Source organism: Aedes albopictus, chromosome 1 (genome assembly GCF_035046485.1).
Source record: "Aedes albopictus strain Foshan chromosome 1, AalbF5, whole genome shotgun sequence".
Taxonomy (NCBI): domain Eukaryota; kingdom Metazoa; phylum Arthropoda; class Insecta; order Diptera; family Culicidae; genus Aedes; species Aedes albopictus.
The window spans coordinates 6,084,303-6,155,908 of NC_085136.1; the positions used below are offsets into that span (position 1 = coordinate 6,084,303).

Consider the following 71,606-nt stretch of genomic DNA (forward strand, 5'->3'; position numbering starts at 1 on the left):
TTCTCAGGTAAGAAGCATGTTCTAATGGAAGTATAAACTTCTACTTAGTCCAGAATATTTGATTATGAAAACGGATGGGGACATATTTACCAAATGGAAGATAACGAAGATAATAAATGAGTTTACATACCCTTTGGAGCCATACAATTGATGAATGAAATGATCAGCAAGATTTTTGAACGATTCAATTTTTCCTCATGGTGGCTATGCTCATGTTGAACATGTTGAAAAAATTAACAAAAACATTAGAAAAACTGTGAAGTAGTGCAGAAACAAAATAAATAAGGGCAATACAAGGTTTGCCGGGTCAGCTAGTATATATATATAAATGAATTTAACTTCCCTTTGAGGCAACAAAACTCAGGAAAGGGTGAACCAATCATCATGGCTCTTGCACGGATCGATTCATGGTGGCTGTGTTTATATGTAGAAAAAGTTATGAAAAACAGCTGAGAAAATTAAAAAATGTGATATTAATGATTTTCATATGAGCGGGGAAGAAATTCAACAAAATCGCAAGAAAACCAATCTAGAGTGCGGTGCTGAAAGGAACACAACAGTTGTCAAACCACCACAACTGGGCAAGACAAAGTTTGCCGGGACAGCTAGTTATTCATAAATTTAAAAATTTTGAACTGAAATTAGAGTTGTCGAGAAAATATCTTAACAAATCCGATGAGTTTTACGATTTTGCCTAATGGTTTGTATTAAAAGCAGCAGCGAGGTACACCGAATCTTTCAGCAGGGCAGTCAAACTCATGATGGTTTGTCATGTCACACGCTATAAAGCTATAATTTATTATTAATTAATCTGTTCTTATACATAAAAATACAAACTACTTACAGCTTCGGTGGTTTTCACCTCGGAACAATAAAGTTCCATTGCATCCGTACGGCTGCTAGCTTCTACGTCTACTGAATAGCAGACATCAATAAGCACCGATTGCAAAGCAGAAAACCACCGAAGCCCGACATATACACACGAAGTGAACACAGCTGGCATTCAGGGGTTCGCATCACCATTCGTACGTAACAGTTTGGGTAATTTTTCATCAAATGCATTTATTATTTATTATCCCCTCCCTTGACGAGTCAACGAGCAAAGTGACAAAAGAAGAAAATGAGATTTGTTCCGGCCTAATCGATGGCGAAAATGCTCAAGAACAGAATAACGAAAAACTGTGATAGTAAAATGAACATGTGGGCATTTTTTTTATTATCGTACACATTGGTACCAAGGTTCCCAGAATTTAATGAATTTTTTTTCACAGGTAGGGTTCACATATATCCAGCTTTTTACGCTAACAAGAGGGGTGATTCAAATATGACGTTTCTTGCCGACGACCAAATTTCAGTTCAATGCCGTCGTAGTAGACCGTTTTAGGAGTTTGTTGATTGAAGTGTCAACATTTTTCACTTGATTCGCATGATTAGTAATCCTCAGCGTATTTAAAATGGTGTTACATGTGTATTTTGCCGAAATAATCAATCTCGTTTTTAATTCGTTTTAGACTAAGCAGCTGTATCGCAAAAAATGGAAGTCGGAGGACTCGAAATAACTGAATTTAACCAGGACGGTTCTGATAATTTCCATGCAGTTTGGTTCAAGGCTTGTCGTTTTCAGCGTTTATGACTTCCCGGTTCAATCTCCTTTCGCAAAAGAACGATTCTAGTTTTGGCAACGTATTATACTCGAATACACAAACTGAAATTGAACAAAATGTTCCAAACATGAGGAACAAACCGTGTATTTTTTTATTATCAAACGAATCAGTTTTATTAGTTTGACCTTAGAATAAATTACTTCTTTGCAAACATGAACCAATGGCTGCCGAATCAGACATTCCCTAACCATACACAACATTTTATTCCAACTTAGGTGACATTCTGCTCTATTTAATGTCTTCAACGTAAAACAGAGCCTAAACTATTGATCATCATGCACCGCCAAGTAAAAAGCTGGATAGAGCAGAAAAGTGCGGACTAGATCGATTCGTCGAGACTCGAGAGTGTAAGAGGATATGCTAACATATTTCCAATCAATGTGCGGTAAATCCTTTTGCAGTTGACCTAAAAAAATATAAGGTAGATTAATTTCTCCAGCAGAATAAACACCATTTCAAAATACCCTGAGAATCGCTGTTGATGTGAAACGAATCAAGTGAAAAAGGTTGACATTTCAATCAACAAACTATCCTAGCAGTCTACTAGGATGGCATTGAACTGAAATTTGGTCGTCGGCAAGAAACGTCATATGCGAATCACCCCTTGTGCTAGCGTAAAAAGCTGGATATGAACAAAAACAAAATTGAAAAAAATCAGGGTCGCCGGAAAACTTCAGTGGAAACCAACAATTTTCCACAGACACCACCTACTTTGAAAAATCATAACTCAAGAACGAAGCATCGTAGACACATTTTTTGTGAAATCATAAGCAAATTTTCTCAGCAATAAAAAAAATTACAAAATAAAAAATGTTTTCCACAAAATTTTCAACTGTTGAGGAAAATCGGTTGGAAAAGTCGGAAAAACTGTTTTCGTACTCCGGAAAAATTCCCAAAAAATATATTTTTGAAAGGAAATTTATAAGTTATATTCTGTAAAATTTTCAAGATGTCGTTTATTTCCGTTCCTGAGTTATGACCAATTTCGTGGAAATTGTCCAGATGTGCTATATTAGCCGTTATTTTTTTAAAATCATAACTCAAGAACGAAGCATCGTACTGCCGCAATTCTGCAAAGTGACGTAAGCCCATTTTTTGGTTATTATGCATAAAACTCTTGCTCATTCTCTAAGTTTCTTTCCGTAGATGATAGATTACGACTAGATCTTGAATTCTAAAACAGCAGGCATACCACAGTGTTATTTTTACATCAGATATTATATATAATATACCAAAAAATATCGACATTTTGAATGGCGCTTACGTCACTTTGCAGAATTACGGCAGCGTAGACACAATGCTTTTTGTGAAATCGTAAGCAAATTTTCTCAGCAATTTAAAAAATAAATTAAATGAAAATTGTTTTCCACAAAATTTTCCACTGTTGAGAAAAATCGAGTGGAAAAGCCGGAAAAACTATTTTCGAAGTCAGGAAAAATTCCCAAAAAATATATGTTTGAAAGCTTTTATAAGCTATATTCTGTAAAATTTTCAAGATGTGATTATTTTTCGTTCTTTAGTTATGACCAATTCTGTGAAAACTGTCCAGATGTGCCTTATGTGCCGTTTTCTTTGAAAAATCATAACTCAAGAACGAAGCATCGTAGAAACGAAGTCTCTTAATGGAATCATAAGCAAATTTTCTCAGCAATAAAAAAATACGACGTAACAATGTGGTCCGCAAATCTTAAATAAAATGTTACAGTAAAGTTGTTTTTATAAGATTAAATCTGTAAAATTTTGAAAATGTACTTTTTCTTCGTTCCTGAGCTTTGACCAATTATGTGAACATTGTCAGGATGTGCCGTTTAAATCGTTTTTCTACGTGAGTACAATACACTGTAAACTAAAGATTTGTTTATGACAACGTAGGTAGTTTTTTATTCATCTGTTAGGTACTTACAGTCTTCATAAGTAAGCCAGGCGTACACTGAAAATAATCCACACGCTCCAATGTAATGTTTTTACACGACAAATCTATATATATATATATATCTATAACATGATAGTTGAATTACGCATGCATTCTTTTCAAATGTTATACCTGCACATCTCAATGTAATTCGCGTTAATATTGTGCACAACCCTATTTTGTTTGTGTTGACACGAATTCCACTAGACAGTAGCGGATTTTCTCTAAGTAGTCCTGTTCAACGACGTAGGTTGAACTTGCTCGAAGTTGATGCATCCTACTCTTACCCGTTTGTTGACTAGTGGGTAAGAGCAAGATGCAGCAACTTCGAGCAAGTTCAACCTACGTCGTTGAACAGGACTAGTGTATCGCCACATCTGTTGGACGTGTCTGACGTTTAAATGTCGCAATAATCAAACACGTCGCAATAAAGAAACACGTCGTAAAAATGGCAAACGAGGAGAGCGAGTTGGACCACCTGCAGCAATCTTCAGCCAGCGAGTTAAATTTGTCCGTCGATCTGGTGAATCTGCTTAATCGTAAGTATAATCTGCTTTTCTTCAACCCAACCCATTGCGATCATTGCAAAACCATTCCAGGATATGGAATACAGTTTGCTGATGCGGCGTCGGTAGGATCATTCCTGTCGCAGCTTGGAATTGTCGGAACAGATCAGCAAATCTTGATATCAGCGGCGGAAGATGCACTCCCAGGTGACCAAAACTCGGTGGAAAAATCCGTGCTTCAGTGCAACAACGGAGAATCAGAAGAGGTAATATAAACAACTAATTCTTACAAACAAAATATTTTAATATTGATATGAATGTTTACAGGGGAATTTCAGCGACGCCAATGAGTCAGCGGCTGAGACCGCGTTCCATCCCCTTGGCGGTGATTCATCCGGAATTTTTATTATTGTACCATCAGAACGAGAATTGACAGCCCTAATAGAAAAATATGATACAACGTGCTTAACAACCCTTTCGAGCTATCATCTTCATGATACAGGGAATACTACAATCATTCACCCTATCAGCAGTGTATAATACAATTTTATTAGGGAGGTTCCCCCGAACCAGAAGCAAACCGCTTACAGGAAGAGGTGGCGAAAAATCTTCCGGAAGATTCGCTTCCATCGCCGCCGCAGCAATCATCGCGATTGCTTAGCTTGAAAGTTGAGGTAATTAGCTATTTTTGTTTGTTTAAGTTGAATTTCAAGCATTTTATTAATTCTTGCAGATAGCTGATGAAGCCGCAGTAGAACTGCGCACTGTTCCTCCACCGGCAGTAATTAGCGTCGATCGTGAAGCCGAGCCCGGAGCCGAAATCGCTGATATCCGGGAGGTCAGACGAGGACAAGATCAGCCACAAAAAACAGTTACGAAAGACCGAGCAAAAGAGAACGTTTCGCCTATCGTACGTGCCAGTACAGAACACGCCCTAGTCGAGAGCAAAGGCTGAGCTGAATTGACGCCAAAGTTGCTGCGCGAGATCTTGGAACAATCTATCATCGGACAGGACATAATTGATCGAGCCTCAAAAGGTGTGCTATCGGAAGGACGACAGTTGGAATTGTCTCAAATAGTAGCAGAATGGCATCTAGCACACAAAAAGAAACTCTACGAGGAAAACCTAAGAAGTTATGCCCAAGTTATCACATTGCTATTCCGGAATGAAAAACTGGCAAGTGCATACAGTTTTTCATAATACTTCAATAATGTTATCTTTGTAATACTTTGTAACAAGCACTTCCTTGAACAAGCGCACATGTAAGACATTAATCAATTTCTCAACGATACTCTCTTTCATATTTCATAATTGGGGCCACGTACAAATTACGTCACGCTTCTAGGGAAAGGGGGGGGGGGGTTGCAGAACGTAACGACCCATACATACAACGGTGAGGTCAAAAAGTGTTGTAGGGGGGAGAGAGGGGTGAATGAGGTCGGTCTTTGCGTGTCATCAAAAAAACAGTAGACCTACATTGATACGTTGATAACTATTTCATGTTTATATTACTCTTCCAGGAATCCTACTATCTTCCGAAAGGTGGAGACAAGAAGAACCTAGGAGGGAAAATTTATAACAAGGTTGTAGGGATTGAGAGGGATACAGAGAGAGCGAGAAACAGGGCATTTAGCTTTAGCAGCGGTGATGCGCCATCGGAAAAACAAAGCAAACGATCATGATGAAATAAAACGTCAGTCTTGTAAAGTATTTTGCACGAGTAGGTTGCATCATTTGCATCCTTCCTCGTAATAAAGATTTCTAGCCCATGGCTAGTTCATCTCGGTAGGTTGATGATGAAGGATGATGGTAAAGAATGAATATTAAGGATACTGATGAAGGATAATGATGAAGGATGACGACGAAGTTTGATGATGAAGGATGACGATGAAGGAGATGATGAAGGATGATGATGAAGGATAATGATGAAGGATGATGATGAAGATTGGTTATGATAAAGAATTATGATGGAGGAGGATGATGAAGCTTGATGATGAAGGATGATGATGAAGGATGACGATGAAGGATGATGATGAAGGTAAAGATGGAGCATAACGATGAAGGATAATGGTGAAGATTGATGATGAAGGATTACGATGAAGGTTGATGATGAAGGATAATGGTAAAAGATGAAGATTAAGGATAATGATGAAGGATAATGATAAAGGTTAATGATGAAGGATGATGATGAAGGTTGATGGTAAAGGATGAATATTGAGAATAATGATAAAGGTTGATGATGAAGGATGACGACGAAGTTTGATGATGAACGATGGTGATGAAGGATGACGATGAAGGTTAATGATGAAGGATGACGATGAAGGATGACGATGAAGGAGATGATGAAGGATGATGATGAAGGATAATGATGAAGGATGATGATGAAGATTGGTTATGATAAAGAATTATGATGGAGGAGGATGATGAAGCTTGATGATGAAGGATGATGATGAAGGATGACGATGAAGGATGATGATGAAGGTAAAGATGGAGCATAACGATGAAGGATAATGGTGAAGATTGATGATGAAGGATTACGATGAAGGTTGATGATGAAGGATAATGGTAAAAGATGAAGATTAAGGATAATGATGAAGGATAATGATAAAGGTTAATGATGAAGGATGATGATGAAGGTTGATGGTAAAGGATGAATATTGAGAATAATGATAAAGGTTGATGATGAAGGATGACGACGAAGTTTGATGATGAACGATGGTGATGAAGGATGACGATGAAGGTTAATGATGAAGGATGACGATGAAGGATGACGATGAAGGAGATGATGAAGGATGATGATGAAGGATAATGATGAAGGATGATGATGAAGATTGGTTATGATAAAGAATTATGATGGAGGAGGATGATGAAGCTTGATGATGAAGGATGATGATGAAGGATGACGATGAAGGATGATGATGAAGGTAAAGATGGAGCATAACGATGAAGGATAATGGTGAAGATTGATGATGAAGGATTACGATGAAGGTTGATGATGAAGGATAATGGTAAAAGATGAAGATTAAGGATAATGATGAAGGATAATGATAAAGGTTAATGATGAAGGATGATGATGAAGGTTGATGGTAAAGGATGAATATTGAGAATAATGATAAAGGTTGATGATGAAGGATGACGACGAAGTTTGATGATGAACGATGGTGATGAAGGATGACGATGAAGGTTAATGATGAAGGATGACGATGAAGGATGACGATGAAGGATGATAATGAAGGTTGATGATAAAGGATGATGGTAAAGAATGAATATTGAGGATAATGATGAAGGATAATGATAAAGGATGACGATGAAGGTTAATGATGAAGGATGACGATGAAGGATGATGATGAAGGATGATGAGGAAGGCTGATAATTAAGGATGATGGTAAAGGTTGATGATGAAGGATGATGATGAAGGAAAATTATGAAGGATGATGATGAAAGTTGATGATGAATGATGACGATGAAGAGTTGTAGTGATGGATAATGATGAAGGATGATTACGAGGGACGATGATGAAGAATAATAATGAAAGATGATGAAGGATTATGTTGAAGAATGATAATGAAGAATGATGCTGATGAAAGATTATGATGAAAGAGGGTATTGAAAGATTATGATGTATGATTATGATGATGTGTGATGGTGAAGGTTGATGATGGAGTATGATGATGAAAGAAGACGATGAAGGATTATGATAAAGGATTATGATGAAAGACTATAATGGATGATGATAAAGGATTATGAAGAAAGATGTTAATGAAAGGTTTAAGCTTGAATTCAAATCGCAAATAGAAAACTTGCATAATGCAGGTCAATATGGTAAAGGCTGGAAAAATAATAAGATGAAATATAGGTGATGCTTCTTGGTTACAAGTGAAAAGGATTATGATAAATGATCGATTATGTTTTTTTAACGAATAGAATTTGTAACTATCGGGTAAGTCGGTCGGGAGCAGTACTGAGACTCCCCGACTCAATAGCCTCAGGGTCGGCACGCTCACGTCACGAAACTCGCGGGCAGGAAACTCTCGCAATTTGAAACAGATAATCACCACAGCACTTCACGGACAACTACACTTTATTACAGTTTTTACTCTCCTATATTTCTGGCACTTTCTTTCTTACTCCCTTTATCTCCCACTTTCTTAATCTAACCTGACCTTTTACGTTGGGGGCCCCTCTTCTGCAGCACTTCACCACTCCTGGTCACCTTCTACCTCTGCGTCCTGGATATTGCGCGCGATGGCGGCGTGCAGGTCTCCGTACAGCTTCCTGGTGCTGGCGTACGCGATGGCGGCGCACGGTACTTCACACCGGTATCAGCGATGGCGACGTCCTACGGTTTGGGGTGGCTTGGGGTTGTACCGCACGGGCTCCTGAACCTCCTACGTGTTCCGTCCTGCCGATATGGTAACGGATCGGCCTTCGGCGGGTTCTGTGCCGGAATTTGCCCAGATGGTTACGGAGACACAGTAGGGAAATCGGTCGAGCACTTTTTCACCAAAAACGGCGGGGTTCTGTAGCACGGAGAGGGTATTACTCACAGGTTTCAAATGTTACGGTTACTGGTATTACCTGTAGTCCACTTCTCTGGCACTTTATCTATCAATTCTTTCGTTTCAACTTTTAGCCTTCAATCTATCTTGGTCGACGAACTCTGGGCAAGTGATAGCATACCGAGTCGTTGACTGCCTTGAGGTTCATGACCTCGTTCCTCGGTCATTGCCCTCTCCAGCCATCCCATTTCTCAATGGCCCCGTTACGCCACCCCTCATGGCCGCTCAATGGTTGGTAACCAGTCCATCTGGTGGTAAGTTTTCGAACTACGATGTGTAGCGTGCTGATGGTTGCTTTTAGGGTGGTGGAGCCTGGCCTTATCCTGTCTAGCCTATCGGGAGCTTTTTAGCTGGGTGACACCTACACTAACCACGAGTATTACCTGCCATATTACATTTTTACATTTCACGCATCACAAATCACGAAGTTCTCGGTAACACTCACGACACAAAATAACCAACACTTACAAATTATTAACAAAATAGGTTAACAATTAACACACAGTTACGTTAACAGTTGAGGTAATGTAAATCGGGTGTATATTTAGAAAGAAGTTAAAAGAGATATTCAAGTAATATAAAAATTTGAATTTTTAAAGCAATAGCAGAGTAGGACAGAAGGAGAATGTAGGGATTGAGAGGGATACAGAGAAAGCGAGAAACAGGGCATAGGGGAGTAGGTTGCATCATTTGCATCCTTCCTCGTAATAAAGAATTTCAGCCGGCAGAATCGGTTGAACTGGATTGCCACCGTGTCCGTCTGGACACGACAAAGGTGAACACGATTAAATCAAAATTCCGGAAGCGAGAAAAATATGAAGCCACACATGCAAAACGTCTGAAACTTCAAGACTCAAACGACATTGTTCAATGCGATGACCCTGCTGCCAACGAAGCTCGGAGACGGCTGAATATTAACGATGGACCTTGGACAACGGTTATGGATATGTGGAGAGCCTCTTATCCGTTGCGGTGACAGTTTTTAGGCAAGCCGATTGCCGTTACCGAGCTGGAAAAAAATCAACCTTTGGAGATTTACTTCCATGGAGAGTGGGCATCAACTGGTAAGTTATTACGGCACACACAGGCATACCTCCCAAACAGTGGCAACAGTCATTTCAATTTGCTATAACTCGGATATTTTCCATCAAACTTACATATTTTTGGAACCAATCAATTTTCAATGCTTTTGTTTGAATTCCATAGACTCTAATAATAATGTTGCAGGTTGACATCGATTATGATTTCCTTAAAATCGGAACAGTAGATGCGATTGAGAAGTGGCCAGCAGTATTACTCGGTATTGGCAAGTTTATTGAGACTAAGTCATTGGATGGGGCGTCATCGGAAATACTCCAAACTGTTACGGCAGATGGCTGTAATCAAGGTATGATACGTATCACAATTGAACCTATATACCTATGTACTGATTATTTTATTATATCATTTTATAATACTGTCATGAGTCAGCTCGTTCCAATCAAAGTTCCAATCGTTACAATTATTTCGTTTTTCTCAATATATGTTTTCAGACGTTCGGTTTTGTGGAATCCTGTTGCTTCTAAACTGTGTATTGCATCCCCAGAAGGTCTCGATAAAACAAGAGGGCACTATTATTTTCGCTTCTACGTACGAAGATGCAGCAAAGAAGGTAGAAGAAGTTTATCAACGATACGAAAAACTGTCGATTCCACCAGCTCCGAAACTAGTGGTTTTCGGTAAGGATTATAAGAACCAGACAGGAGTATATCGGATTTACTACAAAAACCTTCATTACACTGTATCGACGATTACTCGGGCTATCGATGTGCTTATCAAATTCACCGTGGTATACGGTGTGAAGCCTTCCAGAATATCGTACCTAGTTTGGTTGTTCATTTACCACTTCGTGTATGGAATACATCGTCCTGAGAAGTACACAAGTGTGACAAAACAGGAAGAATATCTATCAACGGTTCTGTAAAATGTCAACGTCAACGATGTCACAGATTAGTTGTTTCGTTATGCATTGTACCCGAAAGTTTAATTTGGCTGCAACGTATGTAGATCATCTTCTACACGATCATCGTGTACCAAGAGATTATCGATTTCCAAGCACCTTTCACACGGTTGCCAGTCAGTGTTCTCAAAGTTTTGTTCTTATAAGCGACATGTGCTGAATCATAATATCGGATTAGACGCTGCCGAAAGGTTAAATGCACAACCACTCGGACCGCCTGGAAACGAACTGGTGTCATTGAAATCATCAAATAATGAACGTATCGATTGCGACGAGACAATACATGGAGAATCATCAGATAATCAATCTGTCGAAGGGGCTGATGAAGCTGTGGAATCACTAGCAGCCGTGGACACAGCATATATCAACTTCACACTGGATTTGCATAGAAGAAATAACTGGACCCCAATGAAAACATGAAAATAGATAATGACAGGCATCACATTGCTATGATGGATGTAGAATTTCAGTTGAAATCATATTTCGAATGTGGAAACGTTTTAAAACTTACACTAAGATACATGTCTGAATTGGAAAAATCGGAAAAGATCAAAAATTTCATTAACGGTGCTAAGTGGAATAGTATAAAACGAAAATACCCAAATGATATAGTCATACCTTTAAGTTTTTACGCTGATGAGCATGAGGTCAACGATGTACTAAGCTCGCACAATAAAAAAGATGTTATTTGTGGATTATACTACAACTGCCTAATTACAGCAGATGAATACTCTTCGAAAGATATCTCAGTAACCAAATGTCCAATCGAAATAAAATTTCAGGGCCTTCTACAAGGATACTGTAGCTTTCATTTGGTGCTAAGAGAACCCAAATCGGTTGACAGACGGCTGAGATATTTATTATGATACACTTGGTCGAAAATCCCTCAAAAGGTTAACCTGTATTACTTCCAAGTACTTCTCGAAAGATATCTCGATAACCAAATGTTCAATCCTAATAAAATTGTATAGGGTTCTATTAGGATGTTATAGCTTTCATTTGGTGCCAGGAGAACCGAACTCGGTTTACAGACGGTTGAGATATTTATTATGATACACTTGGTCAAAAATCTCAAAAAGTTTAGTTGAATAAATCCTAAGTACACTTCGAAAGATATCTCTGTAACCAAATGTCCAATCCTAATAAAATTTCTGAGCAATCTACTAGGATGTTGTAGCTTTCATTTGGTGTCAAGAGAACCTAAACCGATTGATACATGGCTGGGATATTTAGTAGGGAATCGCGCTACTTGGGCGGTGGCTTCTATATTCGTCTGTTTTCCACTATAACTCAGTCAATCTTGAACCAATTGACACAATTCTTGGAATGCGGTGAGATAGGTATAGTATCTACCCGTGTACAAAATTTCAAGTCAATCGGTTCAAAATTGACCGAGTTACAGTGGAAAACAGACGAAAATAACAGACGAAGAAAACCACCGCCCAAGTAGCGCGATACCCTATGATACACTATGTTGAAACTCTCAAAAAGTTTAGTTGTATAACTCCTAAGTACTCTTCGAAAGATATCTCAGTAACCAAATGTCCAATCGAAATAAAATTTAAGAGCGTTCTACTAAGATGTTGTAGCTTTCATCTGCTGCCATGAGAATTCAAATCGGTTGACAGACGGCTGAGATATTCATCAATATGCTGAATGTCAAAAATCTCTCAAAAAGCTAACCTATATTACTTCTAAGTACTCTTCGAAAGATATCTCGGTAATCAAATGCCCGATAGTAATAAAATTCAATAGGGTTCTACTAGGATATTGTAGCGTTCATTTGCAACTAAGAGAATTCAAATCGGATATCAGACGGCTGAGAAACGTGCGTGACTTTTTTTGTAACATACGCACACACACATACACACAGACATTTGCTCAGTTCGTCGAGTTGAGTTGATTGGTATATGAGACTCGGTCCTGCGGGCCTCGGATCGAAAGTCGGTTTTTCTAGCGGTATTTATACCCTTCTTATGGGTGTAAGGAGGGTAATAAAAATATTTAAAATCAGCTGCAAGAAAATGTAATGAAAAAGGGGAATATAAATACCTTACCCAAAAGTCAATAATAATCAAAATAAGTTAACTATCAATTGTTCAGCAATTCAGCGTTACCAGGAAAACTGGGTTTCCCAAACTATATGAGAGTAGGACAGAGGGAGAATGTAGGGAATGAGAGGCGTACAAAGAAATATAATAGGAACATGAAGTAGGGCACTTATCAATGGAAGCGACGCCGAGCGGCACCAAAACAAAGCAAGCGGGAAAAGAGCAACGTTATGTCAGTCTTGTAAAACATTTCGCACTAGTAGGTTGCATCGTTTGCATCCTTTCTCGATTGTGAAAAGTTTCGGCCGGTGGAATTGATTGACCCGGACTGCCACAGTGTCCGTCTGAATACGACAGACAAGTGCTGTAAAAATCGAGTTCTGCACCGAGTTGCGTACAACGTTTTTTGCAATTTCATAAATTACCATTTGAGTATAGTTTTTAACGTTTGTTTTTCATCAAACTGCACACTGATGCTTTCATAGCCATGTTTAAGAAAATCTGATCATAGCAGGTTATACTGCACAGTTGTCACAATTATTCAAACCTGCGTTCAGAAACTATCAAGAAGTTGATCAAAACTGAAAACAGTGCTGTAATGGTTCATTACGCAACGCAAATCAGTGTTGTAATAAACTATTACAGCACTGCTAATGTGGTGTGGGAAAGTAGGCCTTTTGCGTGAAGTAAAACAGCCTATTATGACGAGAAATTTCAAAAATAGATTTCCACTTGAGGCGCTGAATTTCGTTAAGGACTACTTGTGTCATTCATCTTCGAGGATGATTTGTGAAAAAAAACCTGGATTTTTGAAGTTTCTGAAATGCCTAATGTATGGGTTGCTATGGGAACAGTGAACTTACCCTTTGATTTTCTCCGTTCATGGATTTTGTTAGATACGTTGATAAAGTTGGGCTTGAAATTGGAATATTTTTATGATTATTGCGATTCATAGATTGAGCGCAGTTTGCATGTACATTTATGGAATTGCGATGCAATTTAGTAATATGCTGGTTATTTGGGATGGACATTCAACTGCCATTTTGGATCGCAACAATGAATCACCCCTTGTCCATTTCTTACGTCAAAATCTCGTGCGTGGCTTCACGTTGTATTTGTGAGATTGCGCAGTGCGTACCGCTCTTCTACGAGGCAGTTAATCGCAAAAGTCTTGGAAGCTCCAATATTGCATACTAAACCATCGAAGAATCCTATAGTCAACGTAGGCCGTTTTTGCGATCAACCCCCCTCCACAAATCAGCCTACTCCGTCCACCAGTGGATCGGATGTCACAATCAGTTTGTTTTCATTGTTCGTTCCAGTCTGACGTGTTTTGTCTGTGATCAAAGAGAGGTGCTCTGGCAGCGCGAGCGAACGAACTACTGTGACTGACCAAGTGACTAAGCGCAGTGCTTCATCCAATGCAACCAACCGTGTGACTAAGTGTTGTCCGTCGTAGCCTACTTAGATAAGAGCGGTGGCGTCAGAGAGGATTCCAAAGCTAAAACACCAACGTCCATTGGCCATTGCTCATCCAGTGAAACAGTGAAAAGGGCTTCCCAGCACCCAGTTCGCTCGTTTCTGGCACAGTGATCTAACCAAAGATCGAGATCGTTTGTGATAAGAAGCCAACGGATCGCGCGCGCAATTCAAGTCTTCCCGGCACGCGGCGACGTGGTCGTAAATCGAACGAGATTCTGTTGTCAGCGCCGGCAGAGTCGCAAAATTTCGGGGCGATTGTAAATCCATCGTGTGACGTGTGATTATCTTTCTCTCATTGTCGAGATTATTAAACATATTTGTCCGGCGAATTATCAGCTAGAGGCCGGGTCGTTAGCCGCCTGGGTGGAACCATATTTGTTCAGTCTCGGCCTTATCTCGATCCGGGTGTTGTGTGGCACGGCAAGAACGTTTTGTTGAAATCCAGTGTCCAGTGACGATGGCCGGCGAAGTGTTAAGGATAGATCTGACCATCGATGAGACTGACGTAATTCGGGGAGCCGGAGAGGTCCTGAAGCTTATCAGGCCCCATTGGCGCAGTGACAGCGTGCGGTTCAAGGTTCGTATTTGGCGGGGTGGGAAAGATCGCGGTAGGCGAGAATGCGATACTCTAAATGGGGTCGTGGGCGCAAAGCCTACTGAACACGATCGATAAACATCATGCATGACAACACACACTTTATAGATTCCTGTATAAGGTTTGCGTGTTCGTTATTCATTCCTCGCGGTTTTTTTTAATAAGAATTTGATCTTTTCCGCTAAGTGAATATGGAAGTAGAGCAATCTGATTTTTGTATTAAAATTATGCATCAACCGATGCCTGTTTTGTACAATATCAAAGATGCTTAAGATAAACAATTTGGAGCATATGTTGAGAGAGCCTCAGGATTTTCGTAATAGGGATTTCCTTGACTATGTTTGGGTACAAACGAAAATATCAAAACAGTTCTAATAACTGTGCAACAACTTATATGATACTAAGCTGAGATGCATGCTCTTGTGCGTTCCGAGAGAATGAATAAGAAGTTTGCATCCTAATTGTCGTCTTGTGATGATTTTCGAGTCATGAGAATCATGTCACGGTCGCCATATTGTTTCTGGGTCCCTTATTTTTGATCCCAAAAATACGTCTTATCGACGGGGAATCTTGTTAGAATATTGTTCATCATGTTGACATTTATAACGTGCTACGAATCTCTATGGGTGATTGCTGTTGGAGTTGCTCTTAATAGTTATGCAAGTGTTCCTCCTAGGACTGTTCTTGGTGTTTCTCTCGGGTGTTTTATAAGAGGGTTTTCAGGATTCATTCCCACGATACTCCCAGGATTACTTGTGATATATTTGCAGATCTTTCATCGTCACAGGTATTCCTGGAGCAATCTCTGCAAGAACCGCCGGAGCAATCCCTGAAGGAATTCCTGAAGAAATTTCTGAAAGTAGGAATTCTAGAGCAATTATGGGAGCAAAGCCTGGAGAAATTTCTGAAGAAATCGCTTGAGGAATCCCTAAAGAACCAGGTGTGATGGTTAAAACACTAGACCTGGGATCGAACCCCACTCCCGACAAACTCACCAAATGTGGGTTCTTCTTTCGGAAGGGAAGTAAAGCATGGGTCCCAAGATGAACTAGCCCCAGGCCAAAAATCTCGTTAATAAAGACAAAAAAAAAGTTCCTAGACAAATTTCTGGACGAATCGTTGGAGGAGCCTCTGGACGAATTCCTGGAGAAACGCCTGGAGTAATTCCTGGAGAATTCCCTGATTCAACTAGTTGAGGAATCGCTGGAGGAACTTTTCGAAAAATTCTTGACGGAATTCGTGGAGAAATTCCTGAAGAAGTTCCTGGAGGAATTTCTGAACGTATACCTGGAGAAGTTCCTGGTGAAGTCGCTAGAGGAATTCTTGGAGGAATCCCTGGAGGAATTTCTGATATAATATTTTGAGGATTTTATGGATTCCTGGACGAATGCCTGGAGCTATCCCTGGGTGAATTCCTAGTGGAATCTCTAGAGGAATTCTGTGAGGAACCTCTGGTAGCATTCCGGAGCAAACCCTAGATGAATTCCTAGAGAAATCTCTGGAGGAATTCCTGGACAAATTCATAGAGGAATTCCTAAAGGAATTCCTGGAGGAACTTCTGAAGGAAGACCTGAAGGAAACCCTGGAAGAATCCCAGGAGGAATTCCAGGAGAAATTCCTGGAGGACTCCCTGATGAAATTTCTGGATGAATTCCTGCAGCAAACCCTGGAAGAAATCCTGAAGGAATCCCTGGATGAATTCCTGGAGGATTTCCTAGAGGAAATCTTGGAGGAATTCCTGGAGGAATTTTGGAATAAATTCTTGGAAGAATTCCGGAGGGAATGCTTGGAAAAATTGCCGGAAGAATCCTTAGAGAAATTTTTGAAGAAATTCTGGAAGAATTCCTATGGGAATACTTGGAAAAATCCCTGAGGAATTCCTGGAGGAATTCTTAGGAAAATTCCTGGAGAAATTCCTGAAAGAATTCCCGGGGGAATTGCTGGGGAAATCCCTGGAAGAATTCCAGGAGGAATCCCTCAAGCAATCTGTGGAGGAATCTCTGGAGAGAAGTGCATGGAGGAAATTCTGAACAAATTTCTGGCGGAATACCAGGAGGAATTTCTGAAGAAATCCCAAGAGAGATTCTTGGAGAAATTCCGAGCAATTATCCCTGAATGAATTCCTGGAGGAATCTCTATGGGAATTCTAGGAGGAATTCCTGGAGAAATTTTTGAAACAACTCCTAGAGAAATTGCTAGACGAAATGCTGGAGGAACTTCTGGAAAATATCTTGGCGGAATCCCTGGAGGAGTTTTTGAAAGTATACCTGGAGGAATTCCTGGAGAAATCGCTAGAGGAATTCTCAGAGGAATCCTGGAAGAACAATTTGGTGAAGGAATAATCCTTGGAGAAATTTCTGGACAAATGCAATCCCTGGATCCATCTGGAGCAATCCCTGAATAAATTCCCAAATGAAATCCTGGTGGAATCTCTAGAGGAACTCTGGGAGGGACCTCTGGTAGAAATCCTTGAAGCAACTCGTTGAGGAATCGCTGGAAGAACTTCTGGACGAATTCTTGACGGAATTCTTGGAGAAATTTCTGATATAATATTTTTAAGATTTCCTGGATCCCTGGACGAATGCCTGGTGCAATCCCTGGATGAATTAGTAGATGAATTCCTAGTGCAAAATCTGGAGGAATTCTCTGAGGGACCTCTGGTAGAATTCCGGAGCAAACCCTAGATGACTTCCTAGAGAATTCTCTGGAGGAAATCCTGGACAAATTCGTAGAGGAATTCCTAAAGGAATTCCTAGAGGAATTTCTGGTGGAATACCTGAAGGAACCTCTGGAAGATTCCCAGGGGGAATTCCAGGAGAAATTCCTGGAGGACTCCCTGAAGAAATTCCTGGATGATTTCCTGTAGCGAACACTGGAAGAAATCCTGAAGGAATCCCTGGATGAATTCCTGGAGGATTCCCCAGAGGAAATCTGGACGGAATCCCTGGAGAAATTTCTGATGAAATTCTTGGAAGAATGCCTGGGGGAATGCTTAGAAAAATTACTGGAGGAATCCTTGGAGAAATTTCTAAACAAATTCTTGGGGGAATTCTTGGAAAAATCCCTGAGGAATTCCTGGAGGAATCCTTAGAAAAAATGGTGGTGATATTTCTGGAAGAATTCCTGGGGGAATTGCTGGAGGAATTCCTGGAGGAATCTCTGAAGCAATTTCTGGAGGAATCTCTGGAGAAGTGCATGGAGGAAATTCTGGACAAATTTCTGGTGGAATCCCAGGAGGAATTCCTGGAGAAATCCCTAGAAAAATTTTTGGAGAAATTCCGAGCAATTATCCCTGAATATATTCTTCGAGGAATCTCTATGGGAATTCTGGGAGGAATTCCTGGAGAAATCTTTGAAACAACTCCTAGAGAAATTGCTGGACGAAATGCTGGAGGAACTTCTGGAAAATATCTTGGCGGAATCCCTGGAGGAATTTTTGAAAGTATACCTGGAGGAATTCCTGGAGAAATCGCTAGAGGAATTCTCAGAGGAATCCTGGAAGAACAATTTGGTGAAGGAATAATCCTTGGAGAAATTTCTGGACAAATGCAATCCCTGGATAAATTCCCAAATGAAATCCTGGTGAAATCTCTAGAGGAACTCTGGGAGGGACCTCTGGTAGAAATCCTTGAAGCAACTCGTTGAGGAATCGCTGGAGGAACTTCTGGACGAATTCTTGACGGAATTCTTGGAGAAATTCCTGGAGAAATTTCTGATATAATATTTTGAAGATTTCCTGGATCCCTGGATGAATGCCTGATGCAATCCCTGGATGAATTAGTAGATGAATTCCTTGTGGAAAATCTGGAGGGACCTCTGGTAGAATTCCGGAGCAAACCCTAGATGACTTCCTAGAGAATTCTCTGGAGGAAATCCTGGATAAATTCGTGGAGGAATTCCTAAAGGAATTCCTGGAGGAATTTCTGACGGAATACCTGAAGGAACCTCTGGAAGATTCCCTGGGGGAATTCCAGGAGAAATTCCTGGAGGACTCCCTGAAGAAATTCCTGGATGATTTCCTGTAGCGAACACTGGAAGAAATCCTGAAGGAATCCCTGGATGAATTCCTGGAGGATTCCCTAGAGGAAATCTGGACGGAATCCCTGGAGAAATTTCTGATGAAATTCTTGGAAGAATGCCTGGGGGAATGCTTAGAAAAATTACTGGAGGAATCCTTAGAGAAATTTCTGAACAAATTCTTGGGGGAATTCTTGGAAAAATCCCTGAGGAATTCCTGGAGGAATCCTTAGAAAAAATTGTGAAGATATTTCTAGAAGAATTCCTGGGGGAATTGCTGGGGAAATCCCTAGAGGAATTCCTGGAGGAATCTCTGAAGCAATTTCTGGAGAAATCTCTGGAGAAGTGCATGGAGGAAATTCTGGACAAATTTCTGGCGGAATCCCAGGAGGAATTTCTGGAGAAATCCCTAGAAAAATTCTTGGAGAAATTCCGAGCAATTATCCCTGAATATATTCTCCGAGGAATCTCTATGGGAATTTTGGGAGGAATTCCTGGAGAAATCTTTGAAACAACTCTTAGAGAAATTGCTGGTCGTAATGCTGGAGGAACTTCTGGAAAATATCTTGGCGGAATCCCTGGAGGAATTTTTGAAAGTATACCTGGAGGAATTCCTGGAGAAATCGCTAGAGGAATTCTCAGAGGAATCCTGGAAGAACAATTTGGAGAAGGAATAATCTTTGGAGAAATCTCTGGACAAATGCAATCCCTGGATAAATTCCCAAATGAAATCCTGGTGGGATCTCTAGAGGAACTCTGGGAGGGACCTCTGGTAGAAATCCTTGAAGCAACTCGTTGAGGAATCGCTGGAGGAACTTCTGGACGAATTCTTGACGGAATTCTTGAAGAAATTCCTGGAGAAATTTCTGATATAATATTTTGAAGATTTCCTGGATCCCTGGATGAATGCCTGATGCAATCCCTGGATGAATTAGTAGATGAATTCCTTGTGGAAAATCTGGAGGGACCTCTGGTAGAATTCCGGAGCAAACCCTAGATGACTTCCTAGAGAATTCTCTGGAGGAAATCCTGGATAAATTCGTAGAGGAATTTCTAAAGGAATTCCTGGAGGAATTTGTGATGGAATACCTGAAGGAACCTCTGGAAGATTCCCTGGATGAATTCCAGGAGAAATTCCTGGAGGACTCCTTGATGAAATTTCTGGATGATTTCCTGTAGCGAACACTGGAAGAAATCCTGAAGGAATCCCTGGATTCCTGGAGGATTCCCTAGAGGAAATCTGGAAGGAATCCCTCGAGAAATTTCTGAATAAATTCTTGGAATAATCCCTGGGGGAATGCTTAGAAAAATTGCTGGAGGAATCCTTAGAGAAATTTCTGAACAAATTCTTGGGGGAATTCTTGGAAAAATCCCTGAGGAATTCCTGGAGGAATCCTTAGAAAAAATTGTGGAGATATTCCTGGAAGAATTCCTGGGGGAATTGCTGGGGAAATCCCTGGATGAATTCCTGGAGGAATCTCTGAAGCAATTTCTGGAGAAATCTCTGGAGAAGTGCATGGAGGAAATTCTGGACAAATTTCTGGCGGAATCCCAGGAGGAATTCCTGGAGAAATCCCTAGAAAAATTCTTGGAGAAATTCCGAGCAATTATCCCTGAATGAATTCCTCGAGGAATCTCTATGGGAATTCTGGGAGGAATTCCTGGAGAAATCTTTGATACAACTCCTAGAGAATTTGTTGGTCGTAATGCTGGAGGAACTTCTGGTGAAACCCTTGGCGGAATCCCTGGAGGAATTCTTGAAAGTATACCTGGAGGAATTCCTGGATAAATCGCTAGAGGAATTCTCAGAGGAATTTCTGGAAGAACAATTTGGAAAAGGAATAACCCTTGGATAAATTCCTGGACGAATGCCTGGAGCAATCCCTGAATAATTTCCTAAATGAATTACTGCTGAAATCTCTTGAGGAACTCTGGGAGGGATCTCTGATAGAATTCCGGAGCAATATCTAGATGATATCCTTGAGAAGTCTCTGGAGTAATTCTTGGATGAATCCCAGAAGGAATTCCTAAAGGAATTCCTGGAGAAAACCCTGGAGGAAGCCTTATAGGATCTTCAGGAGAAAGACTCCCTGAAGAAATTCCTGGATGAATTCCTCCAGCAAACCCTGGAAGAAACCCTGAAGGAATCCCAGGATGAATTCCTGGAGGATTCCTTAGAGGAAATCTGGGAGGAATCCCTGGAGAAATTTCCTGGGAGAATTCTTGGAAAATTCCCTGGGGTATTCCTGGAGGAATCCATAGAGAAATTTCTGAAGAAATTCTTAGAAGAATTTCTAGAAGAAGTCTTGGGAAAGTCCCTGGAGAAAATTCTGGAGGAATCCCTGAAGCAATTTCTGGAGGAATCTCAGGAGGAATGCCTGGAGGAACTTCTGGACAAATTCCTGGCGGAATCCCTAGAGGAAATCTTGAAGAAATACCGTGGAACTATCCCTGGAAGAATTCCTGGAGGAATCCCTGAATGAATTCCAGGAGGAATCTCTAAAGGAATTCTGGGAGAAATCTCTAGGGAAATTACTAGAAGAACTCCCAGAGGAATTTCTGAAGGAATTCCAGGATAAATTCTTGACGGAATTTCTGGAGGAGTCATCTGAGGAATTCCTGGAGAAACTCCTGGAAGAATCTAAAGAGGAATCCCTGCAGAAATTTCAGAAGAAATTCCTAGATTAATTCCTGGAGGCTTTCGCAAAGGAATTTCTGAAGGAATTCCAGGAGGAATTCTTGGAAAAACTTCTGGAGAAATCATCAGAGGAATTCCTGGAGGAATCTCTGGAAGAAACCTAAAAGGAATCCTTGGAGAAATTTCTGAAGAAATACGTGGAGGGATTTCTGGAGGAATTCCTGAAGAAATATCTGGTTTAATTCCTGGTGGAATTCTTGGTAGTACTCCTGGAGAAATTCCTGGATAACATCCTGGAGGAATACCTGCAATAATTCCGGGAGAAATTCCTGAGGGAATTTCTGAAGCCATCCATGTAGGATTTCCTAGAGGATTTCTGAAGAAATCGTTGAAAGAATTCCTAGAGGTATCTCGTATGGAATTCATGCAGGAATCCCTGAAGGAATTCTTGGAATGTTTCTTGAGAAGTTGTAGTAATTTCTGAATGAATTCCTGGAGGATTTCCTGGATCCGTTCCTGGAATATCTGAAGGAATTTCCGGAGTAATTCCTAGTGGAATTCTTGAAGGTATTCCTGGAGGAGCAACTGAATAAAATCCTGGAGGAATGCCTGCAGGAATTCCTGGAGAAATTCTTAAAGAATTTCCTTAATGAACCAATGGAGCACTTTCAGGAGGAATCCCTGAATGAATTACTGGTGGAATTTTTAGAGGAAACCCTGGAGGTATCTTCAGAGGAATACTTGTAGTAATCTCTGGAAGAATTCCTAGAGGAATTTCCGGTCGAATCCGTGTAGGAATTTTTAGAGGAAGCCACGCAGGAATTCCGAAAGGAATCCTGGAAGAATTCCTGGAGGAATTTCTGGAACAATCCCTGGAAAAATTCATGGAAGGATCCCTGGAAGAATGCCTGAAGAAATTCAAGGATCAATTTCTGATGGAATTTGAGGAGGAGTTTCTGAAGAAATCCCACGAGGAAGTACTGAAGAAATCGATGAAGTTCCTGAGGAAATCTTGAAGGAATCCTTGAACAAGTACGTAAAGGAACTCTTGGAGGAATCACTGTGGCAATTCCTAAAAGAATCCCTGGAAGAGTTGCTGAAGAAACCCCAGGAGGAATCTCGGAAGCAAACCCAAGGTGAATTCTTAAGGGAATCTTTAAACAGTTTCTAGGATTAATTCCTGGAAGAGTTTCTGAAAGAATTCCAGGAGGAATTCCTGAAAGAATATTTGGAGAAATTCCCGGATACTTTTCGGAAGAAAGTCTGGTGAATCTTAGAGCGGAACTGCGGAAGAAAATCCGGGAGGAGCTCTGGCGAATCTGCGGAAAACTCTGGGAGAAATTCCAGGGGAAAAACTTTTGTAGAATCCCTGGCACATACTTTGGGAAATTCCACGGGAATCTTTTGGGATAACAACGGGAAGAAGCTCTAGCTGAAATCCCAGGAAGAAAGTTGGAAACGATCTCGGAGAATGACATTTGTGGAAAAAAATTCTGGAAAGTATTTGGATGAAATCTTGAAAGTAATTCTTCCGGAAATTTCGCTAGAACCTCTCGGAGATATGCCGGGAGTAACTCCTGCAGAAAATCCAAGAAAAGACTGTGGAGCGGACCTAGTGTGATGGTTAGAACACTTGACTATCACGCCGAGGACCTGGGATCGAATGTCATTCCCGACAAACTAGCAAAATGTGTATTCTTCCTTCGGAAGAAAAGTAAAGCGTGGGTCCCGAGCATGAACTTGCTAGGGCTAAAAATCTCGTTAATAAAGAAAAAAAAAAGACTCTGAATAAAGAATTTGGAGAAAATCCCTGGAAGAAATTTAGGGCTGCCCCCAAATTACAGGAAAGTTTCTGGAAGACATCTCTGGAGGTAATATGCGAGAAATACACGGAGGAACGGTGATGGTCATTTTGTGAAGAAGTAAATTAAGTTAAAGTTCACAAATAAAAAGAATTAAAAAAAAAGTGAAGGTCATCCCTGAGTGAATCCTGCTCAGGATTCTGAGTGAATCCTGCTCAGGATTCTGAGTGAATTCTGCTCAGAACATTCTGATTCTGGATTCTGAGTGAATCCTGCTCAGGATTCCGAGAGAATCCTTGTCAGGATTCCGAGGGAATCCTTGTCAGGATTGCGAGGGAATCCTTGTCAGGATTCCGAGGGAATCCTTGTCAGGATTCCGAGGGAATCCTTGTCAGGATTCCGAGGGAATCCTTGTCAGGATTCCGAGGGAATCCTTGTCAGGATTCCGAGGGAATCCTTGTCAGGATTCCGAGGGAATCCTTGTCAGGATTCCGAGGGAATCCTTGTCAGGATTCCGAGGGAATCCTTGTCAGGATTCCGAGGGAATCCTTGTCAGGATTCCGAGGGAATCCTTGTCAGGATTCCGAGGGAATCCTTGTCAGGATTCCGAGGGAATCCTTGTCAGGATTCCGAGGGAATCCTTGTCAGGATTCCGAGGGAATCCTTGTCAGGATTCCGAGGGAATTCTTGTCAGGATTCCGAGGGAATCCTTGTTAGGATTCCGAGGGAATCCTTGTCAGGATTGCGAGGGAATCCTTGTCAGGATTGCGAGGGAATCCTTGTCAGGATTGCGAGGGAATCCTTGTCAGGATTGCGAGGGAATCCTTGTCAGGATTGCGAGGGAATCCTTGTCAGGATTGCGAGGGAATCCTTGTCAGGATTGCGAGGGAATCCTTGTCAGGATTCCGAGGGAATCCTTGTCAGGATTGCGAGGGAATCCTTGTCAGGATTGCGAGGGAATCCTTGTCAGGATTCCGAGGGAATCCTTGTCAGGATTCCGAGGGAATCCTTGTCAGGATTCCGAGGGAATCCTTGTCAGGATTCCGAGGGAATCCTTGTCAGGATTCCGAGGGAATCCTTGTCAGGATTCCGAGGGAATCCTTGTCAGGATTCCGAGGGAATCCTTGTCAGGATTCCGAGGGAATCCTTGTCAGGATTCCGAGGGAATCCTTGTCAGGATTCCGAGGGAATCCTTGTCAGGATTCCGAGGGAATCCTTGTCAGGATTCCGAGGGAATCCTTGTCAGGATTCCGAGGGAATCCTTGTCAGGATTCCGAGGGAATCCTTGTTAGGATTCCGAGGGAATCCTTGTCAGGATTGCGAGGGAATCCTTGTCAGGATTGCGAGGGAATCCTTGTCAGGATTGCGAGGGAATCCTTGTCAGGATTGCGAGGGAATCCTTGTCAGGATTGCGAGGGAATCCTTGTCAGGATTGCGAGGGAATCCTTGTCAGGATTGCGAGGGAATCCTTGTCAGGATTCCGAGGGAATCCTTGTCAGGATTGCGAGGGAATCCTTGTCAGGATTGCGAGGGAATCCTTGTCAGGATTCCGAGGGAATCCTTGTCAGGATTCCGAGGGAATCCTTGTCAGGATTCCGAGGGAATCCTTGTCAGGATTCCGAGGGAATCCTTGTCAGGATTCCGAGGGAATCCTTGTCAGGATTCCGAGGGAATCCTTGTCAGGATTCCGAGGGAATCCTTGTCAGGATTCCGAGGGAATCCTTGTCAGGATTCCGAGGGAATCCTTGTCAGGATTCCGAGGGAATCCTTGTCAGGATTCCGAGGGAATCCTTGTCAGGATTCCGAGGGAATCCTTGTCAGGATTCCGAGGGAATCCTTGTCAGGATTCCGAGGGAATCCTTGTCAGGATTCCGAGGGAATCCTTGTCAGGATTCCGAGGGAATCCTTGTCAGGATTCCGAGGGAATCCTTGTCAGGATTCCGAGGGAATCCTTGTCAGGATTCCGAGGGAATCCTTGTCAGGATTCCGAGGGAATCCTTGTCAGGATTCCGAGGGAATCCTTGTCAGGATTCCGAGGGAATCCTTGTCAGGATTCCGAGGGAATCCTTGTCAGGATTCCGAGGGAATCCTTGTCAGGATTTCGAGGGAATCCTTGTCAGGATTTCGAGGGAATCCTTGTCAGGATTCCGAGGGAATCCTTGTCAGGATTCCGAGGGAATCCTTGTCAGGATTCCGAGGGAATCCTTATCAGGATTCCGAGGGAATCCTTGTCAGGATTCCGAGGGAATCCTTGTCAGGATTCCGAGAAAATTCTTATCAGTAAATGGAGCATCGAAAAATTCAGAAGAGAACTCTGGAATCTAATCCTGGATAACCCCTGGATGGATCAAACTCCTGGACAAATCTAAAATTAAATTTCAACAAACTTCACCGAATTCTTCAAGGAAGAAATAGCGGGAAGAAACTGATAGAAGGCTCGGAAAGTCAAGCCACATATACCAATCGACTCAGTTCGACGAATTGAGATGATGTCTGTTTGTGTGTATGTATGTATGTCTGTGCGCAAAAAAAAGTTCACTCACTTTTAATGCATTTCCCATGGGCCGTTTTCAACGATTACAGCCCAAATTGAACCGGATTTTTGCCCCATTGTTTGCTATTAAAAATGACTCGAATCGGACCAGGCATTCCGGAGTTCTGGCCTTTTAAGTGATCCGGATCAACAACGGCGGAAGTGAAACTGCACCAAATCCTTTCACGCGACATATCAAATGCCGCCAAGTTGGGTAATCTTGCTCACAGTTGACGAATTTTGTTCGTAGTTCTTCAATAATAATCAGAAAGTCCAAGATGGCGGTTCGAAATACAAAATGGCGAACATAAATCCAAGATGGTGGCTGTTTTGTAAATTGCTTGAGTCTTAGAACTTCGGAGTTCTAATATGGCGACCATCAGGTATAAGAAGGCCGGTTCCAGAGGCACGTTACCCTCAATTTGGGATATTTGTCCCATACCATGCCAGTCCAAAAATGGTGACCAGAAAATCAAAGAAGATGGTCTGAGATCACAAATGGCAGACAAAAATTCTAGATGGCAGCTGTTTTATGGAGTTTTGAGCTCTAAAACTTTGTAATATGGGTATATTTGATATAGAACAAATGTTCAAAGTTCCAAAATTGTGATCAGAGAAACCAATATGGCGGTCCTAAATCCAAGACAGCGGATTAAAATCCAAGATGGCGGCTGTTTTATGGAGATTTGAGGCCTAAAACTGTGCAATATGTATATATTTGGAATGGGGAAGATGTTCAGTCTTAAATTGATGACCAGAATATCCAAGATGGCGGTCCAAAATCCAAAATGGCGGCTGTTTTAAGGAGTTTTGGGCACTAAAATTTTGAGAAATGGGTATATTTGTTATGGGAAAGATGTTCGAAAATCCACAATGACAATTCAATACTGGCTGGCTTTGCATTGGTGAGCTCGTTCCATGCTATGATTTTGTAATAGAAAGAAGATTTATTGGTTATCTGTAAAAATATTCCTCTCAAACGTTCTTCAACTTTTTTGCACTCCTTTATCACACCATGCCAGTGCCATCCTAGCGGCTGTTTAGATTTATGGTTCTGCGCTCACCTTCAGCTCTAACTTATCGGCAGTCGGTCTTAGATAGAAGGCTGTCGCTGTCGGTAGGTAGGCAGAAAGAAGCCCGTATGTAATAAAACTGCAAACCGGTTGCAATCGGGTTAATGTGCTTCCTTCAAATAGTGAACGTTGCTGCAACCGTTGGCGTTGCGCCGCCGCTCGCTCGTCGCGGCCTACTAGCTCTTTGTTTATATTTACTTTGCTGATAATGGCTACGCTGATGGATGGCGAAACGATCGCGATCATGTGATTTTTCACACGAAAATAATGCAATTACCTGCCTGGATTTATTGCGATCAGTTTTGTGATAATGCGATTGACAAACGAACAAGTCTAGTCGGGCTGTCAACAACGCGGATTTTCCTTAATTTGAAGGGTGGTTGTCGTTTCGTGTTCCATTTCAGGTGATTACACGTCAGAGAAATTATTTCCTTTCGATAAGGTGCGCTCTTATCAGCTTATAGACGCGCAACTGCATCAAATCAAAATTATGTTACACAATGCTAATATGATGCTTAAAATTGACAATGCGTAGAACGTAACGTAATATGCGCATCTAGTCAGCCGTTGTCATGGTTACCCCCTAATCGATCCATTCGCCGAAATCCCACTATTGTCGTCACAATAAATCACACTTACCCTCTCTCGAAAATAAAACTTGCAGCTATTTACCGATGGAATCACCAACAAACTGGTCGGATGCTTCAATCAAAACAATAACACCGTTGATGACACCGCAGATGACGAAACCGGGGACGTCGTGCTGATACGGGTCTATGGGAACAAAACCGATCTGCTAATCGACCGGAAGAAGGAAACCGAGAACATTCGACTGCTCCATCGGTACGGCTATGCGCCGACCCTCTACGCAACGTTCCGCAATGGGCTGGCGTACGAGTTCGTGCCGGGCGTCACGCTCACACCGGACAGCTGCCGCGAGGAACGGGTGTGGCGGTTGGTCGCCAAACGGATGGCCCAGATGCACAAGGTGCGCGATGAGTCCGTCGGAGACTGCCGGCAGCCGATGCTACCGGAAAAGATCGACCAGTTCCTCAAGCTAGTGCCACAGGTTTTCAGCGATCCGGCGAAACATTCAAGGTGAGTGACAGCTGAGCTGTGCGAAGTAGGCCAACGACGACGCTTTGCCGACGCGCATCGCAGTTGGCGGGTTTTGCGCGTCGCATTGCATGGCATGCTGCAATGCGCAATTCTAAACACGCTAACGATTGGAAGTCATTACGCGCGCGAATTACCGTGCGACCTTGACGGATTGGAGATTTGAGTTGTTAGTACCGCTTTTATGTAAAGTATTTTTCTTTGCAATTACGTTGTATACTGCTTCTTTTTAACTAGCAAACAAACAGTAATTTACAAATCCGTTATACTATGCTAATAATGGTCATCGTAACATTTCCATTCTATCCATCCATCCAGAATATCGCAGATATTCCCCAGCACGGACGATCTGAGACGTGACTTCAACGAGCTGTACGATCGCCTGAGCCAGCTAAACAGCCCGACCGTGTTCTGCCACAACGATCTGCTGCTTGGGAACGTCATATACTGTGCCGATCGGGACCAAGTCACGTTCATCGATTACGAGTATGCGGCGTACAATCACCAGGCGTTCGACATCGGCAATCACTTTACGGAGTTTGCAGGTACCACTGACTGGATTTACATATCCCAATCGACAAAATGGCATTTGGCATACATGACCGTAACGTTTCAGGAATCGACGAAATCGACTACGACCGGTACCCATCGAAGGAGTTCCAGCTGCGCTGGCTACGGGTTTACCTGGAGGAATTCAATGGCCACGGGAACTGCACCGATAGCGACGTGCAGCGGTTGTACGTGCAGGTGAATCAGTTTGCGCTGGCGTCGCACTTCCTATGGGCGGTGTGGGCACTCATCCAGGCGGAACATTCGACCATCGATTTCGACTTCATACAGTGAGTATCGCTAGTGTTAGCAACACAAATTAGGCAGCAGACAAGCTGCCGAACTTTACTGGGTATTCTTCAAATTCACTGTGGTATATTTTAACGATTTACAAGAATCCTGAAAGGACTTTCGCAGAATCCTTTAAAGGTTTCTTTCAGAGTCCTGAAAATGTTTCTTTCACAATCCTGAGAAATTTTTTTCAAGAATTCTGAAAAAGATTATTTCACTATCCTGAGAAGGATTCTGGGAGAACCCTTGTCAGGATTCTGGGAGAATCCATGTCAGGATTCTGGGAGAATCCTTGTCAGGATTCTGGGAGAATCCTTGTCAGGATTCTGGGAGAATCCTTGTCAGGATTCTGGGAGAATCCTTGTCAGGATTCTGGGAGAATCCTTGTCAGGATTCTGGGAGAATCTTTGTCAGGATTCTGGGAGAATCCTTGTCAGGATTTTGGGAGAATCCTTGTCAGGATTCTGGGAGAATCCATGTCAGGATTCTGGGAGAATCCATATCAGGATTCTGGGAGAATCTTTGTCAGGATTCCGGGAGAATCCTTGTCAGGATTCCGGGAGAATCCTTGTCAGGATTCCGGGAGAATCCTTATCAGGATTCTGGGAGAATCCTTGTCAGGATTCTGGGAGAATCCTTGTCAGGATTCTGGGAGAATCCTTGTCAGGATTCTGGGAGAATCCATGTCAGGATTCTGGGAGAATCCATGTCAGGATTCTGGGAGAATCCTTGTCAGGATTCTGAGTGAATCCTTGTCAGGATTCTGGGAGAATCCTTGTCAGGATTCTGGGAGAATCCTTGTCAGGATTCTGGGAGAATCTTTGTCAGGATTCTGGGAGAATCCATGTCAGGATTCTGGGAGAATCCATGTCAGGATTCTGGGAGAATCCTTGTCAGGATTCTGAGTGAATCCTTGTCAGGATTCTGGGAGAATCCTTGTCAGGATTCTGGGAGAATCCTTGTCAGGATTCTGGGAGAATCTTTGTCAGGATTCCGGGAGAATCCTTGTCAGGATTCTGGGAGAATCCTTGTCAGGATTCTGGGAGAATCCTTGTCAGGATTCTGGGAGAATCCTTGTCAGGATTCTGGGAGAATCCTTGTCAGGATTCTGGGAGAATCCTTGTCAGGATTCTGGGAGAATCCTTGTCAGGATTCTGGGAGAATCCATGTCAGGATTCTGGGAGAATCCATGTCAGGATTCTGGGAGAATCCTTGTCAGGATTCTGAGTGAATCCTTGTCAGGATTCTGGGAGAATCCTTGTCAGGATTCTGGGAGAATCCTTGTCAGGATTCTGGGAGAATCCTTGTCAGGATTCTGGGTGAATCCTTGTCAGGATTCTGGGTGAATCCTTGTCAGGATTCTGGGAGAATCCTTGTCAGGATTCTGGGAGAATCCTTGTCAGGATTCTGGGAGAATCCTTGTCAGGATTCTGGGAGAATCCTTGTCAGGATTCTGGGAGAATCCTTGTCAGGATTCTGGGAGAATCCTTGTCAGGATTCTGGGAGAATCCTTGTCAGGATTCTGGGAGAATCCATATCAGGATTCTGGGAGAATCTTTGTCAGGATTCTGGGAGAATCCTTGTCAGGATTTTGGGAGAATCCTTGTCAGGATTCTGGGAGTATCCATATCTGGATTCTGGGAGAATCTTTGTCAGGATTCTGGGAGAATCTTTGTCAGGATTCTGGGAGAATCTTTGTCAGGATTCTGGGAGAATCCTTGTCAGGATTCTGGGAGAATCCTTGTCAGGATTCTGGGAGAATCCTTGTCAGGATTCTGGGAGAATCCTTGTCAGGATTCTGGGAGAATCCTTGTCAGCATTCTGGGAGAATCCTTGTCAGGATTCTGGGAGAATCCATGTCAGGATTCTGGGAGAATCCATATCAGGATTCTGGGAGAATCTTTGTCAGGATTCTGGGAGAATCCTTGTCAGGATTCTGGGAGAATCCTTGTCAGGATTCCGGGAGAATCCTTGTCAGGATTCCGGGAGAATCCTTGTCAGGATTCTGGGTGAATCCTTGTCAGGATTCTGGGAGAATCCTTGTCAGGATTCTGGGAGAATCCTTGTCAGGATTCTGGGAGAATCCTTGTCAGGATTCTGGGAGAATCCTTGTCAGGATTCTGGGAGAATCCTTGTCAGGATTCCAGGAGAATCCTTGTCAGGATTCCAGGAGAATCCTTGTCAGGATTCCAGGAGAATCCTTGTCAGGATTCCAGGAGAATCCTTGTCAGGATTCCAGGAGAATCCTTGTCAGGATTCCAGGAGAATCCTTGTCAGGATTCCAGGAGAATCCTTGTCAGGATTCCAGGAGAATCCTTGTCAGGATTCCAGGAGAATCCTTGTCAGGATTCCAGGAGAATCCTTGTCAGGATTCCAGGAGAATCCTTGTCAGGATTCCAGGAGAATCCTTGTCAGGATTCCAGGAGAATCCTTGTCAGGATTCCAGGAGAATCCTTGTCAGGATTCCAGGAGAATCCTTGTCAGGATTCCAGGAGAATCCTTGTCAGGATTCCAGGAGAATCCTTGTCAGGATTCCAGGAGAATCCTTGTCAGGATTCCAGGAGAATCCTTGTCAGGATTCCAGGAGAATCCTTGTCAGGATTCCAGGAGAATCCTTGTCAGGATTCCAGGAGAATCCTTGTCAGGATTCCAGGAGAATCCTTGTCAGGATTCCAGGAGAATCCTTGTCAGGATTCCAGGAGAATCCTTGTCAGGATTCCAGGAGAATCCTTGTCAGGATTCCAGGAGAATCCTTGTCAGGATTCCAGGAGAATCCTTGTCAGGATTCCAGGAGAATCCTTGTCAGGATTCCAGGAGAATCCTTGTCAGGATTCCAGGAGAATCCTTGTCAGGATTCCAGGAGAATCCTTGTCAGGATTCCAGGAGAATCCTTGTCAGGATTCCAGGAGAATCCTTGTCAGGATTCCAGGAGAATCCTTGTCAGGATTCCAGGAGAATCCTTGTCAGGATTCCAGGAGAATCCTTGTCAGGATTCCAGGAGAATCCTTGTCAGGATTCCAGGAGAATCCTTGTCAGGATTCCAGGAGAATCCTTGTCAGGATTCCAGGAGAATCCTTGTCAGAATTCCAGGAGAATCCTTGTCAGGATTCCAGGAGAATCCTTGTCAGGATTCCAGGAGAATCCTTGTCAGGATTCCAGGAGAATCCTTGTCAGGATTCCAGGAGAATCCTTGTCAGGATTCCAGGAGAATCCTTGTCAGGATTCCAGGAGAATCCTTGTCAGGATTCCAGGAGAATCCTTGTCAGGATTCCAGGAGAATCCTTGTCAGGATTCCAGGAGAATCCTTGTCAGGATTCCAGGAGAATCCTTGTCAGGATTCCAGGAGAATCCTTGTCAGGATTCCAGGAGAATCCTTGTCAGGATTCCAGGAGAATCCTTGTCAGGATTCCAGGAGAATCCTTGTCAGGATTCCAGGAGAATCCTTGTCAGGATTCCAGGAGAATCCTTGTCAGGATTCCAGGAGAATCCTTGTCAGGATTCCAGGAGAATCCTTGTCAGGATTCCAGGAGAATCCTTGTCAGGATTCCAGGAGAATCCTTGTCAGGATTCCAGGAGAATCCTTGTCAGGATTCCAGGAGAATCCTTGTCAGGATTCCAGGAGAATCCTTGTCAGGATTCCAGGAGAATCCTTGTCAGGATTCCAGGAGAATCCTTGTCAGGATTCCAGGAGAATCCTTGTCAGGATTCCAGGAGAATCCTTGTCAGGATTCCAGGAGAATCCTTGTCAGGATTCCAGGAGAATCCTTGTCAGGATTCCAGGAGAATCCTTGTCAGGATTCCAGGAGAATCCTTGTCAGGATTCCAGGAGAATCCTTGTCAGGATTCCAGGAGAATCCTTGTCAGGATTCCAGGAGAATCCTTGTCAGGATTCCAGGAGAATCCTTGTCAGGATTCCAGGAGAATCCTTGTCAGGATTCCAGGAGAATCCTTGTCAGGATTCCAGGAGAATCCTTGTCAGGATTCCAGGAGAATCCTTGTCAGGATTCCAGGAGAATCCTTGTCAGGATTCCAGGAGAATCCTTGTCAGGATTCCAGGAGAATCCTTGTCAGGATTCCAGGAGAATCCTTGTCAGGATTCCAGGAGAATCCTTGTCAGGATTCCAGGAGAATCCTTGTCAGGATTCCAGGAGAATCCTTGTCAGGATTCCAGGAGAATCCTTGTCAGGATTCCAGGAGAATCCTTGTCAGGATTCCAGGAGAATCCTTGTCAGGATTCCAGGAGAATCCTTGTCAGGATTCCAGGAGAATCCTTGTCAGGATTCCAGGAGAATCCTTGTCAGGATTCCAGGAGAATCCTTGTCAGGATTCCAGGAGAATCCTTGTCAGGATTCCAGGAGAATCCTTGTCAGGATTCCAGGAGAATCCTTGTCAGGATTCCAGGAGAATCCTTGTCAGGATTTCAGGAGAATCCTTGTCAGGATTCCTGGAGAATCCTTGTCAGGATTCCTGGAGAATCCTTGTCAGGATTCCTGGAGAATCCTTGTCAGGATTCCAGGAGAATCCTTGTCAGGATTCCAGGAGAATCCTTGTCAGGATTCCAGGAGAATCCTTGTCAGGATTCCAGGAGAATCCTTGTCAGGATTCCAGGAGAATCCTTGTCAGGATTCCAGGAGAATCCTTGTCAGGATTCCAGGAGAATCCTTGTCAGGATTCCAGGAGAATCCTTGTCAGGATTCCAGGAGAATCCTTGTCAGGATTCCAGGAGAATCCTTGTCAGGATTCCAGGAGAATCCTTGTCAGGATTCCAGGAGAATCCTTGTCAGGATTCCAGGAGAATCCTTGTCAGGATTCCAGGAGAATCCTTGTCAGGATTCCAGGAGAATCCTTGTCAGGATTCCAGGAGAATCCTTGTCAGGATTCCAGGAGAATCCTTGTCAGGATTCCAGGAGAATCCTTGTCAGGATTCCAGGAGAATCCTTGTCAGGATTCCAGGAGAATCCTTGTCAGGATTCCAGGAGAATCCTTGTCAGGATTCCAGGAGAATCCTTGTCAGGATTCCAGGAGAATCCTTGTCAGGATTCCAGGAGAATCCTTGTCAGGATTCCAGGAGAATCCTTGTCAGGATTCCAGGAGAATCCTTGTCAGGATTCCAGGAGAATCCTTGTCAGGATTCCAGGAGAATCCTTGTCAGGATTCCAGGAGAATCCTTGTCAGGATTCCAGGAGAATCCTTGTCAGGATTCCAGGAGAATCCTTGTCAGGATTCCAGGAGAATCCTTGTCAGGATTCCAGGAGAATTCTTGCCAGGATTCCAGGAGAATTCTTGCCAGGATTCCAGGAGAATCCTTGTCAGGATTCCAGGAGAATCCTTGTCAGGATTCCAGGAGAATCCTTGTCAGGATTCCAGGAGAATCCTTGTCAGGATTCCAGGAGAATCCTTGTCAGGATTCCAGGAGAATCCTTGTCAGGATTCCAGGAGAATCCTTGTCAGGATTCCAGGAGAATCCTTGTCAGGATTCCAGGAGAATCCTTGTCAGGATTCCAGGAGAATCCTTGTCAGGATTCCAGGAGAATCCTTGTCAGGATTCCAGGAGAATCCTTGTCAGGATTCCAGGAGAATCCTTGTCAGGATTCCAGGAGAATCCTTGTCAGGATTCCAGGAGAATCCTTGTCAGGATTCCAGGAGAATCTTTTTCAGGATTCCAGGAGATTCCTTGTCAGGATTCCAGTAGAATTCTTGTCAGGATTCCAGGAGAATCCTTGTCAGGATTCCAGGAGAATTCTTGTCAGGATTCCAGGAGAATCCTTGTCAGGATTCCAGGAGAATCCTTGTCAGGATTCCAGGAGAATCCTTGTCAGGATTCCAGGAGAATCCTTGTCAGGATTCCAGGAGAATCCTTGTCAGGATTCCAGGAGAATCCTTGTCAGGATTCCAGGAGAATCCTTGTCAGGATTCCAGGAGAATCCTTGTCAGGATTCCAGGAGAATCCTTGTCAGGATTCCAGGAGAATCCTTGTCAGGATTCCAGGAGAATCCTTGTCAGGATTCCAGGAGAATCCTTGTCAGGATTCCAGGAGAATCCTTGTCAGGATTCCAGGAGAATCCTTGTCAGGATTCCAGGAGAATCCTTGTCAGGATTCCAGGAGAATCCTTGTCAGGATTCCAGGAGAATCCTTGTCAGGATTCCAGGAGAATCCTTGTCAAGATTCCAGGAGAATCCTTGTCAAGATTCCAGGAGAATCCTTGTCAGGATTCCAGGAGAATCCTTGTCAGGATTCCAGGAGAATCCTTGTCAAGATTCCAGGAGAATCCTTGTCAGGATTCCAGGAGAATCCTTGTCAGGATTCCAGGAGAATCCTTGTCAGGATTCCAGTAGAATCCTTGTCAGGATTCCGAGAGAATCCTTGTCAGGATTCCGAGAGAATCCTTGTCAGGATTCCGAGAGAATCCATGTCAGGATTCCGAGAGAATCCTTGTCAGGATTCCGAGGATTCCGAGAGAATCCTTGTCAGGATTCCGAGAGAATCCTTGTCAGGATTCCGAGAGAATCCTTGTCAGGATTCCGAGAGAATCCTTGTCAGGATTCCGAGAGAATCCTTGTCAGGATTCCGAGAGAATCCTTGTCAGGATTCCGAGAGAATCCTTGTCAGGATTCCGAGAGAATCCTTGTCATAATTCCGAGAGAATCCTTGTCAGGATTCCGAGAGAATCCTTGTCAGGATTCCGAGAGAATCCTTGTCAGGATTCCGAGAGAATCCTTGTCAGAATTCCGAGAGAATCCTTGTCAGGATTCCGAGAGAATCCTTGTCAGGATTCCGAGAGAATCCTTGTCAGGATTCCGAGAGAATCCTTGTCAGGATTCCGAGAGAATCCTTGTCAGGATTCCGAGAGAATCCTTGTCAGGATTCCGAGAGAATCCTTGTCAGGATTCCGAGAGAATCCTTGTCAGGATTCCGAGAGAATCCTTGTCAGGATTCCGAGAGAATCCTTGTCAGGATTCCGAGAGAATCCTTGTCAGGATTCCGAGAGAATCCTTGTCAGGATTCCGAGAGAATCCTTGTCAGGATTCCGAGAGAATCCTTGTCAGGATTCCGAGAGAATCCTTGTCAGGATTCCGAGAGAATCCTTGTCAGGATTCCGAGAGAATCCTTGTCAGGATTCCGAGAGAATCCTTGTCAGGATTCCGAGAGAATCCTTGTCAGGATTCCGAGAGAATTATGAAATTCAAATAACTCAACGTACATATGTACAGATGGGTAAATTATTGGTCAAATTGGGAAAAAATTTACAGCTCAGGTGAGATTTGAACTCACGACCCTTATTCGCTAGACAAGTGCTTTACCAACTAAGCTACCGAGCCAATTAATGACCCGGCAACTTAGTTGTCATAAGGTTCAATTCTAATCTCATCGATCTATATTATCTTCCCCTAAACCGCAAATATAACCATCTCTGTTGTACATATGTACGAAGAGCGAAAGCGATTTGTTTATTGTTTGAAACTGTTTGCCTATCGTACAGGCAACGCTTCCTCTACCACTTGTAGAGGAAGAACAATGCTACCTGGAAGGCGAGCAAACGCGTCGTTCGCATTCTATTTGATACGACGGGTAACTACGTAGAGGTAGATGCTCGAAAACGACTCACTTGAAGTGCAAATTTTCGGTAATACCAATCCGTGTGGTCAAATTATGAAAATCAAATAACTCAACGTACATATGTACAGATGGGTAAATTATTGGTCAAATCGAGCATCTACCTCTACGTAGTTACCCGTCGTATCAAATAGAATGCGAACGACGCGTTTGATCGCCTTCCAGGTAGCATTGTTCTTCCTCTACAAGTGGTTGAAGAAGCGTTGCCTGTACGATAGGCAAACAGTTTCAAACAATAAACAAATCGCTTTCGCTCTTCGTACATACGTACAACAGAGATGGTTATATTTGCGGTTTAGGGGAAGATGATATAGATCGATGAGATTAGAATTGAACCTTATGACAACTAAGTTGCCGGGTCATTAATTGGCTCGGTAGCTTAGTTGGTAAAGCACTTGTCTAGCGAATAAGGGTCGTGAGTTCAAATCTCACCTAAGCTGCGGATTTTTTCCCAATTTGACCAATAATTTACCCATCTGTACATATGTACGTTGAGTTATTTGAATTTCATAATTTGACCACACGGATTGGTATTACCGAAAATTTGCACTTCAAGTGAGTCGGTTCCGAGAGAATCCTTGTCAGGATTCCGAGAGAATCCTTGTCAGGATTCCGAGAGAATCCTTGTCAGGATTCCGAGAGAATCCTTGTCAGGATTCCGAGAGAATCCTTGTCAGGATTCCGAGAGAATCCTTGTCAGGATTCCGAGAGAATCCTTGTCAGGATTCCGAGAGAATCCTTGTCAGGATTCCGAGAGAATCCTTGTCAGGATTCCGAGAGAATCCTTGTCAGGATTCCGAGAGAATCCTTGTCAGGATTCCGAGAGAATCCTTGTCAGGATTCCGAGAGAATCCTTGTCAGGATTCCGAGAGAATCCTTGTCAGGATTCCGAGAGAATCCTTGTCAGGATTCCGAGAGAATCCTTGTCAGGATTCCGAGAGAATCCTTGTCAGGATTCCGAGAGAATCCTTGTCAGGATTCCAGGAGAATCCTTGTCAGGATTCCGAGAGAATCCTTGTCAGGATTCCGAGAGAATCCTTGTCAGGATTCCGAGAGAATCCTTGTCAGGATTCCGAGAGAATCCTTGTCAGGATTCCGAGAGAATCCTTGTCAGGATTCCGAGAGAATCCTTGTCAGGATTCCGAGAGAATCATTGTCAGGATTCCGAGAGAATCCTTGTCAGGATTCCGAGAGAATCCTTGTCAGGATTCCGAGAGAATCCTTGTCAGGATTCCGAGAGAACCCTTGTCAGGATTCCGAGAGAATCCTTGTTAGGATTCCGAGAGAATCCTTGTCAGGATTCTGAGCGAGTCTTTGTCAGGATTCTGAGCGAATCCTTGTCAGGATTCTGATCGAATGCTTGTCAGGATTCCGAGAGAATCCTGCTCAGGATTTCGAGAGAATCCTGATCAGGATTTCGAGAGAATCCTTCTCAGGATTTCAATCGTGTAGAGTATATCAATTTTCTTTCATAATTTCATCTTTTCAGATTCGGTGAGACCCGCTACCGAGAATACCTGCGACGCCGCGAGGAATTCCTTTCACTAACATATCAAAATTAAACACACAAAGAAAAGAAAACCTGTTGCTAGAATTTTCAAATTAGGATTCGGATCCCCGGAACTCAAAGTTCCAGCTGCAATCAAGAGGTCACCAAAAAACCCCAGCTCAACAACTTAGCGTTTTGCATGTTTGCGCGAAGAAGATTAAATCTCGAACCCCACTGCGATATTCATTCCACTTTGCTTTTAACGACACTGACACGGATCGGAATCGGATCGGAATTGTTAACAAATATCATCACAAGGACGGACGGACGGACCTAAACCAAGAACCAAGAGAGTGCTATAACCGGATGTAGGCCAAAGCATATTTTTTATGTGAGCGTTTTGTAGAAGCGTTTTTTTATAGAGTCGACTCGAAAATTGTACAACAAATTTGTTTCTGTTTTTTTAAGGTTATGATATTGAAATAAAGGAAAATTGTCAGACAAAGCAGGCGCTGATTTGTTTCAATCAATATATTTTTAACAAGTATATATACACAGACCTGGTCTTGAAAACGTTTCACGTTCCGCGTATGGCTACTAATTGGTTAAAATATTAAGAAGAGATGCAATCATTGCACGCAAGCGTTCTACTGAGTGAGACAAAAATAAATGCAATCTGGTAAATTGTTTTGAATCGTGTGAACGAGCGATAAAAATAATGAACTAATCGAGAGGAATCACCCTTTCCGTAGTAAATGCATTCGTTTCCATGGTTTTTGCTGGGTTGCTGCTGATAGGCCTACTGCGCCGACAGTAGAAAGAGGTTTGGGTTCTCCAGCTGACGTTTCCACGCGTTCGAGAAGGAGGCCATGGTGACGCCGTCGATGATTCGATGATCGGCCGACCAGCTGACGTTGATGATGTGCGCCGGGACCACGTTGCCGGAGGCGTCGAAGCGAGGTAGGACCTTGGTCTGTCCGATGGCGCCGATGGCTACCTGCGGGGCCATGATGCAGGGGTGTGTGTAGGTGCCTCCGATCTGAGGGGGAAAGGGTTGGTTTAGGGTTCAAGGTAAGTAGAGAGGAGGTAAGGTGCGACTTACGATTCCAATGTTGGATAGCGAGAAGGTTCCATTGAGGAAGTCATCAGGGGTGAGAGTTCCCTTGGCACCGCGTTCCTGTAGGGCGTTCAGATCTGCCGCAATCTGGAGGATCGATTTGCTGTCAACGTTTTTGACGTTTGGAACCACCAGGCCTTGCGGCGTATGCATGGCAATGCTGATGTTGTGGTACGACTTGAAGATAACGCTCTCGTTGGGTTCATCGAAGGAGCTGTTGACGAGCGGGAATTCTTTGAGCGCGTTGGACGCTGCCTTGACGAAGAAGGGCATGTAGGTGAGCTTCACTCCGCGGGCCAGGGCTTCCGCTTTGAGGGCTTCCCGAACCTTCACCAGATTCGAGACGTCAATTTCATCGCTATAGGCGAAGTGCGGGATTTTCTAGAAGAGAAAGACATATTTTAAGTTTCACTTGTGTTTCTGTAAATTGCGAATAAACCTTACCAGTGATTCCGACATAGATTTATACATTGCCTTGGCCACGCCCTTCAATGGCACAACAGTTTCGAAAGACTTGGAACAGGGAGCAGTCGCACTGGGTTTAGCTTGAGCCAAGGTCGGATGTGGCTTAACCGTTCCTTGTGGAATGATGTTTAAGAACTCCAAAACATCTCCCTTAAGAACGCGTCCGTGCTTGCCTGAAGGCTTCACCTCGCGTAGATCGACCTTGTTCTCCATGGCAATTCTCCGCACAGCAGGCGTTGCCAAAACCTTTCCGCTTGAGATCACAGATGCCGCGGTCGCTGCCGCAGCTCCCGCACCTGTCGCCACAGCTTGCACTTTGACCTCCTCTTCATCGGAGCTGCTTTCCCCGCTACTGCTGCTGCTGCTATCCTCACCCTCCTCATCTTCAACGTCGAAATCCAGCAATGGCTTTCCAACCAATGCGATCTCGTCGACCATCTTGTGCAACTTGAGGATCTTGCCATCGTACCGACTGGTGATCGTGACTGACGCCTTGTCGCTCTGCACTTCGCACAGGTTGTCAAATTGCTCGACGACATCACCCTCCTTAACGAACCACTCCTTGACTGTTACCTCACGGATGCCCTCTCCAATATCCGAGAGATTGAACGAAACGGTTTTGTCCAGTTGGGCACTGGTGTGGAACTGCGTCACCGCGAGTGCCCTGTTGGTCTGAAATACGGTTAAAGATTCTCGATCAATGATCTGTGTTCAACATCAGAAGGCTGAAACGCATTCTCTTCCAGCTGTTGCCCATGACAACAACAAAGCTTGCGAAAACGGCTTGCTTTGCCGCTGTTATCCCGTAATTCTTATCGCGAGTAATCTAATTCATACGCAAATGTAGCCGCGATTACGCTACGGCTACCCGATCGATTCTTTTTCTGTTCTTGGCAACAACAAACCGGCCTTGTTTTGACTTTTTCCTTCGATTCTTCCTTCTTTAAGCCGGTTGCTCGGCTCCATCCGAACCAAAAACGTCAAACTTATTTTCGTCACCACTACAACACACCTCCCGGCCTGAGTCTCAGACGACTACGTAGGTATTTTGCTGCCCGACGACGCAGGCATAACTGATAACTGGCTGTCCGAACAAATACAGGCGCTAGCTGCCAGGTCAACCGACCCTCACGAGCAAACTTATATAAGCGAAATGATTTTCCAAAACCCCAAAAACCACATCCCCTCAGACTCACAATCCGCTTTCCATTGGTGAGAAATCGACGCACTAGGACAGAACCGTGTCGCTGGATCAAGCCGGCCATCTGCGCTTCCGGAGATAGGTGTTGGTTGATTCGGCACTTCAGGTGAACAACACGCTAGTCGTAATATGTAGTGTGCTGCTGCTGCTGCTGATCAAGATGATGATTCGAGTATCCAACGAACTTCTTCCGCCTGCAAGGTATCGCCGAGAACTGAAGCCCACGAGTGAACAGCGGCAGTGTGGTTGAATCCAAGTCGGCCGATGGTCGAACTCTTGAAGGTGTGCGTGCGGTCCAAGCGTGCGGAAACGCGATCACCTAGGGATGCTTCGATCGGTATACTGGAGCTTGATCATGACTGATCGAAGTAAGTCGAGTTTCATCGTGATTATCACTGATCTAGTCTTCATAAAAAAGGACCAAAAATCTCATGAAATTTGAGCATCCCGTTGGTCATCCCTGAAGCAGTGATATAAGGTATTCCAATCACCACCGGTTTCTGAATCGCACGCAAACCACCACCATCATCGCGCATCGCAAATCTCCGTGTGTTCTTCTTTAGCGAGACGGCAGTGACCGCTCGCCGTCAATAGACAACGTCGAGTCGAGAGCTTGAGGTTGGTGATAGCGCGACGAGCGACCTTTCCCTGTATAATCAGTCGTCTGTTTTGATGCTTTCGCGCAGTGTTTGCCCCCTCGCGGCTAGCGCAGTCGTGGATTCCATTAACCCTCATGTGGCCGACAGGGTACCCGGGTACCCAGCGCCCATTTAAAAAGCACGGTGTAAAAAAAGGCAAAAAGTTTGTCGGACACATAACGGTTAAGCGATAAACAACAGTAGCACGTGTTTTCTAAACATTGACAAGTAGGCGGCGTAAGTGGTTGCGTAGTTGTTGACTTTGACGAGCGTAAACTACTTCTGTCGATTGGAGATTCTGTTACTAAGTGTAGTTTAGTCATTGAATTACTGTAATTAAGGTTGTTAAGATACTTATCGCTAAACGGTTTGCCGTGAATGCTAATCAACTGATATATCTAGTAAATTGAATACAAGAACTTGTACACAATATACCGTACAAGTTGACACTAGAGCTAAAGCTTGAAATTATCTTATAGAGCTTGTTCAGAATTGAGTTGGCTATGATGAGCTTATTGTTGTGAACGCTTTATCAAAGCTTACCGGATTAGAATTCTAAACACCAGGGATGATCCCACATTGATTGTTTCGTATATAATTCGCCAAAGACTTCATTGCCAGTAATACTTCCTTGAATGTATAAAGAAAACTGTAAAGTTCCTCAGTTCATAACCAACAATTTATATAGCTGAGTTCACAATCAGAATGTTGCTCTCTTGGATGGAGTGGGTGTGAACAACAATAGTGGCAAGTGGAATTCCCCTTGCCTGCCCTTCCTCTAGCAGGCATAAGTGACAGCAAGCATCATGCCGACGTCGTCAGTGTGATACTGCCTCATTGGGGAGTGGTGCTTTGGCGGAGTAAGTCGCCCGGATCGTGAGTCCCGTTTAATGCCAAATGATTTTAATTTTACTGTACTTTGCTAAGAACCGGATTGATCCGGTGAGTTACGCAATATTCTTGGAGAATTCTTCCCAGGATTCCGGGAGAATCCTTCCCAGGATTCCGGGAGAATCCTTCCCAGGATTCCGGGAGAATCCTTCCCAGGATTCCGGGAAAATCCTTGCCAGGATTCTGGTAGAATCCTTGCCAGGATTCTGGTAGAATCCTTGCCAGGATTCTGGTAAAATCCTTGCCAGGATTCTGGTAGAATCCTTGCCAGGATTCTGGTAGAATTCTTGCCAGGATTCTGGTAGAATTCTTGCCAGGATTCTGGTAGAATCCTTGCCAGGATTCTGGTAGAATCCTTGCCAGGATTCTGGTAGAATCCTTGCCAGGATTCTGGTAGAATCCTTGCCAGGATTCTGGTAGAATCCTTGCCAGGATTCTGGTAGAATCCTTGCCAGGATTCTGGTAGAATCCTTGCCAGGATTCTGGTAGAATCCTTGCCAGGATTCTGGTAGAATCCTTGCCAGGATTCTGGTAGAATCCTTGCCAGGATTCTGGTAGAATCCTTGCCAGGATTCTGGTAGAATCCTTGCCAGGATTCTGGTAGAATCCTTGCCAGGATTCTGGTAGAATCCTTGCCAGGATTCTGGTAGAATTCTTGCCAGGATTCTGGTAGAATCCTTGCCAGGATTCTGGTAGAATCCTTGCCAGGATTCTGGTAGAATCCTTGCCAGGATTCTGGTAGAATCCTTGCCAGGATTCTGGTAGAATCCTTGCCAGGATTCTGGTAGAATCCTTGCCAGGATTCTGGTAGAATCCTTGCCAGGATTCTGGTAGAATCCTTGCCAGGATTCTGGTAGAATCCTTGCCAGGATTCTGGTAGAATTCTTGCCAGGATTCTGGTAAAATCCTTGCCAGGATTCTGGTAAAATCCTTGCCAGGATTCTGGTAGAATCCTTGCCAGGATTCTGGTAGAATCCTTGCCAGGATTCTGGTAGAATCCTTGCCAGGATTCTGGTAGAATCCTTGCCAGGATTCTGGTAGAATCCTTGCCAGGATTCTGGTAGAATCCTTGCCAGGATTCTGGTAGAATCCTTGCCAGGATTCTGGTAGAATCCTTGCCAGGATTCTGGTAGAATCCTTGCCAGGATTCTGGTAGAATCCTTGCCAGGATTCTGGTAGAATCCTTGCCAGGATTCTGGTAGAATCCTTGCCAGGATTCTGGTAGAATCCTTGCCAGGATTCTGGTAGAATCCTTGCCAGGATTCTGGTAGAATCCTTGCCAGGATTCTGGTAGAATCCTTGCCAGGATTCTGGTAGAATCCTTGCCAGGATTCTGGTAGAATCCTTGCCAGGATTCTGGTAGAATTCTTGCCAGGATTCTGGTAGAATCCTTGCCAGGATTCTGGTAGAATCCTTGCCAGGAATCTGGTAGAATCCTTGCCAGGATTCTGGTAGAATCCTTGCCAGGATTCTGGTAGAATCCTTGCCAGGATTCTGGTAGAATCCTTGCCAGGATTCTGGTAGAATCCTTGCCAGGATTCTGGTAGAATCCTTGCCAGGATTCTGGTAGAATCCTTGCCAGGATTCTGGAAGAATCCTTGCCAGGATTCTGGTAGAATCCTTGCCAGGATTCTGGTAGAATCCTTGCCAGGATTCTGGTAGAATCCTTGCCAGGATTTTGGTAGAATCCTTGCCAGGATTCTGGTAGAATCCTTGCCAGGATTCTGGTAGAATCCTTGCCAGGATTCTGGGAGAATCCTTTCCAGGATTCTGGGAGAATCCTTACCAGGATTCTGGGAGAATCCTTACCGGGATTCTGGGAGAATCCTTACCGGGATTCTGGGAGAATCCTTACCAGGATTCTGGGAGAATCCTTACCAGGATTCTGGGAGAATCCTTACCAGGATTCTGGGAGAATCCTTACCAGGATTCTGGGAGAATCCTTACCAGGATTCTGGGAGAATCCTTACCAGGATTCTGGGAGAATCCTTACCAGGATTCTGGGAGAATCCTTACCAGGATTCTGGGAGAATCCTTACCAGGATTCTGGGAGAATCCTTACCAGGATTCTGGGAGAATCCTTACCAGGATTCTGGGAGAATCCTTACCAGGATTCTGGGAGAATCCTTACCAGGATTCTGGGAGAATCCTTACCAGGATTCTGGGAGAATCCTTACCAGGATTCTGGGAGAATCCTTACCAGGATTCTGGGAGAATCCTTACCAGGATTCTGGGAGAATCCTTACCAGGATTCTGGGAGAATCCTTACCAGGATTCTGGGAGAATCCTTACCAGGATTCTGGGAGAATCCTTACCAGGATTCTGGGAGAATCCTTACCAGGATTCTGGGAGAATCCTTACCAGGATTCTGGGAGAATCCTTACCAGGATTCTGGGAGAATCCTTACCAGGATTCTGGGAGAATCCTTACCAGGATTCTGGGAGAATCCTTACCAGGATTCTGGGAGAATCCTTACCAGGATTCTGGGAGAATCCTTACCAGGATTCTGGGAGAATCCTTACCAGGATTCTGGGAGAATCCTTACCAGGATTCTGGGAGAATCCTTACCAGGATTCTGGGAGAATCCTTACCAGGATTCTGGGAGAATCCTTACCAGGATTCTGGGAGAATCCTTACCAGGATTCTGGGAGAATCCTTACCAGGATTCTGGGAGAATCCTTACCAGGATTCTGGGAGAATCCTTACCAGGATTCTGGGAGAATCCTTACCAGGATTCTGGGAGAATCCTTACCAGGATTCTGGGAGAATCCTTACCAGGATTCTGGGAGAATCCTTACCAGGATTCTGGGAGAATCCTTACCAGGATTCTGGGAGAATCCTTACCAGGATTCTGGGAGAATCCTTACCAGGATTCTGGGAGAATCCTTACCAGGATTCTGGGAGAATCCTTACCAGGATTCTGGGAGAATCCTTACCAGGATTCTGGGAGAATCCTTACCAGGATTCAGGGAGAATCCTTACCAGGATTCTGGGAGAATCCTTACCAGGATTCTGGGAGAATCCTTACCAGGATTCTGGGAGAATCCTTACCAGGATTCTGGGAGAATCCTGCCAGGATTCTGGGAGAATCCTGCCAGGATTCTGGGAGAATCCTGCCAGGATTCTGGGAGAATCCTGCCAGGATTCTGGGAGAATCCTGCCAGGATTCTGGGAGAATCCTGCCAGGATTCTGGGAGAATCCTGCCAGGATTCTGGGAGAATCCTGCCAGGATTCTGGGAGAATCCTACCAGGATTCTGGGAGAATCCTTACCAGGATTCTGGGAGAATCCTTACCAGGATTCTGGGAGAATCCTTACCAGGATTCTGGGAGAATCCTTACCAGGATTCTGGGAGAATCCTTACCAGGATTCTGGGAGAATCCTTACCAGGATTCTGGGAGAATCCTTACCAGGATTCTGGGAGAATCCTTACCAGGATTCTGGGAGAATCCTTACCAGGATTCTGGGAGAATCCTTACCAGGATTCTGGGAGAATCCTTACCAGGATTCTGGGAGAATCCTTACCAGGATTCTGAGAGAATCCTTACCAGGATTCTGGGAGAATCCTTACCAGGATTCTGGGAGAATCCTTACCAGGATTCTGGGAGAATCCTTACCAGGATTCTGGGAGAATCCTTACCAGGATTCTGGGAGAATCCTTACCAGGATTCTGGGAGAATCCTTACCAGGATTCTGGGAGAATCCTTACCAGGATTCTGGGAGAATCCTTACCAGGATTCTGGGAGAATCCTTCCTAGGATTCCGCGAGAATCCTTTCCAGGATTCCGCGAGAATCTTTTCCAGGGTTCTGGGAGAATCCTTACCAGGATTCTGGGAGAATCCTTACCAGGATTCCGCGAGAATCCTTCCTAGGATTCCGGGAGAATCCTTCCCAGGATTCCGGGAGAATCCTTTCCAGGATTCCGGGAGAATCCTTCCCAGGATTCCGGGAGAATCCTGCCCAGGATTCCGGGAGAATCCTTCTCAGGATTCTGGGAGAATCCTTCTCAGGATTCTGGGAGAATCCTTCCCAGGATTCCGGGAGAATCCTTCCCAGGATTCCGGGAGAATCCTTCCCAGGATTCCGGGAGAATCCTTCCCAGGATTCCGGGAGAATCCTTCCCAGGATTCCGGGAGAATCCTTCCCAGGATTCCGGGAGAATCCTTCCCAGGATTCCGGGAGAATCCTTCCCAGGATTCCGGGAGAATCCTTCCCAGGATTCCGGGAGAATCCTTCCCAGGATTCCGGGAGAATCCTTCCCAGGATTCCGGGAGAATCCTTCCCAGGATTCCGGGAGAATCCTTCCCAGGATTCCGGGAGAATCCTTCCCAGGATTCCGGGAGAATCCTTCCCAGGATTCCGGGAGAATCCTTCCCAGGATTCCGGGAGAATCCTTCCCAGGATTCCGGGAGAATCCTTCCCAGGATTCCGGGAGAATCCTTCCCAGGATTCCGGGAGAATCCTTCCCAGGATTCCGGGAGAATCCTTCCCAGGATTCCGGGAGAATCCTTCCCAGGATTCCGGGAGAATCCTTCCCAGGATTCCGGGAGAATCCTTCCCAGGATTCCGGGAGAATCCTTCCCAGGATTCCGGGAGAATCCTTCCCAGGATTCCGGGAGAATCCTTCCCAGGATTCCGGGAGAATCCTTCCCAGGATTCCGGGAGAATCCTTCCCAGGATTCCGGGAGAATCCTTCCCAGGATTCCGGGAGAATCCTTCCCAGGATTCCGGGAGAATCCTTCCCAGGATTCCGGGAGAATCCTTCCCAGGATTCCGGGAGAATCCTTCCCAGGATTCCGGGAGAATCCTTCCCAGGATTCTGGGAGAATCCTTCCCAGGATTCCGGGAGAATCCTTCCCAGGATTCCGGGAGAATCCTTCCCAGGATTCCGGGAGAATCCTTCCCAGGATTCCGGGAGAATCCTTCCCAGGATTCCGGGAGAATCCTTCCCAGGATTCCGGGAGAATCCTTCCCAGGATTCCGGGAGAATCCTTCCCAGGATTCCGGGAGAATCCTTCCCAGGATTCCGGGAGAATCCTTCCCAGGATTCCGGGAGAATCCTTCCCAGGATTCCGGGAGAATCCTTCCCAGGATTCCGGGAGAATCCTTCCCAGGATTCCGGGAGAATCCTTCCCAGGATTCCGGGAGAATCCTTCCCAGGATTCCGGGAGAATCCTTCCCAGGATTCCGGGAGAATCCTTCCCAGGATTCCGGGAGAATCCTTCCCAGGATTCCGGGAGAATCCTTCCCAGGATTCCGGGAGAATCCTTCCCAGGATTCCGGGAGAATCCTTCCCAGGATTCCGGGAGAATCCTTCCCAGGATTCCGGGAGAATCCTTCCCAGGATTCCGGGAGAATCCTTCCCAGGATTCCGGGAGAATCCTTCCCAGGATTCCGGGAGAATCCTTCCCAGGATTCCGGGAGAATCCTTCCCAGGATTCCGGGAGAATCCTTCCCAGGATTCCGGGAGAATCCTTCCCAGGATTCCGGGAGAATCCTTCTCAGGATTCCGGGAGAATCCTTCTCAGGATTCCGGGAGAATCCTTCTCAGGATTCCGGGAGAATCCTTCTCAGGATTCCGGGAGAATCCTTCTCAGGATTCCGGGAGAATCCTTCTCAGGATTCCGGGAGAATCCTTCCCAGGATTCCGGGAGAATCCTTCCCAGGATTCTGGGAGAATCCTTCCCAGGATTCCGGGAGAATCCTTCCCAGGATTCCGGGAGAATCCTTCCCAGGATTCCGGGAGAATCCTTCCCAGGATTCCGGGAGAATCCTTCCCAGGATTCCGGGAGAATCCTTCCCAGGATTCCGGGAGAATCCTTCCCAGGATTCCGGGAGAATCCTTCCCAGGATTCCGGGAGAATCCTTCCCAGGATTCCGGGAGAATCCTTCCCAGGATTCCGGGAGAATCCTTCCCAGGATTCCGGGAGAATCCTTCCCAGGATTCCGGGAGAATCCTTCCCAGGATTCCGGGAGAATCCTTCCCAGGATTCCGGGAGAATCCTTCCCAGGATTCCGGGAGAATCCTTCCCAGGATTCCGGGAGAATCCTTCCCAGGATTCCGGGAGAATCCTTCCCAGGATTCCGGGAGAATCCTTCCCAGGATTCCGGGAGAATCCTTCCCAGGATTCCGGGAGAATCCTTCCCAGGATTCCGGGAGAATCCTTCCCAGGATTCCGGGAGAATCCTTCCCAGGATTCCGGGAGAATCCTTCCCAGGATTCCGGGAGAATCCTTCCCAGGATTCCGGGAGAATCCTTCCCAGGATTCCGGGAGAATCCTTCCCAGGATTCCAGGAGAATCCTTCCCAGGATTCCGGGAGTATCCTTCCCAGGATTCCGGGAGTATCCTTCCCAGGATTCCGGGAGAATCCTCCCCAGGATTCCGGGAGAATCCTTCCCAGGATTCCGGGAGAATCCTTCCCAGGATTCCGGGAGAATCCTTCCCAGGATTCCGGGAGAATCCTTCCCAGGATTCCGGGAGAATCCTTCCCAGGATTCCGGGAGAATCCTTCCCAGGATTCCGGGAGAATCCCTCTCTGGATACTGAGGAAATCCTTAAGGAAAAATCCATGACAGAATTTCAGGAGGAATCCTTGAAGGAAGTTTAGGATGAATCCTCGAAAGATTACTAGGAGAAATTATAGAATGTGTTCCATAATTAATCTTCGGAGGAATTCCAGGAAGAATCCACGACAAGTGTAGAATTAGCTATAAGTTAAAATACACATTAATAAAAACAAAAAAAAAAAAAAAGAATCCACGACGGAATATCAAGTTCAGGGGGAATCTCCGAAGGATTTTCAGACGAAATCCTCCAAGTATTTTCAGCGGAACCTCTCAAAGGGGATTTTTTCAGGTATAATGGTTTGCAGAAGCATTGGCGTATTTAGGATTTTTTCCTAGGGGGTGCCTAGGGGGTGCCAGTTTCAGTAGCTTCCAGGCTGTTTTGCTTTTTTTTTTGTAAAAGGAAATACCGATCCACCCTTAATTTCTTAGTATAATGATATACTGCGTCGCGGGAGAAATTAGTCCGCAAATTTAAACACGCTATATTTTAAAGAAAAACCTTTTTTTGGATAATCCCAACCGTTGTACTGACTTGACACTTTCCTTTCGTGTGAGGCTTGAAAACTTGATAACTTGATTGTGTATAATACATGGAATTTCGATTATCAGTTTAAACTCAATAATCATCGCGAAAACTTTTTTGTTTTGTGGATAGAAACAATCAGATCCGTAAGAATACATTTTCGGAGAAATTATTAGAAGAGTAAATCTTGGAAACTACAAAATATTCTCAAATTTGCGTGTAACTTGTATTCATCGTGACATCCTTTTTGTTTTATTGCAAGATAACAACTCTAATTAAAAAGATTTTAAGAACAATTGTAAGAGTTATAAATAATACATAAAATTGTAATATCAGGATACATATTTAAATTTTTTTTTTTTTTTTTTTAATTTCTTTGTATTTGTGAATTTTAACTTATTGCTAATTCTTCACACATTTAAATTTTTGGTTCGACCACAAAATTAATGGCGACAGTGTTTTTGTTTCAATAGTTCATCCTAGTGGGCATGAAAATATTTTTACAGGAAAATTGTTACTATGATTCTTAAAATTACAAAATTTGGACTCGATTATCATGAGTTCCATTCTGAAGCTTCACGAATATATCATCAATCCAGTTAAAACCCGGAATTTGCTGCGAGCGAACTTCAAATTTTCTCTTCGGGATTCTGACTTACGTAGAACCTCCATTGTAGTAATCAGTCTAGCCTCGTAAATTTCGGATAATCGAGTCTGGTTTGTACGTATAATACAAGAAATGTGTGTTTCGACAAAACGATCTTTCGGGAATGTTCCCGGAAATTTATTTAAAAATTGTTTTGCAATTTATTTCAATAAAGACTTTTTTTGTAAATCTCTTATTAATTCCTTTGGGTTTGGCAAATTTCCTTTCACGCGTCCTTTGAAAATTTTATCGGCAATTATCTAGGAATTTTCTTCGCCAATTCCATTAGGAGTTTGTTTGGCTTTTTTATTTTATTGAAAAATCTTTTGAAATGTTTTTTCGGGAGTTCCTTCGCCACTACTAAAAGTCTTTCAAACATTGTTTATTTAACATCAGTAATTCTATTGATATTTGCTTTTATAAAATTCTCAAATTACTCTTCAGGCAATTTCTTTGGGATTTTTTCAGTGTAGCCTTTGATTCGACAATGACTGGGAACTCCCTCGCATTTTTTTTGAATTGTCTTCGGCAAGTCATTCTACTTTTTTTTGTATTTTTTCTTATATATATTTTGGACTTTCATTATTTTTGCCAATACCTTTGAAAACACCTTCGGAAAATCTTTTATTAATCGCTTCTATAATTTTAATGGAAATTCTTATACAATTTTGTTCAGCAATTATGTAAGAAATTCCTGCAGCAGATGATTTCGGAATACCTTCGGTAATTCCGATGTTACTTGCATTTATTAATTTATTTATTCATTTTTTTAGTGAATGCTTTTGGAAATTTCTATCGAAAATAATCACGATAAAATTGCCCGAGAAATTTGCAAAATATATGAAAAATAAATTGTTGAAATAATTTCAGAGGAATAGTCATTGAAATAATAGAAAAAAAAATCCAGGGAAATCGCTGATTAAATAACAAAGAAATTTTTGCAGATGTTAGAAAAGACACAACCATGCTTAAGGAATCCTCAATGAAATGGCCATACTGGTCTAGAGGAAACGGAGTCGTGGGTTCGAATCCCACCAGAACGCGATTTATTTTCACAAATTCATCTCTCACAATTTGTCAATTAGCAAAATTCTGTGCCTTCTAATCAATTACAGGTTTTCTCTTACATTCCTATGAGCTTTCACTAGAGATTTGTCTAGTAATACATCTTAGGATTTCTCTGAAAATTCCAGCTACTTCCGAAATTCGTTTAGGGATTCCTCTTGAGATTTCTATTGAGATTTCTTCAGCTGGAATTCCTTGAAGAAAGCCAAGAAAAGCTCCAGGAGTAATACCATGATTATTTCTAGAGTAAGACTCTAGAGCAATTCCTGGATGAGTCTTTAGAAAAATCCCTGGAAGAATCAAAGGTATTTCTGGAAGTATCGTAGGAATACTGCCTAGAAGAATCCCAACAAGAATGTCAGGAGGAATCCTTAGATGGATTTCTGCAGTTATCACAGTAAGAATTTCTGGGGGAGACCTAGGAAGCATTCCTGACACATTACAAGCTTATGGAATCCCAGGAGGAGTTCCTGGATGAAAGTCAAGAGTAATTCCTGGAGGAATCCAATGAGAAATATTTGGAGAAATCTCATGAAAAAAATAGGATTTCCAGGAGGAAACACCGAAGGAACTTCTGCAAGGCTCCTAGGAAGATTGCCTTCAATAATTCCCAGCAAATTTTTGAAAGAATTTCTGGAGAAATTCTTAGAAGAATCCCTATAACGATTTCTCGAGGCATTATAGTAAGAATGTCTGGAGGAGTCCTAGGAGGAATTGCTGGAAAAACCGCAGCAGGAATAGCTTGTAAAATCCAGCTGAAATTCCTGGAGGAAGGCGAAGAGGAGTTTCTAGAACAATCCCATGAGAAATTTATTAGAGAATCCTTGGATAAAAATTCCTGGAGGAATCACCGGAGAGCTTCTGAAGAAATTACAGGAGGTATTCTTCAAAGGATTATGGGATGTATCATTGTAGAATTCTCAGCTGAAATCCAAGAAGGAATTGCTATAGAAAACTCTACAGTAATTTCTAGAGAAACCCCAGCAGGAATGCCTGGGGGTATCTGAAGAAAAAATCCTTGGAATACCCAGAATAGTCCCTGCAAGAACCGGTAGAGGTATTCTGGAAGAATCTATAGAGAAGGCCCTGAAGGAATCGCAGGAGGAATTTCTGAAGAAATATCAGGAAGATATTCCAGAAGAATTCCAGCAATAATGCTAATATAACTTCGTATAGGAATCACTAGAAGAATTTCTAGAGGTATCATAGTAAGGAGGAATTGCTGGAAGGACCGCAGGGGGAGTTTGAAGTATTCTTGGAGGAAGGCCAAAAGGAGTTTCTGCAGGAGTTTCATGAGGAATTTCTGAAGGAATCTTTGGATAAAATCCTGAAGGAATTTCTGGATGAATCTCTGGAGAAATTCCTGGTGGGACCAGGGATGGGATCATTCATTTGCAAAGAGTCACATTCACTTGCTATTATCTCAGTTCAGAAGCATGCTATCAAAAACCAATGTAGGGATGAATTTCACGGCGTGGAGAGTAGTGTTTGCTGCCTTCTGTTGACTTAATTATTGTTGCTACGCTAGTACATTGTTCTACAAAGTTTCAGGTGAATCAAAAATAAAAAAGTATTCCATACATTGATTTATGCTACGATGTTTCTGAAACGAATAACCAGCAAGTGAATGTAAATGATTGCAAATGAATGATCCCATCCCTGGGTGGGACAACAAAAGGAATTTGTGTAAGAATTTCAGCAATATTGCCTGGAAAGATCCCAGCAAAAAAGGCAGGAGAAAGCTCTAGAAGAATCCGTAGCATAATTTCTGAAGTACCACAGTTAGAATTTCTGGAGGAAGAATTGCTGGAAGAGCCGCAGGAATTGCTTGAGGAATCCCAGCTGGAATATCTGGAGGAATTCCTAGAATTTCGGGTGGTATCATAGAAGTAATTTATGCAGAAATCCTAGAATCAGTCCTAATGGGAAATGCTTGAAGATTTTCAGTTGGAATTTATGGAGGAAGGTCAATAGAAGTTCTTGGAGAAATCCCGTGTAGAATTTCTGGAAGAACCTCTGGAGGAAGTTTTGGATAAATCTTTGAAGAAATCTCTGGAAGAATGACCAAAAGGATTTTTAGAAACATTCCAGGGAGATTTTCCGGAAGAATTTCTGGCAGAACTTTCCTAGTAGATTTCCCGGAGAACTTGCCTAGTAGAAATTCTGATGGTACTCCATTGGGATTTTTTGGAGGAATTCCGTGAGAAATTTCTGGAAGAATCTCTGAATAAAATCTCTGAAAGAATTCCTGGATGAATCACCGGAGGAACTTCTGAAAAGAAGATTGTCTTTAATAATCCCACTAGGAATTCCTGATTGAATCCCAATAGATTTTTTATGAATCCCTAGAAGAGTTCTGGGAAGTATCATTGTAAAAATTTCCAAAGAAATCCTAGAAAAAATTGCTGAATCAATCTCTGCAGAAACTTCTAGTATGTACAACCCCATCAGGACTGCTTGGAGACTCCTAAGAGAAGTTTATTGAAACATCGAGAGGAATGCAAACAGGTATATAAGTAATTCCGGGTGTGCTTAAGTTATGTTCAAATGTGCCAATTATAAATATTGGAATTATTGCGGAAAGTTTTAAATTTTAGGTGACTGTCAAGGAAAAATTCTAGGGGGTGCCAAATTTGTTCTAAGGGGTGCCAGGCACCCCTGGAACCCCCCCTAGCTACGCCAATGTGCAGAAGGTATTCTTCTTGAGAAATCCCCTCGGGATATCCTGAAGGAATCTTAGAAGGAACTCTTATAAAGGAACCCCTGAAAAAACTTCTGTGGGAATCCTCGATTCTCCTGGAGGTATCCTTGGATAATCCTATAAGATTCCCTGAAGGAACTCCCGTAGAGATGTCCGAAGGAACTTCTGTAGGAATCTCTGAAGAAAATCAGTACGAATCTTCAAAAAAACATTTGCAAGAATCCCTTAAACTCCTAGATCAATATCTGAAGGAACTCTTTGACTGATTTATGTAAGAATTCCTGTGGGAATTTCAAATGGAACTTCAGAAGAAATCCCTGCAGGAACTAATTTCTGAAGACCTTCTGTAAGAATTCCTGAAGAAAATTATTACGGAATTCTTGATGGATCTCCATGAGACATTTATGAATCCACCTGAAAGAATCTCTGATGAAACTTCTGGAAGGATACCTGACCGAACTCCTGTTGAAATAGCTTAGGGAAGCTTCTGAAGGAATTCCTAATGAACACCTGGAGATATTCCTGAGTCAGCTATTAGAGAGCTCCCTGAGCGAACTCCTGGAGAGATCACCTTTGGGAACAATCCTTGAAAGAACTTCTAAAAGAATATCTGAAAATTTTTCTTGGGATCCCGAAGTAATTCCAAGTGGAATACCCGAAGGAATTTTAGGAGGAATTCTTGAAGACATTCCAGGAGGGAAGCTATAAGAAATTCCTGTAGGAACCCTTGATGAAACTCCCGGAGTAATCCCAGGAGGGTGTCCTTGAGCGATCCCTGCCGAACGTCAGGAGAAATCCCTTGTTGAAGTTCTAGAGAAATTTCTAAAGAATCATCTGGATTAGTTCCTAAAGAAACTCCTGTAGGAATTTCTGAAGGAACTTCAGAAGGAATCCTTGAAGGAACTCTCAGATTAATCTCTGAAGGACTTCCTATATGAATCCCTGATGGATCTTTTGAATGAATTTGTAATAAAAAACCTGAAGGCGTTCCTGAAAAATTTTCTGGAGGAATTCCTGGTGGATCTTCCTGGAGGTATAACCGAATCCTACTGGAAGAATCTCTGAAGATACTTCTGACAAAATACAATTAAAAATTCTAAGAGTTTCGTATTTGAATGGTCATCCTCAAATTCCATTTAAATTTCTTCAGAAGTTCTAAGAGTCTTTTGCAGACAATAGAAACAACAATAAAACGTCAATAGAAAGAAAAAAAAATAGGCAGTCCAAAAGTTCCAATAATCAGGAATGTTAGAACGTACTGTTTTCAATTTTATCATACCATTAGGGCATATTTTATTTTCATTTTTCGAGCCGGTGATCAGTGCACGAACAAAATTAGGTTTACATAAAGTTGAGATGCATCTATGTAGGATCCAGATAATATAAACCAGCAGAGCCACTTCAACTTTCGGATTACGGAGACGAAACTATCATTTCAATCCTTCATCGCTTTATTCCTGCTAACAGTCACTCTGATCTGTTGCGCTGTTCAATCCAAACTGTCCCCAATACAATTCAAAGCCAAGCCTCCCAATCTTTATTACTTAAAACTAGGGTTGTTCAAATTACAAATCTAACATGTATGTATGTATATATGTATGTATGTGTGTATGTATGTATGTATGTATGAAGTTGAGATGAAAAATTCTCACGATCACTGTCATAAAAGTTTGACTGCAAAAATTGCTTTCTTATCCTCGATTTTCACATCTGTAAATGTTATACGATCATTTGCGAAAAAGAAAATCGATGATACATATTCGGTTACCTTTGCAGTTATGGACGTTAGTCAGAACCCTTTTCATGCAGATTACCATAAGATTATCAAAATCCGGATCGTATTTTGTAAATAACACTAATAAGAGAATATCAATAAAAGAACAATCACTAAAGTTATGCCCTTATGATGTTAGAATTGAAAACAGTACGTTCCAACAATTTGAAATCTGGTCATTGGAACTTTGGTCTGTCTTTTCTTTTTCGCTCTATTGTTTTAGATAAACTATGACAAACTTCAGGGATCACTCCGGGAGTTTCATCGAGGGTTCCTACAGGAGTTCTTTCTAGCATCCTTCCTAGAATTTCTTCAATAATCCCCAATAATTCTTCTTGGAATTACTTCAGCATGCCTCATGACAGTTTTTCAGATTTTCTTTCAGGAGTTTATTCTCCTGGAGATCCGTAAAGAATTTAGTAAAAAGTTTTTTTTCAAAGAATTCCTGCAGGAGCTATTACAGAAATTAGCTCAAGAGTTTCTTCAGAGATTCCTCCAACAGATTTCTTCTGAATTTCTGCAGGAATTCCTACATAAGTTCCTTCAGAAATCTCTCCAGGAGTTGCTTCAGAGAATCTTATGGGACGATCCAAGGATACAAGATAGCAGAATTCAGGGGTTCCCCCAGAAGTTATTTCAGGAATTCCTATACAAAAATTGCTTCTAAGATTCCTTCAGGATATCATTAAGGGATTTCTTGAGAAATTCCTTCAGCGATTCTTTCAGGTTGTAGATTGAGATTTTTCCAGGAGGGCTAACGAATGCCGCCCAGATCAGAGATTTCTCCAGAAGCTCATTCAGGAATTCCACCTGGAGTTCATTCAGGGAATCTTGTAGGAGTTCCTTCAATAATTTCCTTAGGATTGTAATCAGGCATATTTTAAAGGATCTTTAATGGAGTTTCTACAAGAATGCCTAAAGGATTTCCTTCTGGAATTCTTTAAGGGATACCTCCTGAAAATTCATCCCCCTACCCGGAAATAGTCCTTTTGGGAGGTTCAGCTAAAAAAGCTTTGAGTATTTTGCCTGGAAATACTTCGGAGATTCTTACCGGAAGTCCTTCCGGAATTCCTCTAGGAATTCCTGCAAGGATTTATCTTGTAATTTCTTAGGGGATTCCTCTTGGACTTCTTTCGGAGATTTCTGCTGAAAATACTTTGGGGATTTCTCACGGAATTCCTCCGGGGATTCCTCCTGACTTCCTTCAGGGATTCTTCCAAGAATTAATCGAAGATTTCTCCTTGAATTCCTTCGGGGATTTCTTCTGGACTTCCTTCCGGGATTCCTCCTGAAATTTTTTCGGGGGATTCCTCCTGGCCTTTCTACTGCAATTTGTCCTGGAATTCATTCGGAGTTTTTCTGGATTTGCTATAGAAATTCCTCTCAGAATTCCTTCGGAGATTCCTCCTGGAATTCCTTCGCAATTTCCTTCTTGAATTTCTTCGGTGACTTCTTTCAGAATTCCTTTGGAAATGCCGCCTGGAATTCATGGATTCTTCCTAGAGTTCCTTTGGGGATTCCGCTTGGAATTCTTTCGGAGATTCCTCCCGGAATTTCTGAGAGGGTTCCCCCTGGTGTCGTGAATCCAAAAAGGCTGCAAAACCTGCTGCCGGTCGCAGCGCCGGAGCGCCGCACGAACACGTCCGTTCGTTCCCAAATCTGTCTAAAGAAGGAAGAGTCAAACAAAAACGAGCATGCCTGAAGCTTGGTTTGCTTCGTCGGCTTCCCTTTTGTCAGCGCATCTGTCATTCTACCGATTCGCTATGTCGACTATCAGTGTTGGCAAATGCACTGAAATAATTTTACAACTTTGAAAACGGATAAGTTGTTCGATAAATTTCAAACACAGTTTCATTGACTCACGCTGTATACACTACACCTGGGATTCCTGCAGGTATTCCTCCTGGAATTCCTTGACAGATTTTTCCTAAAGTACTTCGTGGATTCCTCCGAGGATTCCTGCTGGATATTTTTCTTTGATTCCTCCTAGAAATACATTTTTTTTTAATTCCCTTGGAAATTTCCACTGGAATTTTTTGAGGATTACTGCTGGAAATTCTTTGGGGATACTTGCTTGATTTTCTTTACGATTCCTGGATATTTTTCGTTGATTCCTCTTAGATATTCTCAGAAGAGTCCTTCGCGAATAACTTCAGAAAATCCCGGTGGATTTCCTTCGGGGATTCCTGCTGCAATTCCTTTGGATTTCTGCTTGAACTCATTTAAATTTTTCTGGAATTCCTTCGGGGATTCTTCCTGGATTTACTTCCGAAATTCCTCGAAAATTCTAATCAGCGATTTCCGCAGAAGTTTCTGCAGGGATCTCTCTAAGAGAGATTATTTTACAACCAGAGATTTCTGCAGAAGTTGCTTAAGGGTTGCATACAGCAGTTCCTGCAGAGATTATTAGTCCAGAAGTTTCTTCATGCACTCCCCCAGGAGTTTCTTTAAGGCTCTTCCTCGAATTCTTTGTAAGAATCCTCCCTGAAATCATCCGAAGATTCCTTAGTATAAATAGTGCGACCTTATTAGTAAATTAGATAACTTCTGAAGATTCTAAGAAAATAAAACAAAAACTGCAACATCGATATTTTATTGCTCTTCATTTGCAATGGAGTAATGCAATATGCACTACACTAAGGAATCAAAGGATATGGTAATCGGGTAATGTCACAATGGACTTATCCACAATCTTCTTTTTTCTCCGAGTCAATTCTTCTTTTCTTGATTCTTCAAGATGCGAGCAGTGATTTTTGTCAACACGACCCGCGGTTACCGTTTCACATCTTGCTGTTCGTTGTCGTGTGACGTCATTGTGGACAAGTTCATAGGGCGAACAATGAAAAAGGTATTCATTCAAACGTAATATTGTGGATTTAGCACAAAATTGGTGTCGGAAGTAACTACATTGACTTCCGCTGCCCTTCCTATGCTTTAAACATGATGTCGGAAGTAGTGCGCTGTGTAGTAAATCTGATGCTCTCTACAGCGCACTGCTATTGAGGTTATGTTAACGCATAGGATAGGCAACGGAAGTCGATGAAGTTACTTCTGTAACAGTCCACAATTAGGACAAAACTAAACTTTATTTAACGATTTAAATTACAACATAAACGATCAATAAACAGCTATCCATTATCAACAAAACACAAAACTGATCTTGAATCTCTCCGGCGTGGCTCATCTATTTCATCATAATACTCAAACTAATCCATATCATCGGCATCAGAGAGAGTATCTCGCAGTTCAAGGAATCGTGGTACAGGGTTGAATCTGCGACGGGGTTTCGGTGTCATGAATGTTCTGACCATTACACTTCTGACACCTATTTAGTGCTAAATCCACTACAGCTTAAGCTATCAATGGTCATGAAAAACAAACTCTAGAGCGTAATAACAACTTCTTTGTTTTGCTAATCTTGACATTATGATCAAATTTAGGTCACGCAGTAGAATAACTAGCCACAGAAGTCCAATGTCGTGACTATTTGTGTGACTAGCATCTAGTTTGCCACGCCATTACAGCGTCAGTAGCGGTACTAGAAGTGTCAAATAAATTTTGTTTACCAAAACAAAAGATCCTCTATCAGCTGGACAGTTAAAAACCATCAATTATTACAATTAAAGTAATAAATTTAATAAAATACGAGAAGTGACTCCAGCGCCATTGGAGTTCTAGTGTATTTCTATTGGTCACGCCGAATCACGCCACCGTCGCCACCGCCGAGAGTTGCGAATTGACTGTTGTATTCTTGCTATAAAAGGATGCAAGATTTAGTCCTAATTTAGCATCTATGGAAGAAAAGCTAGAGAATGACGTAGGGTTTGATGCATAATAACCCAAAAAGGTGCCAAAATTTATAATTTCGCTTACGTTACTTTGCAGAATTACGTCAGTGTGGTACTCGCCAGCTTGACAGATAAAGTAATACAGTTGACTCTCTACATCTCGATAGTGAAGGGACCATCGAGATAGGGAGAGATTGAATTGAAGAACCAATTTGTAATGCACACTAGATTGAAAAATCGTCCGTAACTAGGAAAAACCGTCAACCAACAGATGTCACTTCATCTTCACAGAATGTTTTACACCTAAGAAACTAGATCTAGCAACTTGTAAAAACAGGCATATCGACATATGGAGAGAAAATCTCGAACAAAAATGAACGAGATCGCATCGAGATAGAGAGATATCGAGATAAGGAGATATCGACATGTAGAAAGGTAAAATGTATGTAGATTGAAGGGACCGACCAAACCATCGAGATAGGGAGAGATATCGAGATGTAGAACATCGGTATGTGGAGAGTCGACTGTAATAAACTTTCATCAATGGCATGGCCTACTCAGTAATATTGCTGTGTGCATTCGAGTTGCAAATATCAAATGCGGGAGCACCAAATGCGGTGAAATTTTCTTACTAGTAACCCGATGTCAGTGGGAGCGTTTGGATCCTAGGTTGGCGGTGGTTTTGGCTATGGTTGCTAAGTTACCTTTGGTAACACTGTGTTACCGCGTTTGAAGCGCATTTGGGCAGCGTTTGCATCTTGAACGCACACAGGAATACACTAAATTACAATAAATAGCATCAACCATTTGGTTTCATTTATGCCAGCCCAATTGATTTACGCAGAAACGAGAAAATTCGTGACAGTTTGCAAAAAAGCAACAATTCCTTTCTTTGCTAGACTCTTGCTTCTTTCCCATGAATTTATCGGTCATTCGTTGAAGCCATTATTCATTTAACTCGGTGTCCCCAAACAAATAATCATTAGTTAGCATGCCGTCCACCGCCTTTTTCATTATCATTCATTCTTCTACCGTCGAACTGGCTTTTGTACATACAACCCAACTCACTTTCCGTGAAGGTGAGTAAAAAATGGCTCAAGACTCTTAAAACACCCTGCGTCCCCATCTACCTCGTGTCAGTCCACACCAAACCCGGTCCTTTTTTTCGTGCCCGCCTTCCAAGAGAGCAATTTATGAACGGGATTAAATGGATGCGCATTTGCACATAAATCAATATACACCTTTCCGTCCGGACTAGCTTCTCCATTTCAGTTTTTTTTCTTTTCATTTTGTTTTTCCAGGAACCCGCAGCCCAAGAGTGCACCGGAGAGCCGACTTTGATCGCCGCCTACCGCGACCATGACCAGCACACGACACGGTATAACGACATCCTAGTAGGTACCAGTAGAAACGACGTCGAGTGAAAAGGATCGTAGGCGGCTGTGCTGGGCAGAGGTGAACGCAGAATACAAAATGGTCCGGTTTTATCTTTCCAACGACGATGAGTAGAACCCATGGAAAACGGCAGAGAATGACAAAGCAGTTTTCTTCTGGTGAATCCAAGTCGGCCCGTGTTTGTTGCCGGGCCGTTCAACCCTAGGTTCACGGTAAACAAATATTTCATCGTCTCCTTTTGCATGCGGAACAAACGGCCGCGGGTGCGGTTCCTCTTATTCCTCCCTTTTCAGCGGAAAATCAATTCACTCTAGTCACTTGAAGTGAGTACCACCTCTCATTACCATTCAAATTGATTGCCACCGAGCATAATCGTTGTTTAGGAATAATTATACAGTAGGTCCCATAGCATCCAGGCAATAACTCTTGAAAAACAACCACGCTCACCCAATGCGGCCAGCCTTGCATAGGCTTCAATTTCAGCACATCGCACAGCCACAGGAGCACCGAGTAGAGATGGTAACGTGGCAACACCAAAAGCTACTTTGTTGTGCCACTCAATTAACTCGCGTGTTCTATTTTTAGTGTTACTGCCTCATGGTCGAGCGAGGCTAATTCGATGATGTTGATGATGATGGCGATGGCGGTGATGATTGCAACGGTGAAGTGATCCGTCACACATCGTTTACACCGGGCGGCGTTGCCAGGCTCAGGACGCGCGCGCCTACAGACCCTCCTCGCTTTAGTCCATGGTCGCTTCCTGATGGCTGTGGTTTGGCGCTGCGTGGTTCGACCGGAAAATAAACATAGCAACCTCTGGAAAGCCCACACGCTTGGAAAACAGCAAAACAAACAGAGGAGGCTTACCGTATGGGCGTCGAATTTCATACATAACAACTTAATGGTGGTTTGTGTATTCTCTATAAGAATCTACTAGGATTGATTTGAGGTGTGGAATTTGGTTCAGTACGGTTCAAGCTGCAAAACCGACGACGGAATGAAGTGGCCACCTACTTGTAGCTGTTCCACACCAGTACCAATAATTTCGTTATATGGGGCGTTATACTCAATGTGGGCGTATTCCTGGCCAAACGTGACGATATTAATAACTAATGTTTCAGAGAAGTGTTTCTGCACACCGAGCGGAAGGTCAGCTGGCGTATTCGAGTGCAAACCCGGTCCTTTGAACGATTGAAAAAAAAAATCTTTAACCCATTTCCGCCCAGTGATCTATTTATAGATCAGATGCCTCGAACGCCCAGTGATCTATTTATAGATAAGTAACTTTTGCGATAACTGCGAAGAAATGAAGCATTTTGGAAGACTGGTGTCTTCAGCAAAGTTGTTGAGAAGATCAAGGACTCTTCGATAGTACGTAATTTAGTACGTATTCGCTCCAGTAGATGGCACTAGTGATTACGAAACATTGTGCTTTGCCAGGTGTTTCGTCAACAGCCATTGCCAATACTGTCGCCTTCGTATCTTGAGAATCAGACTACATAAAAAAATATATTCAGCAAAGTTGATCAGGACATCGAGAGCTATCCGATAGTGAACTAGTTGGTTCTAGGTTCATCCTCTAGGTGACGCTAGTGAGTCCTATAAAAATTAAACCTCTGTATCTTCAGAATCCGACCACATAGAAGAATTTCGTCTTCGGCAAGGTTGATCAGGACATCAATAGCTGTCCGATAGTGAACTAGTTCATTCTAGGTTTATCAGTTAGATGTCGCTAGTGAGCTCTAAAAAAATAAACCTCTTTATCTCGAGAATCAGACTACATAGAAGAATTCTGTCTTCGGCAAAGTTGATCAGGACATCAAAAGCTATCCAATAGTGAACTAGTTGATTGTAGGTTTGTCCGCTAGGTGGCGTTAGTGAGTCCTAAAAAAATAAATCTCTGTATCTTGAGAATCCGAATACATAGAAGAATTTCATCTTCGGCACGGTTGATCAGGACATCAATAGCTATCCGATAGTGAACTAATTGATTCTAGATTTATCCGTTAGGTGGCGCTAGTGAGTCCTAAAAAATTTAAACCTCTGTATCTCGAGAATTCGATTACATAGAAGAATTTCGTCTTCGGCTAAGTTGATCAGGACATCAACAGCTATTCGATAGTGAACTAGTTGATTGTAGGTTTGTCCGCTAGGTGGCGCAAGTGGACTCAAAAATTCTGAATTTTTGTATCTTGAGAATCAGACTACATAGAAAAATTTCAAAATCTCGTCTTCGACAAGGTCGATCAGGGCATCAAGAGCTAACCGATACTAAACTAGTTGGTTTTAGGTTTATCCACTAGGTGGCGCTAGCGAGTCATAGGAATTCTTAACTTCTGTTTCTCAACAACCAGAGTACATAGAAATATTTTGTCTTCGGCAAAGTTGATCAGGACATCAAGAGCTATCCGATCGTGCACTAGTTGGTTCTAAGTTTATTCGTGAGGTGGCGCTAGTGAGTCCTAAAAAAATAAATCTCTGTATCTTGAGAATCCGACTACATAGAAGTATTCTGTCTTCGGCAATCTCGATCAGGACATCAACGGCTATCCTATAGTGAACTAGTTGATTGTAGGTTTGTCCGCTAGGTGGCGCAAATGGGCTCTAAAAATTCTGAACTTATGTATCTCGAGAATCAGACTACATAGAAAAATTTCGCCTTCGGCAAAGTTGATCAGGACATCAAGAGCTACTCGATAGCGCACTAGTTGGTTCAAGGTTTATCTGCTAGGTGGCGTTAGTGAGCCCTAAAAATTCCAGACATCTGTATCTCGAGAATCAGACTACATTGAAAAATATCGTCTTCGGCATTGTCGATCAGGACATGAACAGCTATCCGATAGAGAACTAGTTGTCTGTCCGCTAGGTCTGTCCGCTAGGTGGCGCAAGTGGGCTCCAAATATTATGAACTTCTGTATCTCGAGAATCAGACTACATAGAAGAATTTAAAATTTTGTCTCCGACAAGGTCGATCAGGGCAGGGCATCATGAGCTATCCGATACTAAACTAGTTGGTTCTAGGATTATCCACTAGGTGGCGCTAGCGAGTCATAGAAATTCTTAACTTCTGTTTCTCAACAACCAGACTACATAGACAATTTTTGTCTTCGGCAAAGTTGATCAGAACATCAAGAGCTATCCGATAGTGAACTAGTTGGTAAAAGATTTTTCCGCTAGGTAGCGCTAGTGAGTTTTAAAAATTCTTAGCTGCTGAATCTCGGAAATCAGGCTTCATAGAAAAATTTAGTCTTCAGCAAAGTTTATCAGGACATCAAGGGCTAATGGATAGTTAAATAGTTCATTTTAGGTTTATCCGCTAGGTGGCGCTAGTGAGCCCTACAAATTCTGAACTTCTGTATCTCGAAAATCAGGCTACATATAAGAATTTCGTCTTCGGCAAAGTTGATCAGTACCAGAGAGTAAAAAATTCGAAGATTGAAAGTGAAGATTGACATTCTCATTTTTTCATTCGTGTTTGGCCACATTCATTGTCAGCTGAATGCCTCTCTTTTTTCATTCAATTCTCTGTCGCGAGTATTTTTTCGAACGTCGTAAAATGTCCAATTTCTGTTCACAGACGCACAATCCGACTTAATGGACAAATCGAGAACATTATTAATATTCTAATTAACTAGTATACACAAGTTTTGAGATGATTGGAAGTATAATCGGAAGTTACGGTCCAGTTTTATTTCTCAGTGAAAATTGTCAGTGACGGAAAAATGAATGAATAGGTTAAAAAAATCATTCACCAAAATGAATTTTAGTGTGATCCCCCAGTTGAGAATTTTCAAAATCCAAGTTGAATTTAACTCATTGAAAATGAAAATTTTAAGCTCTGATCAGTACATCAAGGGCTAATGGATAGTGAACTAGTTGGTTCTGAGTTTATTCGTTAGGTGGCTCTAGTGAGCTATAAACACTCTGAACTTCTGTATCTCGAGAATCAGACTACACAGAAGAATTTTGACTTCGATAAGGTCGATCAGGACATCAAGAGCTATCCTATAGTGAACTAGTTGGCTGTGGGTTTGTCCGCTAGGTGGCGCAAGTGGGCTCTAAAAATTCTGAACAAATATTTATAAATTTTACGATGAAATAGAACCGCATGGCTACTGATTGATAACAAAACCAGCTTGGTATCAAACAGCCGTCTCATTTTACTAAATATAATACTGAACAAAATATAGTATAGTATAATTAGTTATCAACTTGAACTAATGATAACGTAATTTTCAATAACGTGCTATGTGCTATCAATTTGTTATCTTTACTCAGGTTCATTGTGGCTCTCATCTCAAAGACATTCGATTGGGTCGAACGTGCCTCTGGAGCCGACCTACTGATTGGAACGCTCATAAGGTGGTCCTTTATAAAAATGAAACATAAACCAAGCTCAAAGAACAATTGCAAATATTTGGAGTTTTCGAATGACGAGTGCTACGGTAATCTTTCGCTCTGTACTAGATAACGGTGTGTGGCGGGAGAGGGTGAGCCACGTGATCGCAAAGCCAGGAAGATACGGTGGGCAGGATATACTACTAGAATGCCGAATATCAACCCATTATATATAGAAATTGTTAGAATGATGCATAGTAAAATGCCTAAAAACTGTTGAAAACTACCCATTGATAAGCTACTAGCAGATTGTTTTAGTTATTACTTATGTAATCCATTTCTCTAACATTTCAAACTGTAACTTTTTTTATTAGGAGAATATCAACTATGATCAGTCATCTAAAACAAAGACAATTACACCTTCGACCTTGCGGCCTCTACATACTGAACAATACTAACATTTGTCAACGGACAACACATATAACACCCAGTGGCCCAGTGGAGAATTTTTCGTTTGACGAAAAGTTTTCCTCGACTGGAGCGGGAATTGAACCCACACTCCGAAGCTTACGAGACACCTAAACGACTGACGTCGCTAACCGCTCGACCACGAAGCCCATTTGCATAGCTCATAGAAATAAGGTTAGCTGCGCAAAAAAAAAAATAAAAAAAATTTTTTTTGAACGTTTCACGTGCATATGCCCCACTGTGTAATAAAACGAAAATTTCACCGTAGATTTCCGTTTAAATGACTGCAATGACTTTCTTTTATGGGGTTGAGGTACTCCAGAAAAAATTAGACATCTACTGTGATTGTGGCATAATTCGGGCGTTAATGGGTTAATAGGTAATCGATATGTTGGACTTAAATCCAAATAGCACTCAATAAGGATGGAGTTTAGGCCATCTGATCTATAAGCGTAATCACGCATTAAAACGCCCTGAATCGCTTTGAAACGCCTTGTAACGCTTTGAAACGCCTATAAAATCCCTTTAGAACCTCCGTGAAATTCACCTGAGAGTCTTAGAAGCCCCCTAAACTACAGACACTATAGATTAAATAGACTCGCGGGGACATGGTTGAGCAATACGATTTTAGTGTATTTTGCCGTGAATTTAGAGTTTACCGAGCGAATATGACGTCACGCAACCCACTGTCGTTATTGAAATTGTGACGTCATGCTCGTTTGGCTACACATTTGTCTTCGCCTCCGCGAGTCTATCGAATCTATAGTGTCCATACCCTAAACCCCTGTGAAACCTCCTGAAACGCCTTGAAACGCTTTGAAACGCCCGTGGAATTCCTATGAATGCTCCATGAAATTTACCTGATATCCTCTGGAGACCCCTAAAACCCCTGTGAGACCTCCTGAAACGCTTTGAAACGCCTCTTAAACCCTAAGGAAACCTCTATGACATTCGCCTTAACAACCTAGAATATCCTGAACACCATGGAATTTGGAAAAACGAAATAATTTCATCACAAATAATAGCGTTGCATAACCTAATGGGATCCGTAAAGCTCTTGACATCTACAATGTCATTTATAGACACTATAGGGTTATTCTAGGTCAGCCAAACTACCTTGGAGTTCAAAAGTTCAGGTCCACACTCGTAACAAGAGCCATATCGGTTATAATGAGTAACGTTGAATAATCAACCGCAGTTACTGGACCAATCTGAAGTCTTCTTGATTATTACAAACCATTGGGACATTCAGGATCACAGAATACCTTTGAAAAATGCCAAATGATATTCCTAAATATTCGAAAAATAGCGGTTTCTCCGTGACTTTCTTGCAGAACTGGTCTAGCCGCACAAGTTTTTCATATACCATATTCTCAGGTTCAACTTCTTAAATGAGCTGTTGATGTTTGAATTTAGATATGACGACATGAAATTTACAGCACTGCTCTATATAGCCAAAACAGTAACTTCAATTGCTGTAGATGCTAGATATTAAACAACAAAATAGTTTGGATGGCCCGGCTGATCTTATGATGTCCATTGCATATTCAGAAGATTTATTGGACATGAAAGATAACAAATCGTAGCTTTGTATAAGAAGTTACCGTTACAACCGTAGACTTTAGGATCTAAACTCAAGAATAGTTTGGATAACCAACAACAGATCTGATACTGTCTATTGGATTATCAGAAGACTTACTGGACATGATAGATTACAAATAGCAGCTTTGTATAATGAAAGAAGTTACAGTTTCACCCGTAGACTTTGGGATCTATACTCAAGCACAATTTGGATGGCCTAGGATATCCCGACTGATCTTATACTGACTATTGAACTTTCATAAGACTAACTGGACATGATAGATTACAAATTGTAGCTTCGTATAATAAAAGAAGTTACCGTTACACCCGCAGACTTTAGGATCCAAACTCAAGAATAATTTGGATGACCTAGGATATCCCAAAAGATCTGATACTGCCTATTGAATTTTCCAGACTCACTGGACATGATAGATTACAAATAGTAGCTTTGTATACTGAAAGAAGTTACAGTTACACCCGTAGACTTTGTGATCTATACTCAAGAACAGTTTGGATGACCTAGCATATCTTAACAGATCTGATATCGTCTATTGAATTGACAGAAGGCTCACTGGACATGATGGATTACAAATCTTAGCTTTGTATACTGAAAGAAGTTACCGTTAAACCCATAGACTTCAGAATCATAACTCAAGAATAGTGTGGATGACCTAGGATACCTCGACTGACCTAATACTGTCTATTGCATTTTCAGAAGACTTACTGGATATGATAGATTACAAATCGTAGCTTTGTATAATGAAAGAAGTTACCGTTACACCCGTAGACTTTAGGATCTAAACTCAAGAATAGTTTTGATGACCTTTTTTTTATTCTTCAATCACTTAACCTAATTTACTGCTCTATTGTACACTAGGGGACTGCGTGAGCGATTCCAATTGGAAGCTGTACATACAATTTGTACAGCGCCTAAATGTATTCTATTCTAATTGTACTACATCGAACTGGTTGCTGTTGCGCTGCCTTCACTTTCTACACTATCATGGTAGAATGATGAGCACGATAATGTTGATGCGTGGCTGTTGGTGGCCTGTTTCCAGTCCGTTTGGGGGTCCATTATGGGTTGCCGTTCGCCGATGTCCAAATATCCGGGTTCGTTTGAGCCATGGGCTCAGCAGAGGGTCAGTGTCAGCTGCTCTCAGGGGGCACTGACGAAAGTGCCGGGGCTGGGATCGAACCCATAACCATCTGCTAATGAAGCAAACGTGTAGCCACTACGCTACGGGACCCGGCATTTTTAATGACCTTGAATATCCAGAAAAAATATTCTGCATGATATTTTACCCTTTTTATGCTATTGAGCTCCAAAACAACAGAAAAACGCAGAAAAAGTTCCATAATAACGCTTGGAAAAATTCGGCTTCAAAGGGTTAAATTAGTTTTAAGACGGCTCTCCAAGACTATTTGGTCATCAAAATGTTACTCGGGTGGTTCATGTCAAAAATTACCCTTATACACAAGCAGGGATAAGTCCTTCCAGAAACGCCCCTTAAACCCCCGGGTCCCCTTGAAGTGTTCCTGAGGCCCCTTGGAACCCCCCTGGGGCTCCCTTAAAACGCCCTTGAGATCTCACCTCAATTCTCTGAGAAACACCCCTGAGGCGCTCCTGAGACCTTTTAGGGGGCCCTGGGAGCCACTAAGACCCCATGAGTCGTCTCTGAGATCCCTTACACGCCCATGGGTATCCCCTGAAAACGTCCCTGAGATCTCCTGGTATTCCCTGAAACTCCTCTGAGATCCTCTGGTAATCCCCTAGAATCCCTTGAGATCCCAACTCTGCTTCTTGATTCACAGCCATTGGCGTAGGCACTAGTCCCTTCTTTCGTCCCGAGCTTCCTCGTGTTCATCAAGGAGAATTAGTGAGAAAAAATAAAAAGCTGCCTACGTCAATACTCACAGCCTACTGCGCCTCAACCATCGTCCATCGTCAAGCGACAAAGCTGAAAAATCCATCACCCTTTATCCTATGGATTATCCACATTCCCCCGAAGAAGCCGGTCTGCAAAAGCAGAACCCTTTCTGATAGCGTCCCATAGCTGCTTGTTTCCACCAGACTACTAGATGAATCTCCCGTAACGAATTAAATTACCTGTTTTGTCATAGTCTCGCGTCCGTGGAATGCAACATGATAATCATGGCAACGACGACGTTCCTGAGCTGAACGGCACAAACTACCATCCGTCTCCATCTTCGTGGAGCGGAACGACCGAGCAGATCAGCATCAGCTCCTAAGGATGAAACAACGTCCTAGTGACGACTCACGATAGCATGGCATCCGCCGATAACCGGAATAATTTTTAACGGTTTTGTTGTGTTTTATCTTTCGCTCCGCGTGGCGGCGGCAATGTTCTGCATTCGCTTCCGTATCCGTCGCGTCGCCGACGGTGAGCTTTTAGCTCAAGGAAGGAGATCGTTTACAGAAAGAAAAATTGCCAATAATCTTTCGGTAATTCGATGTTGCGTCGTGGAATGTGGACGGGGGTAGTGGTAGTCGTTTCATGGCTCGTATTTCAATTAGCATACACTAAGTTGGGGTGGTTTGTGGCTGGTGAGTCCCTGAAGTCGCGCAGTTAATCATACTTTCTGGTGGCGATGGTGGTGGCAGCTGAGTAGGCGTTGATGATGATGATGGGGAAGCGTTTGCGTCATTAACAGGCGCGGCCTACTGCGATGATGGGAGTTGAGGTCGGTGAGTTCTAAAGGCGGTGCTTGATGGGACGAAGGTTAATGATTGGGCGTCACATTTTGCAGACTTATCGATTAGCGGAGTGTTTAACCTAAAAACCGGTGGCGGAGATTTATGACCGGACCCCCGTCTCGTTTGAGGTGGCAGTAAATTGCACACTAAATTTCCGATTGGCAGTTCACTGAAAAGTGAAATTGATACTATCTCATCATCTTTTCATTACATACTCTGCCAATATGAACGGACTACGCTTTCCGTCCAGGCGATCACTTTCCTATCAAAATATGTGCATAGACTAAGGGAAGCTTCTGTAAAGAGAATCGTCTGAACCGATTATTGACCATCCATTTTCTACTGCACACGGACAGCTTTCTTCCTACATTCACCCCTCACACTCTCTCTCAATTGGATGTATCGCTTTTCAGTTTTTCACTACGGTTGGCAGATCCGCTTGATTTTTCCTTCTCGGCAAGCAGCAGCCAACCAACCAACGGACGATGCCAAACTGTTGAACGTCAGGCCACTGACAGTTCTTTATTATTTTATCACGAGTTTTCCCCTTCCCCCACCTCAAACGCCACCCCTTTCCTACCGCCTCCACTCCAATGGAAAACACATTTTCGCTCTTATTCTGGAAACCGGGATCTGGGCCAGCATCGCCAGCCAAACCAACAACGCTTCTTCCGCCTTTCCGTTGTTCGATGATATTCTCCTCCTAACTTCCTATAGGTAGGAGCTTGCACTACTGGGCTGGGCACTGCTGGCTGGCACATATCGAGCGAACATGTTTGCTTGAACGCATCAAAGTGGCCCGGCCAAATGGCACCACCACACTGAGACTCTGCTGACTGACCACGGTACGGCACGGTACAGGCGTCTACTTCGATGAGGTGGAAGGAGCAGGCGGAAAATTGGTTGTTGATTTTGCTAGCGTAGCATAGCAGCAGCAGCAGCAGTAGTGCCTGGTCATCCAATCAATGGTTGCTTCGTTTGATTCGCGCGTGGGTTATGGACAACGAGACACACTGGAGAGTGAATCGCGAGCAGCGCTATGAAAACAAAGGCAATGCCACTTGTTGAAACAAGCGAGGCGGTAACGTATATGCAATCGTAGACAAAGCAAGCCTTGACTTTTTTATATGAAGTTTTATTTTTTGTTGTTGATGATAACTTGCTTGGATTGTGTGTACCTATTTAAGCTACAATCTCTTACATAGAGAGTTACGGTACCTTAACCTTCCAGAACGCGCGCCATCAAGCAACCGAAACTGCACCGCGCTCGCGCTGTATACGAAAAGCGAGGTTTTTTGGTAGTGTTGTACTTTTTACAACAGCGCGCGCGCTGAAGGGTTAATTGGTTACGCAATCCATAAAAAGCCACATTTGCAGTTGCAATACGCCTTTTCACTTCACAGAAAACGTCGCTTGTCACAAGTGTCCCAAGACAAACAAATTCAAACACATTCCCATGAAGCACTAACAGTGCTAGGTCTGCTTCAGTCTCTACCCGCAATCGTGTACTTCGTCTTGGTAGAGTTGATCGTCAAGCCAATCTTCCCTGTCTTCCTCTTCAGTGGAGCATAAGCGTCCTCCACTGCCCTACGATAGATGCCGATGAGATCAATATCGTCCGCAAAGCCGAGGAACATGTGCGTCCGTGTGATGAAAGAGCCTCCTGATTGTTCCTTCGAGGGCAATGTTGAACAGTAAATTTGAAAGAGCATCACACTGCTCCAATCCATCTGAGGTCACGAACGAGGTAGGCACTTCGTCTGCGATCTAAACACAAGATTTTCATCCATCAATCATCCATTCAGTGTTGTGCATATCAACCTAATCTGTTACGC

General features: G+C 43.0%; 3 protein-coding genes and 1 non-coding gene across 5 annotated transcripts; 2 read left to right on the forward strand and 2 right to left on the reverse strand.

Moving 5' to 3' along the window:
• Positions 1–3,944: 3,944 nt before the first annotated feature.
• LOC134289798 (uncharacterized) lies at positions 3,945–5,319 on the forward strand. 2 transcript variants are annotated; one of them, XM_062856362.1, is made up of 4 exons: positions 3,945–4,115; positions 4,176–4,348; positions 4,410–4,756; positions 4,816–5,319. In XM_062856362.1, exons 1-3 carry the CDS (start codon positions 4,025–4,027, stop codon positions 4,620–4,622), a joined length of 477 nt encoding a protein of 158 aa, XP_062712346.1. In that variant the 5' UTR covers positions 3,945–4,024; the 3' UTR covers positions 4,623–4,756; positions 4,816–5,319. The 2 variants fall into 2 exon arrangements, with proteins under 2 accessions (XP_062712346.1, XP_062712325.1); XM_062856341.1 differs by having other exon boundaries at positions 3,945–4,348; positions 4,410–5,319.
• Positions 5,320–13,982: 8,663 nt separating this feature from the next.
• Positions 13,983–38,402, forward strand: LOC109397808 (ethanolamine kinase). The gene is made up of 5 exons (XM_029853702.2): positions 13,983–14,751; positions 27,497–27,930; positions 28,267–28,493; positions 28,565–28,787; positions 37,893–38,402. The coding sequence occupies exons 1-5, from the start codon at positions 14,632–14,634 to the stop codon at positions 37,963–37,965; spliced, it is 1,077 nt and encodes a 358-aa protein (XP_029709562.2). The 5' UTR covers positions 13,983–14,631; the 3' UTR covers positions 37,966–38,402.
• Trnaa-agc (transfer RNA alanine (anticodon AGC)) lies at positions 36,037–36,108 on the reverse strand. Its single transcript has one exon. It is a non-coding gene; the product is annotated as a tRNA-Ala (tRNA).
• A 263-nt stretch (positions 38,403–38,665) lies between the features above and the next one.
• On the reverse strand, positions 38,666–40,900 carry LOC109405352 (lipoamide acyltransferase component of branched-chain alpha-keto acid dehydrogenase complex, mitochondrial). Its single transcript, XM_019678408.3, has 4 exons — positions 40,671–40,900; positions 39,454–40,146; positions 38,995–39,390; positions 38,666–38,931 (listed from the first exon to the last, which is right to left on the reverse strand). The coding sequence occupies exons 1-4, from the start codon at positions 40,737–40,739 to the stop codon at positions 38,692–38,694; spliced, it is 1,398 nt and encodes a 465-aa protein (XP_019533953.3). The 5' UTR covers positions 40,740–40,900; the 3' UTR covers positions 38,666–38,691.
• Between the last annotated feature and the right edge of the window lie 30,706 nt (positions 40,901–71,606).

Excerpts from the sequence above, each read along its gene's own strand:
- LOC109397808 (XM_029853702.2), top strand. The coding sequence starts at position 14,632 with ATGGCCGGCGAAGTGTTAAGGATAGATCTGACCATCGATGAGACTGAC. Across the intron at positions 14,752-27,496 it reads GTGACAGCGTGCGGTTCAAG|CTATTTACCGATGGAATCAC; the intron begins GTTCGTATTTGG and ends TAAAACTTGCAG. Across the intron at positions 28,494-28,564 it reads TCACTTTACGGAGTTTGCAG|GAATCGACGAAATCGACTAC; the intron begins GTACCACTGACT and ends GTAACGTTTCAG.
- LOC134289798 (XM_062856341.1), top strand. The coding sequence starts at position 4,025 with ATGGCAAACGAGGAGAGCGAGTTGGACCACCTGCAGCAATCTTCAGCC. Across the intron at positions 4,349-4,409 it reads ACAACGGAGAATCAGAAGAG|GGGAATTTCAGCGACGCCAA; the intron begins GTAATATAAACA and ends GAATGTTTACAG.
- LOC109405352 (XM_019678408.3), bottom strand. The coding sequence starts at position 40,739 with ATGGCCGGCTTGATCCAGCGACACGGTTCTGTCCTAGTGCGTCGATTT. Across the intron at positions 39,391-39,453 it reads AATCTATGTCGGAATCACTG|AAAATCCCGCACTTCGCCTA; the intron begins GTAAGGTTTATT and ends TTTCTCTTCTAG. Across the intron at positions 38,932-38,994 it reads CGCTATCCAACATTGGAATC|ATCGGAGGCACCTACACACA; the intron begins GTAAGTCGCACC and ends TTTCCCCCTCAG.